The 72,089-nt window shown below is 44.3% G+C and overlaps 1 protein-coding gene across 4 annotated transcripts; it reads left to right on the plus strand.

Moving 5' to 3' along the window:
- Nucleotides 1–3,533: 3,533 nt before the first annotated feature.
- Nucleotides 3,534–51,525, plus strand: LOC110526274 (A disintegrin and metalloproteinase with thrombospondin motifs 18). Of its 4 annotated transcripts, none has more exons than XM_090238442.1 (24): nt 3,534–3,997; nt 4,114–4,192; nt 4,368–4,527; nt 4,965–5,284; nt 17,687–17,958; nt 18,481–18,680; nt 18,889–18,972; nt 19,080–19,230; nt 20,067–20,172; nt 21,131–21,268; nt 21,404–21,557; nt 22,519–22,614; nt 23,103–23,251; nt 30,625–30,797; nt 32,280–32,410; nt 32,540–32,663; nt 33,421–33,665; nt 37,298–37,418; nt 37,941–38,067; nt 44,544–44,748; nt 47,196–47,390; nt 47,785–48,018; nt 48,434–48,617; nt 48,718–51,525. In XM_090238442.1, the coding sequence occupies exons 5-24, from the start codon at nt 17,826–17,828 to the stop codon at nt 48,834–48,836; spliced, it is 3,069 nt and encodes a 1,022-aa protein (XP_090094568.1). In that variant the 5' UTR covers nt 3,534–3,997; nt 4,114–4,192; nt 4,368–4,527; nt 4,965–5,284; nt 17,687–17,825; the 3' UTR covers nt 48,837–51,525. The 4 variants fall into 4 exon arrangements, with proteins under 4 accessions (XP_090094568.1, XP_090094567.1, XP_021462765.2 ...); XM_090238441.1 differs by having other exon boundaries at nt 17,687–17,954; XM_021607090.3 differs by lacking the exon at nt 4,368–4,527 and having other exon boundaries at nt 3,634–3,997.
- Nucleotides 51,526–72,089: the final 20,564 nt, after the last annotated feature.

Here is a 72,089-nt window from a genome sequence, read left to right on the forward strand (position 1 = left end):
TTGCAGATATGACCAGCAATGAAATTACAAGGAAATGAGGAGCAGATACAGGGAGCAGTATACGGAACTCTGAACTCAAGCCACGGCTGGAAGAGGGACTGCCACACAATAAGCAAACAAACAAATTAAAAACAAACAAAACCAAAGGAGGAAAAGAGAATGGGAAAAAAAAACGTTAAAAAGTCTCTAAGGTTACCCTTTGGTTATGACCTCATTGAGTATTTGTGTTATTGGGTAAATAATTTGATTCAAAACAGAATTCACTAATTCTCTTTGCCAGTTCCCAGTGCAAATGCTGAGGAAACTGCTGTGGCTTGCTTATGATAGCATAAGCTTTGCATATTGAAATGACAGCAAGTGAGAGTTCTCGGTTCACAGTATGTACATTAGTTAATCAGGTCTTTTGTTGTCAGATGTCATGTCCTGCTGCGGTTTCTGGGATTTTATATCCGTCCCCACGAGAACCACACTGGTTACATGTATTCGTAATGTGATATCTTGTATTGCTCTCCTGAAACAAACAACTTAGCTGTCTGACAGGCTCCAATGAGCAGAGAGGCTTGGGTGAACTTCTTGACTTTTGGGACATTTTGGACAGTTGGTTAAGTGTACCGTATATAAACTAATCTGTGAACACAGTGGTGTGGTGTGGCCTTGTTCAGTTTGGGGCCATCTGTGGCCACTCTACCCTGCATTGTCAGGACTGAAAAGAGAGAAGAAAGAGAAACATCGGAAAACAAGAACCATCTGGTAAACAACCACATTGTAGTCAAAGCAAAATGTGCTTTCCTGCCCTCCGTCCTACTTGCAATTTAACAGTTCCATAGGTTGAGCACATTAAGAGGGCTGTGGGTGACTGGCCTGACACCATCGATGGCAACCACAGTATCTCGGAAAGATGATAAATATTAACTGCACAGACAACCAGACTCATAGAAAAAAAGTGTTCATGCAGAACCCTTTAAACAGAGGGTTCTACATGGATCCGAAAAGAGTTCTCCCTGGAACCAAAAAATAGTTTTCCTATAGGGACAGCTGAAGAACCCTTTTGGAACCCTTTTTTCTAAGAGTGCAGAACCAAAGCTTTAGCTCCGAGAGCTGTTTGGTAACTAATTACACAAGTATAGTTCCCTGAACCACCTCCGTTACATTTACAGCAGACGTGCTTATTTGACCCTTCACAATCTCGTCACTTACTTACTGAAACTTTGGTAAGGTGAACAAAATCATATGTATTTTATACTTCAGCCCTAACTCCAATATCTGCAACAAGATGTTTTAAAATGATGTCATAAACTGGCAAAGTACACAGTTTTGTTTATTTTACTAGGGAAGTCAGTTATGAACAAGTTCTTATTTTCAATGACAGCCTAGGAACAGTGGGTTAAATGCCTTGCTATTGGGCAGAGAGACATATCTTTATGTTGTCAGCTCAGGGATTCGATCTGTCAACCTTTTGATTACATGTCCAACGCTCTAACCACTAGGCTACCTGCCACCCCGATAAATGAGTAAGAACCATAAGAATCATAAAATATAATACACAACCGTATGGTAAATACTGTCTATAATACCAAATAATTATGCCACTGAAAAGCTATAGACAGAGAACTGCAGAAGTAGGTTACACCTTAAGATGGACCAGTCGCAGCTGTCCTCTGTCAGCTCCCAGACATGGCAGGAGCTCAGGGGGCTTGCTGTGACACAGGTCACAGATGTGAAAGTGTGAAAAGTTGGTGGAGTGAGAGGTAATGGGTAGCTACAGCTGAGGTGTCCGTGTGCTACAGGTTGGTCTAGACTGCATCATGTCATGAGTGCAAAACATCCTACCCATACAGGCCACGGATACATAAATATTATAACACATGAATAGGCAAATATTCGGATTCTGAATCATTTCACAGAGTGGCCTACCATCAAAAACAAGGGAGGAAATGCATCCCATAAAATGGAAATAGCTGTTCTATCATTCAGCCTACAGTAGCAGCCAATGTGTGGTGTTCAATGTAGGCCTACATTCCATGAGACTTTTGAGAAGAAAAAAAACATGCAGGGCTTGACATTAAGCTGTTTATCAACTTGTTTGACGCAAGACACCACTTTACAAAATAAAACACATTATTATTCCCATAGCATTATTACAGAGAATCAGACAAATTATGCTACCCTCTGCCTATGGTCTACTTATCGTAGCTTATTGAAGCTGGTCTCCAAATACACCACTGCCCCATTAACACAGAAAAAGGCTCTTTACCTGACTTACTTTTCAAAGAAATGTACACGTTTTGTGCTCTTGTAGGAAGCAATCACTCCCCTATTGCTGACTTCAAATTATCTATAACTGAGCCAATAACTCACTAATTAGCAAACAAAATGTGCCCAAGTGGCTACATGCAGCTCTTGCTTTGATCTCAAAACAAGCGCATGTACTCATGACCGCTCATTCGTGTAAACAGTCCAGTTCAAAGTTAACTTCACAGATAAAAAAAAAGTACATTTCACAGATCCATATATGGCAATAGTCTATTTGCATATAGGCCTACTGCAGCTCTGATTGGTTATACCGCAATGGTCTGTGTAGATTACAGGCTGTGTCGTGCGTGTCCAATGCGTTCTGCCTTCAACAAAATCTCCTGCAGTTAGTTTTGCATACTAAATCTTGCATAGTTCGTTTTGTTTCGGTACGTTGCATTGAAAATGGCTAATATTGCATTGATTCAATCACAATTTCTACAGTAAAGGGAACGTTGATAGTGTTAGCTAACAGGGGAAACTCTAGAAAATTTAGTGAAATTCAATCTCGTGCTTCTCTGCATGGGTTGATACCGTTTTCTTGTGCGCCGCAGTCCGGGGGGAGCTGGGCGGCAGTCTCCGGGCTACTGCGCGCAGTTTAGAAGCGTACGTTGCCCCCTAACATCATTTCAAGAGCACGGGTTTAACAGGGCCGGTTTCAGGCATACACGACGTAAAAGGTCGTTTGGGGGCCCCAGTCGCTAGTATTGTCCACTAGCCTATACTCTTCTTGACTAAGGTGGGATAGTGACCAAGCCACTGACACATCTGCTAAATGAAAAAAACACACTAGGCTGCACGACTGAAAAACTAACCCCAAATGTGCAAAAAATGATCCCTTTATGTTTACAAGTAATTCACAATTTTGCGTGAATGACCTGTTGTAGAATAGAAAGGTTTGCCTATAATAACACATAGTTTATTCATCTCTCTACTCTGGCCCTACATTTCATACAAAGGTCAGTCAGGTGGGAAATTTCTTATACAACTCCAGAAGTGGAATTAAAATCTGACCTTGAATTATAGGCTACACAATTTACATCCAATCAAATACTTTCTGTATTTTCATTGATTTGGAAAGTTGCATCGACCTGCAATATTAATTGAAGAGCTTTATAGGTGGTGGGGGGGTTGAAATTTTGAAATGAAACAACGTGGAAACAACGTTGATTTAACCTGTTTTTGCCCGGTGGGTTGTGCGGGGAGCACGAATTTGTTAAACTCAACACTGAGCCAAAGATAGTTAAGAGCTTTCCTGCACAAATGTAGGCTACTCATCTCAGAGAAGATGATGCTCTTTGCTGATTGGCCCATCTCCGTTTCCACCCGCTGGTGCTACTTACGGTCTGCAGGAGCTGACTGTCACTGTTCACTGTAGAGAGCACAGTCAGCACTCCGGCGATTTGCTACCTGTTTCAGAAAGACGCACGAGTGCGCTTTACCTCTCCAGGCACAGCCAAATGGACCCGGCGGACTAGACGTGATTACATGTAAAAGGCACCTAAAGAAATCAGCAATGTCTTACAGTTGCATTATCCGCTGCCACAGGTTATTACTTCTGTGTTTTTTGAGGAGGTAACAGAGGAGGATATTGCATGCCAACATGGATTGCCTTTTTCTTTTGATATGGACTTTGCCTATCCCACTTGTCAGCTGCACATCAGTGAAGATTTTATCCACTCTGTGGTTCTGGAACACATTGAAGGCAGGTGACAATTAACTGTATCATCAGATATACTTTTAAATTGCAGTAGGCTGCCTGTTACAGTACACTGTTGCGCTTGTTGTGCCATTAACTTGTTGCTACCTGTCGTTTTGCAGACGCTGCATATCTACTGCTCACATTCCATTCATTCTGTTTCGTCCACTTTTGCCAGTGACACCAGTGGACTGAATCATGGTTTGTATTTTGCACGGGCCGGTTGTTTACTTCTCTCCATAACTGATGAGACAATGGTTACTAACAACATTGTAGTCTGCAGCAGTCTGTAACTTTTACAATCTTTTCGAATGAAACAATAACAAAGCTACTGTTCAGAAAGAATAAAACGCATTACTTGTATGTGTTGTGTCAGGTTTATCGATGAGTCACCAGGTAAAGCGCTCATGGTGCCTTGCGCGCATACTGCCTCTCTCGTCTTCTTGGCTGGTAAATTTAAGCCACGCGCGTTTGCCGGTGAAGGAATTCCCTGCAGAAGCGGCAGTTTCCTCCTTGAGCAGCTGGCGACGGGGCGGGTAGAGTTTAGATGATTTACATTCTTTGATTTACCAATGAGAGTGGATGTGACTGTAAAAAAAGATTTGGATTTGTTTCTGGGCGTTCCTATTAGGCCTACGTGGCGTCTGATACTGTTCCTAAATGATGGGTGTCGTTGTGCTCTTATTGAATAACTGTTTATTAGATTAATATAGGCTATGGTAGTGGAATAAGGTTTACAACTTTTGGATCTGAAACTTGGTTTGATTATGAAAGACCCGAATACACAAGCCAGTATGATATCAAATTCTCCCCTCATAAGTCACTTAAATATTATAACACTGTTTGATCAATTATACCGTGATCAGTATAAACAGACTAGAGGGAGTTGAAATGTGTGCAAATGCTTTGTGCCAATAAGATGAACTTATTGGATGTGGGTTTGGTGGTGAACTTTTCTGTGGTTCTCCCCCAGATTACATGTTTGTGACCCCAATTGAGGTGGATGCTCGGGGTGGGTATGTGTCCCACGATATGCTGCGGCGAGGCCGGAATAAGAGGTCCCTGTCGTCCATTGGGGGCCCTGTACACTACAGGCTCTCTGCCTTCGGGAGGGACATGCACCTGGACTTACAGCCTGCCATGGTAGTGGCAGAGGGCTTCACAGTACAGGTACTGGGGACAGAGGGCATCACCACATTGGCACAGGAGCCAGCCCATCAGGACTGCTTGTATCAGGGATTTATACGCAACCTCACAGCTTCCTCTGCAGCCATATCTACATGTTCTGGCTTGGTAAGTGTCCCCTTGAGTCGTTAAACGTGTTTTTTTTCTCTCGTGATTTAGATTTGTCATGGATTACACCTTGAGTCAAACCACCTTTTGTATTATGCAAAGTAAGCAATGAAAGAGAAAAATAGTGTGTTTCTGTTTCTGTGTGTGAGGAAGAGAGAGGGAGAGAGGGGTGTGTGTGTGGGAGTGAGAAACGGGGGGGGGAGAAGAAGTGAGGAGAGTGGAAAAGAGACAGTTCTGTTTTTTTTTTAAAGTTGCTGGCCTTAGTGTCTTGCTCACTATTTCCTCCCTTAGGCGGACAAGCAGATCACATGTCCCACCCCGGACACTAGGCCTCCATAAAACATGCCTTTATTTTTGCCAATAGCCTCTACCTCCTTTGCTCCTTGCTCTTTTGTCCCTTGTTTGCCCTGCTTCCCCATCTCCCTTGTTCAGTGCAATTAAACCCAGGGTGAAGTTTCAGCCGCTTGGCTGGCAGTGCTAATCTTTGTATTGTTCTTTTCATTAGTAGTAGCTTCTCCACAATTAAACAGCAGTGACCCATTATTTTTAATACTGTGCAAGGACACAATGTGATTTGGGAGCAGACGCATTTGAATAGACTGGAAGGACTCTTTGATCTGTTTTTCTCCTCCTCAGTTATCCTTTTTTCTTTTCCCAAGGATGACCCGAGGGCCATCAGAAATTCACTTAGTCTATCGTTTCTTAAAATGTGCTTCTACTTTTAGATTTCAGATGGAAGGGAGGGAGAGCCACATTAAAATACATACTTTTACAGTAGTACATTAAAACTGAATAAAGGGGAAGAGAGGAAAATGCACAAGAAAGAAGGTCTGTCTGTTGCACTGAAAGAGTGCATAGCCTGGAGGAGTTTAACCCCACATGTCATCTCCCCTTCACGAGGAGCTTTGGATTAAGTACAAATGAGGACCCATTCATCCCCGTTGATCCTCAGCAGCTTCTTTTGCCTGGAAACAGAGGATCACTGGCAGCCTGTTTGGGTGAGAGCTAGAATTTTTTTCTGCAAGAAGAATGTTAATTCCGAGTTTAGAGTGGTGCTCCGAGGGAGGATGGTTGCTCTCTCTATGGGCCGATGGAGGCCCTCTTTGTGGTAGTGTAGGTCTCCACTGCTGGCACACAGACAGACGGCCGGTCAGAGAAGCCCCGGCCTCCACAGTCCGCCCACGCTGGTCCTCTTAACTACTGTTTGGGTGCATCATGCCCCAGCAGATGGAGGGGGATTCTGTTTTTAAATCAAGAACAGGCAGACTCTGTATTAAGACCGGGGATAGGGGATTTGCTTAGTAAATCCTGAATAATTTAACATGGTGTTTTTAATTACACTCCTCATGAGAAGGACATGTACTTCCTTTGTGTGTTGAAAGTATTTTCTCTTTTTCTCTTTTCTGCTGACCTCAAATGACTTGAAGGCATCAGTTTAAAAAAAAATTGTACAGGTATTGCTGGTTGCACACAGGAGTTCTCTGCCTGCATTCTCTGTTCCAGAGGTCACGGTGGTTGACCTCAGTCGCTCCCTCTTTCAGGGTCATGCTGGCCTCAGTTCCTCTGTAGTGCAAGTTCAAAGCTGCTCTCCCATTCCTCTGTGAATGCAGGGAGAGATAAATTAGAGCTCTGCTGTCCTCCCCAGGTCACCGCTCCGTACAGTGGGTGACAGAGCCAGCCCTTCCTCACAAGGACCAGACCCCAAGAGCTGAACTGAACTCAACAAGAACAGTAGGCTTGGATGCACTCTCTGAGACCTTCATTAATATGTCATTTATTATCTTATTGGACGGCGGGATCATTGGTGTGTGAGCCAGCTATATTGTCTGGCTGTTGAGCCATTAGATTGCCCCTTCAGCGGATTCCGGTTCTCTGGCTAAGCGTGTCCGACCATGACAAACTCAGCCATGACCTTTCCCAAGCCCCCTCTTCCACGTTAGGATGCATGTCTCTTTAGTCTATACGGTTACAGCCACACCTTCGAAGGTTTTAAGTGCTAGCTGAGAAAACGATGAAACACGTTTCTGATAAGACTTCAAGTTCATCTAGGGGGCATATTTTATGTGGTTGAAATAGTCTGCTTGCATAAAAGTGTCAAAGATAACACGTTACGCACGCATTCACATTTTCTCAAGAGATGCTGAAAGAAAGAAATCATATTTCTCCACTCCTGTTCCGAGACAAAATGAACATTTGTTGTATAATGTTACTGCAAGAAATGCATAATTCTGCTAGAGTCAATATTATATTACTCTACATGTGAGAGGTTATAGGCCTACAGTCAGTGTCCAGATTGCAGTTATTATTCCATTTAACCCATATGAACTTCAATTAGGAATATTCTGTTTATTTACAGATACAGGGATACTCGTGAACGGGATATCATAGGTTCATGTAAACAGCTTATCCCGAGTAAGACCAAAAGCGGGATATGAGCTACCATCCGGAATACTGTGCGCATGTAAACGTGGTCTCTCTGAGACATCTCTCTTTTCAGTGTTTCCTGTGGTATTAAAGCAGGTCACTCTCTCTTAGGTAACCACATATATTCTGAGAACAGGTTTTTGTTGTTCTTCTTTATTTTCGAAACGAGGCTGGGAGGGCTAGGTGTATTCTTTTCCCACAACCCCTGTAGAGTTGTAGACCGGTTCTAATTAGGGAGGTAATTGAGTCTGTTTTGATGTGTACTAAGGGTCTTTTTAATGACCCCCATGTACTAGGGGATGAGTGTGAAAACAAACCTCCCCTTTTCCTTTCCTTTCTCTCATTCCCCAGCTTGTTGCTCTCAGACACCTCAAAGGAGGCTGTTTATTTTGCTCAGGGTCTTATTGCAGGGACAGTTGTGATATCCTTTAACAATGATCTGAGGAAAGGAAACACGTCAGCAGACATGCACATTTGACTGTCTCAACAAGGTGTATGTAAGTCGTAGGACGTTCCACTGTGTGGAGAAAAAAAAGACACTCATTCTCTTCCCGTGGTGTGGTATCCGTCATATAACCGGTTTAGTGGGATTATTTAAAAAAAAAATCAGAATTATAGTCCTATATATATTACTAAACATGAGTTATAGGTGATTTAGTCACCATAAATTATTGTTCTGGAGTGAACTTTTCTCTGTAGAGTATCATATTTAAATGTTGTGCACAGGCCTGAAATAAACAAGATGGCTGATGCTCAGTTCTTTCTCAGCACCTCATATGACCTACTGTAAACCACAACTCTCTCTGCTCAGTGTCCCATGGGCTCCATCCCCCCACAATGGGCTCCATATGGATGCAGGGCGTACAGGGCGTAGGGCTGAGTCTGACACATGATGAGGAATTCTCAGGTAGGACTTTGGGCATTTGTACTTGTCCATTTTCATAAGAGGACTGGACAAATTGGAACGTCTGTTGGAACTCTGTAGTTACTCTGGCTCCCTAGTCCCACTCATAACTCATAGGCTGTTATGCCACATACGACGTGAGCCGGTCATGTTGTGAGCGCTGCGGAGGGAGATTCCCTGGTGGTCTCCGTGGTGACAGTGATGTAGTGCCCACCGCTAGATGCCAGGAGGAGAGGGAGCCAGGCCCTTGCCATTCTGCTCTTGTCACAGGCATTGTGCTCGGGTTTCTCACACAAGACGAATGAGGAGTGTTGAAGTGGTCGTCACTTCACAAAGCAGAATCCATACATATTCCTCGACCCGTCTGTGTCAGCACAATAGATGCAGTACCCCTTTTGTTAGACAATACGTTATTTTCCAACAGCGGTTCTGGCTTGTCGTTAAATGAGGATAGCGTTTTGACCTGTATGGCTGCTTTTGTGAACAATTTTTCTCTGTATACAAGACGTGCACAAACATGGTTGCAGAACAGACCAAATCAACATTGGTTGCAGATATTGCAGATGTTATCACAGGTGCAGCTAAATGCTGGTGTTTCTAGCTCCAACAGTGCAGCAATACGTAGCAATACAAAATAATACATACATAATCCAAAAAGTAAAAAAATAAAGAAATTAAGAAATGTCGTAACGAATCCAATTAACAACCCAAATAGCAATGTAACAGTAATCCAAATGCAACCTACACGTATCTACACTGGATGAATTTACACAAGGAATATTCTAGGAAGGATATGTACAGCAGTAGATATATTAGAGTGAGCTATGTCGAGAATCCAGTATATAAATAAATATGCTGTGTGCATAAACAGTGTAACTAAAATGCAATGTACAGTAGTAGAAATATTAGTATGAGCTATGTCGAGAACACAGTATTTAAATGCACAGTACACAACCCCAGAGCAAAATGGATAGAATTGCAGGAAATTAGCTTCCTGAGTCCGGAATATAAATGATACATACGTATGTATGTGAATGGTGGGTATAGACAGTATGGACAGTATGTGAATAGAAAAGGTGTGTGTGTATAGCAGTAGATTCTTTATTTATCAAAGTTTTATTTGATCAGGGAGTCATACTGAGACCAAGGTCTATTTTACAAATGAGCCCTGAATGACAGAAATGACAGAAAATACACACATCAAAATATAAATCCAATATGCAAGTAGAAAGAAAAACACATTCATCAATAAGAAGGTCCTCAATCAGCTATATAGGATGAGCCATGTCTAGAATACAGTATGTACATATAAAGTGGGTAAAACAGTATGTAAATATTATTAAAGTGACTGGTGTTCAATGACTGTACATAGGGCAAAAGTATCTTAAGGTGCAGGGTGGAGTACTGGATGGTAGCTGGCTAGTGACCGTGTCCGAGGTTCAGGGCAGAGTACTAGAAGCAATGGAAACAGTAAAGATGTTAGCTTAAATTGAACACAGAACCATATACAGTATATCCCATATTTACTTCAATTTCTCTTTCCCCCTCATATCCTCTCCTTTTCTCTATTTCTGACCTCTGGTGAGTTTGGGAGGGACTGACTGCCTGAAATAGTGGACTTCCCAATTTGGCCACCTGCTGAGTCATCATCCACTGTCAGAGGAAGTTGCTTGGTCCCAACTGGGCTGACAGGAAAATGAGGTGAACCTTGCCCATTTCGATTCAGCTGATAAGGGGGCTCTATAACATCATTAGCCATGGTGTTTCCAGGCCCACCTGTGCTTTATTTGGAGAACAAGGGCTGCTCAGTGGGTGTCTATGCTCTTTAAAGGCAATTAGTGACGCCACACACTCTGTGGAATGCTCTAGGCTAACGCTGAGGGAAACTCAAATCATTATTGGCCAGGTCGAATGATAGACACGGAGACATAGGCCTCTCACACAGACGAGGGCTGTATTTTGGACTGATAATGGCCTGTATCCTTTTACCATAGCTGACAGACACTGAGTGATGTGGATGCTCTGGTCTGCATTCGCCGACACTGTGGTCACATGTAACACTGAGCTGGAGTGCAGATGCGTTTTAGAGCTTTATAATCACCGGGTTTGGGTTTCTCACACATCTCTCTCCCAGTCTTTAACAGCATGTAAGCACTTACTAATTTAAAATATAATGTCATGGTTGGGAGCCTTAAAAGCAGCTACAGTTTACACAAAGACAGGCTAATTACGTTTCCCCCCGCAACAGATCCTAAGGAACGAGCTATAAATTGTGCCTCGCACTTACACTGAAGACATGCATGGTCGAAATGTGTAAGGTTACATGTGTGTCGTCACAGGCCTCAGAAAACCACATGAAAGCAAAAGCAAAGTCGTGTTGTAATAGCTTCCATAGGAAAGTCCTCTGAGACCATTGGTGTATTTGCTAATTCCCAACAACATAGACTGTTGGGTTCGGAAAACTGTCTCCTCAGAGTAACCACGTGCATGTTATGCTGTAAACTGAGAACGGTGGTGGGGGGAGTCGTCTGATGTCTGCAGGTCTGAGGAGAAATAGACTGGTGTTTAACAGAGGACATCTCCCTCTAATCTGTGTAACTCTTACAAGTGTACATTTAAGGAAATCACTAGAGGTCTGCCACATCAATATTACTTGAAGTCTCAGGACCTGGTGTCTCTTTGCTCCCTGTGAAATTCCATAAATCTCAAGTACCTTTCAGAGGATATATGTTGTCATGAATAACATCCATTTAACAGCATGTTACTATACATAGCAAAACATGTATTAAATGTAATGCCAGAAATAATACAGTACATTGAGGTATGTACCTGATATCACCTGATATTACTATCAGTATCTGATATTAGTGATATTTTATGGCTACTAGTATGCTTATGTTTTCTTTGCAAGTTGTCCCTCCAGTGTTCTACTTTTACATTTCATCTGGCAGTTCTTCTAGTCTTCTCAGGACTCTCACAGACATACAGTTCAGGCAGAACAAGAAGAGAGACGCACCACATCCCGACAGATGGAATCAATTTCCTCCCATTATCAAGCATAGGCACCTCCATATGCTAACTGCTGGAAGATGTTGATAGATATTTTACAGTAAAGTTTGGTATGTTTCTGAGACAAATGGAATACATGTGTGATAATTGAGTGTGAGGTGGTGTGGGGGGTTGGCAGACAATGGGAAGCGCTAGCTAGCTAACAGTGGATTTCCTCCAGGGTGTTGGTTAACGTTTGTTGTGGGTTAAAGGGGAGCAGGCACATCACAACAGGAAGTGGCTAGTGAGATTCCAGGCTAATATGCTAATAGATTTACACAGATAGGGGTTGGAACCTGGAAGAGGTACTTTGTCTCCTCCATCTTTGTCTCTTTTACAGTTTCAGTTTGTGTGAGTAATTCGGTCGCTGTCAGATTTGTTAATAATGCTAGAGGCTTAGTTCAGGGTAGCTTCACAAAACATATGCAAATGTTAAAAATGGGCTCATCTGGGATGAAGTACTACTGTCACCACTGCAAAAATGAGCAGAAAATATTATCTGTATTGATGTAATGCATAGCAGAGATTTATACAAATAGCATCCATATATCCATGCATAGGCCTATGTTGCTTGACAGTTTGCTGAGAGTTAGTTGGTGAGATCCCTAAACTCGTCAGTTCAAAGGGCTGGAGCAGTCACCAGACCGACCAGGCTGCCAGATCTTTACAGTGCAGTGGAAAAGTGTAATGAAATGACAGTGCGGGTTACACTCAAGTCTTGTGGCTATTAAGGAAGTGGAAGGGTTTCTAAGTCCAGTATAGCATTGTGTATCCTCCCCAAGTTTGTCAGTGTCTCTCTGTCCTCACGCGGTCTACTCCTAGATTATGGCCTGTGTCGGGGGCTAGCTAGGGCTGGTTCATAAGGAGGGGTGTTCTGGCTGTTCTGGCTGCCCAGCTGTGGTGAAGACATGTCATACTGTTATCCTCTCTCTGTCTGGACACAGTGTTTGAAGGCATGTGGGGCTCTGCCGAGGTCACATTAGAGGAAGAGGAGGAAAATGTGACACAGGAAGGCAAAGGCACACAAGGTACCCCGTGGCTCGGCCAAAATAGACGTCACTGCATTTAGTGTAAACCCCCTTTTGATTGAAACCCATCAGTCGGAAAGAGAAATCACTCTGCCTCAACAAAGCACCGGAGCAACACAGAGAACGAGGCTGACAGACATCGACGGACACCCGATGCCATTTACTGCCCATTAATATCATGGGAGAAACAGAACCAAATTTGACAAGAGCCTCTGGGTTACTCACATGGCCTTTTGATCCTCATCGGGGGAGGAATGAGTGATACGAGGTGGTTTGGTGGTTCTGTCAGGTCCTGGGAGAAGAGGGATGGATGGGGTTATGGTGGACTTTGCCTCCCCAGAGTGCCCCTGTTGTACCTCTGTCCTGTCCCAGGAGGTGGGAGTCAGGGAGCGGATGCCTGTGCATGTTGGCAGTCTGCCATGGCTCGCCACTGTTTTCACAACAAGAGCTTCTGCATGGCTCCCCCTTTGTGCGCTTATGTTTACTTTGCCACCTGCTAGTCTGGGGAAATGTGGATCAGGAGGGTGAAGGGGGAGGTGGGTGTCACGCATAGAAAATGGACAGGGGTCATGGGGTGTGAGGGGTGTGGATGACAATGCACAGCTATTTGGGCTGGATTTGGAGAGTAGGAGGTGAGATTAGATGGCATTCCATGGCCAGACAGAATTTGTGAGGTTCAGCACTCTTAGTGATCGATCTTAGACATGGTCAGAGAGTGGAATGAACTGCTTAACTTGGTCATCAAATGGGAGAAAGGACAGAGGTTTGGGGAAACCAAACAACAATTAAATGGCTGCATTCACCTTTCTTCACTCAGTTCTTTCTCTGTCTCATGCAATCACATAAACAAGTGATCAGGCAATACATAATAATATAGTAGTGCTGACCAAAAGAAAATACATTTTTTTTTCTCTCTAGTCTGCCAATGCTTATCAAGTCCATTTCACCATTATTCCTCTCTTTGTAACTCACTGTGGATGAGGCCAAGTGGATACACGCCGCTAACCAGTGCTGTCTGACGCTGTCTAACCCTGCTGACATGAACAGCCACAGCAGTGAACGGATGGTCTGTCAGAGGCCAGGGTGTTTATCAGCCGGTCTGTCTGTCTGTCTGGTAGCCCTGCCAGGCGAAATAAACCAAACCACTGCTTCTTCATTCTACAGTAACACGACACGTTTCACATACTGAGATAAATGCACGCTCAGCTAGCACAGCGCAGTGAACTCTTCCAGAGAACATCTTGGATGCGGTCGTTGCTGCCAGATTAATGGTAACTCTGTTCTAGTCTTATATTGCAAACCTTCAGCTGGAGGGCTGTTGCAAATGCATTACAATTGCTCAACTATAACCAACCAAAACTACACTGAACAAAAATATAAATGCATCATGTAAAAGTGTTGGTCCCATGTTTCATGAGCTGAAGTAAAATATCCCAGAAATGTTCCATATGCACTAAAAGCTTATCTTTCCGCAAATGTTCTGCCCAAATTTGTAAAGATCCCTGTTAGTGAGCATTTATCCTTTGCCAAGATAATCCATCCACCTGACAGGTGTGGCATATCAAGAAGCTGATTATTAAACAGTATGATCATTACACAAGTGCACCTGTGCTGGGGACAATGAAAGGACACTCTAAAATGTGCAGTTTTGTCACAATGCCACAGATGTCTCAAGTTTTGAGGGAGTGTGCATTTCACATGCTGACTGCAGGAATGTCCACCAGAGCTGTTGCCAGATCATTTAATGTTCACTTCTCTACCATAATCCGCCTCCAACGGCATTTTAGAGAATTTGTCAGTACGTCCAACCGGCTTCACAACCGCAGACCACATGTATGGAGTCGTGTGGACTAGAGGTGTGATGATGTCAACATTGTGAACAGAGTGCCCATGGTGGGGGAAGGGTAATGGTAATGGTAGGCATAAGCTACGGACAAGAACACAATTGTATTTTATTGATGCCAATTTGAATGCACAGAGATGCCGTGATGAGATCTTGAGGCCCATTGTCATCCCATTCATCTGCCACCATCACCTCATATTTCAGCATGGTAATGCACAGCCCCATGTTGCAAGGATCTGTACACGATTCCTGGAAGCTGAAAATGTCCCAGTTCTTCCATGGCCTGCATACTCACCAGACATGTCACCCATTGAGCATGTTTGGGATGCTCTGTACACCATGTTCCAGTTCATGCCAATATCCAGCAACTTCGCACAGCCATTGAATAGGATTAGGACAACACCCCACAGGCCACAATCAACAGCCTGGTCAACTCTATGTGAAAGAGAAGTGTCGCGCTGCATGAGGCAAATGGTGGTCACACCAGATACTGACTGGTTTTCTGAACCACTCCTCTACCTTTTATTTTAAGGTATCTGTCACCAACAGATGTACTGTATATCTGTATTCCCAGTCATGTGAAATCCGTAGATTAGGGCCTAATACATTTATTTCAATTGACTGATTTCCTTATGAACTATAACATGTTGCATGTTGCATTTATATTTATTTTGAGTATAAATGAAACTGTCAGCCTGTGGTGATGTTTGAAATAATATTTTACACTTCCATATAATGTAATGCTATAAATAAGGATTCTACAGTTGTATTATATGTATTATAAATGTTTTATTAATTGGAAAGTGCTTTGTATCTATATGTCAAACTTTCAAAGATGAATCATATTGCTATGGATTGCCAAATGTAAGACTTGGTGCTGAGGCAGTTGCACATGGCCCATAGACAGAAAGCTGACTAGTGAGTAAGTGAAATGCATTTTCAGAGGTGTTACAGTAGCTGGCTGCCTTATGTTCTGTGATTTTATAATTTATGAAACTATATTTTTACTTTTGACTTGAACATCAACCCCTCTCTCCACCTCCCTATTGTTCCATGTAATCATCAAACTACACACACACACACACACACACACACACACACACACACACACACACACACACACACACACACACACACACACACACACACACACACACACACACACACACACACACACAGGGAGGGTGTTGAAGAAAAGCCTAGCTATCTGCCTCGGAGGATGACAAAGAGCTAATATTGGATCTTTTCGATCAGTGGTTGGCTTTCTGACAGGGTTCCATAGAGAGGCTATCTCATACATCGTAGCTCTCCTCTAACATGTGAAGGGAAAGTGAATACCGCTGTGTTTCAGCTCTTTTCGCTAATCAAATTGATTCAGTCCCCTCCAGTGCTAGCTCCGATAACAGGACCACGCTGAAGTTGAAGATTAATGGCCTCCCACCTTACTGTGTTTTTACAGGCAGTCTCCAAGAGGTTGTCTCAACACTTTATTCCTTTCTTTGGAGTGTATTGGAATCCTTTACATGAAAAGCTGGTTAGTTAAAGAGCAGTTTTTGGCAGAGGTCTGTTCAAAGGGACTTTTTTCACTTTGAGTTTTTGAGTTGTTGTTTCTGTTGACCTGCAAGCATTTTAAACACAACTAGTTTGCAACCTTTTACCAGTTACACTCTGACTGCACTATTATATATAAAGCTCTTGCATCATGCTACTTTATGTATTTCTTCACTGTATCTGACTGCTGTATCCATGGCGACTGCCAGTACTTAGGTTGTAGGCAGCAGTTTTTTTTTTACTGCCGTGTTTGAGAAGTAAACTACACTGTAACTGAAGACTGTAATTTATACAGTAATGTGGGGTATTATCAACAGTAGAATGGTACTGTTCCTAGAATACTAGGGCCGGGACGATACAAGTATCACAATACTGGTTATTATTGTGACAAAGAAACAAAACACAAAGCATATTTATCTTTAGGAAAACAGCGCTAATGTTGGAAACAAACATCATTATGTTGTCACTCAGAGTCACATGTATTTATTTTCCAAGCTATAGCCCACAATATTTTTTTACTTAAAGCAGGTTTTTAAAGGACCAAAAAGTTTGGTCTACTTCATGTTTTCACTTTTGGGTACTGTACGCCAAAAACATTTTTGGGTGCATAGAATTGTTGTTTATGGCTCATTAACATATTTTGAGGCGTGCCTTGTTTAGAGGCTATATTTGTTTCACCCATGAGTGAGAATGCTGTACAAATTGAACTCCTATGTGGTTATAGTGCGCCATTAATTTTAAAGATTGGAATGGCAGCAAGTCTTGAACCCTTAAATGGTTGTGGTTTGCCATGTCCTTTTGGTCTGTTTGCCCTGTAGCTGTCAGTTTGAAAGACTTTGTTAAGGCCTCTAGAAGTGCAAGTGATCTAAAACACCAAATATGCATGAATATGTTGTGATGTGTAAATACTTTACCTAGCCACCAACCTGCTTTTACCAATTCCTTGTAATTACAGTAAAATACGATAAAATACAAACTCCTCCTCTCAATTAATTCAATTTATCCATTCATTCATTCTGACTACGGTAGCATTGACTTTTGTACAGTATAATACAGTCAATTCTACAGTATTGTACTGTGTGTAATTACACAGTACTTTCTTTGATACCGTATTTATATTACAGTAGGTGTACTGTAATATGAAATACATAATTGTACTCTCCACTGAGTTGCCTGTAAGTTACTGTCAAATTCACAGCAACCCCTTTACAGTGTAAGAGTTGGTTCTAGATTGTCTCAGAACCCACTAACCTTCTGGGTAAGGAATCCTGTGTTGAGGAACAGCTGTCCCAGACTACCTCTTGTACCCTGTGTTATCATCCTGACAGACAGTAAGTCACATTCCTATGGGAGCCTGACCTATGGAGACACCACCTTGTCCCAGGGTTTCTTGTGTCTGTGTCTGGTTTGACATGACTCCTCTCTATTTTTATGTCCCTTCTGCCTTATCTAAGAACTGCTGACAGACCTCTTACTTACGCCATTCCTTAACACATGACAATCTACATTACTTATTACTCATCCGGCTCTCGTCTTCATCCACCATGATGAATGTTTAATGTTGATGAATAAATCTAAGGCCCAGGGGTATCTGTGCTCTTCAGTCAGGTCTGATCCGGATGTCTGATGATGAGTACTTCATCGCCCCCTTGCCCCAGCACCTAGCTGCAGAGCACAACTACACCTCACCGAGTGGACACCACCCACACGTGGTCTACAAACGCTCGGCTGAACACAAAGTCCATGGTGGCCAGAGGTCTGTCCACAGCTCCCAACCTGACAACCCAAATCTACAGCACCATCACCAGCATCACCACGACTACCAGCACGGGAAACTGCAGAGACAACACTTCTGTGGACGCCGCAAGCAATGTATGTAAGGGAACTTCCTTATTATTATGACTGCCTTTGATGCGCTCACATGAGAAAAACACATTCAGTCACGTGGGACTGTGTGTACAGGACAGTGGTAGTAAAGATGGTAGAGAGACATGCTTTGTAGTTTTATCACAGGAACAGAATGATAACAGTACAATGACAAATAACAAAAAATGAAGGTCAAAATGTTCAAATGTTCCACTACTGATTGTTTATGATGTAATGTGTATAATGTATTTTGAAAGAAATATAGTGCTCAGATTGCCCAGGGGTATAAAGTAGCTGGCCTTTATTGAAATGAAAACTCAGAAGCAGCATGAGGAGTGAATGACTTTGAATATTTCCTGCTCTTTCAACGCTCTGCCGTCCCCTTGCTCTTATCAGGGAAAGGTCCAGGAAAAAGGAGGAGCTGTCATTTGAGCTCCTTTCCAAAGCATTTCTCCCCCTGTCTCCTCTTTCTCTCTCTTCATATCTCTATCCCTCCCTACCTGCCCTCTATCTGTCTACCATATCTCTGCAGACACTCCCAAGCCCCCTGCTGAGGATCGTCTCGTCATGCCTGATGAGTTTGAGCTCCCAGGCAGGGGGAAGCGATCACCCGTCACGTCTAACAAGGTGGGGACCCTGAATGTGGAAACGCTGGTGGTGGCAGACAGGAAGATGCTGGAGAAACACGGCAGAGAGAACGTCACCACCTACGTCCTCACTGTTATGAACATGGTGAGCAGGGGAGGGACACCAGTCAGTCAGTCAGTCATCAGTCATGTAACATATCCCAAAGTAGATTTTATCCTTAAGCAAAACCCTGGCCTTGACAAGCAGTGAATGTCATGATTTCTGTATTTACTTCACACAAAATGTTAAGCAACGATTCATTTTAACCGAAATGTTAATCTACAACTGGCAATCTGGGTTGGTTTTGTTTCAGGTTTCCAGCCTTTTCAAAGACGGGACCATCGGAACTGATATCAACATTGTGGTGGTCAGCCTGCTTCTTCTAGAGCAAGATCCAGTGAGTCACATTGATCTGAGTGCCTGACAAAAAAATCACCAGTCTCCCCAACGTCATGAATTCTCCAGTCTCCCCTTCTGATCTCTTCCTCTCTGTCTCTTCCCCAGCTCGGCCTGTCCATCAACCACCACGCTGACCAGTCTCTCAACAGTTTCTGCCAGTGGCAGTCGGGCCTGATCGGTAAGCGCCACGACCATGCCGTGCTCCTCACCGGCCTGGACATCTGCTCTTGGAAGAACGAGCCCTGTGACACCCTGGGTAAGGGGGGTGGGTGGGGGGGTTGGTAGGGGTGGGGGCGGGGGCGGGGGTGAAGTAGGTCAGCCAGGGCTCCTGAGGGGACTGTTGGAGATTAGATCCCTTAGTAATGGTGCTGCTGGGGGATTAGACAGCACCAGAGATCATGGGGTCACTTCCAGGGTGGGCGGGATCCTGCATGCTCTGCCTGGACTCCCTCCGGCAGGGGATTTCTCCTGCACTAAATACACCCTTGTAAAAACTCACTCACACACACATACACACAAGTATGGCCATGCATACATGCACGCACGCACACACATGCACCCACCCACACACACACATCTTACACCCATCCCGTTCTATTCTTCTCTTCAATAGTGTGAACGATTGGCAGCATTGTCAGATCAGTTAAAACTGAAGCATCAGCCAACTATAATTAATTCATCTCAACGGCCCTAAACCACAAGTATGTACTTTGGGACGTACAGTGTGAGGAGCAAGCGGGGCTTTGATTTAAATATGCTCTTTGTAACACAGCCCACAGCTTTCTTGCTACAATCCATAGCGTTCATGCTCTCCGTGGACCATTTAAACTGTAAAGACTGCCTCTATTGCCATGTAACAGCAGTCTTTGCTCCCTCTAATAGTGGTATTTGCATTTTTTAGGTTGGCAATAGTAATGCCTGTATTGAAAATAAGTTTGTCGTGTAACACTGCCTGCGGCCTTCCTTTTCCCAGAACAGTTATGTTGTCTGATGGTTTTTTGTAGATAGACATAGTAGCTTTGTTTGAATACATGATATCTCCCGTACAATACTCTTTTACATTTCCTCCTCTCCTTCTGCTTATCTCTGCAGGTTTTGCTCCTATAAGTGGAATGTGTAGTAAATACCGGAGCTGTACGATTAATGAAGACACAGGACTGGGCTTAGCTTTCACCATCGCTCATGAATCAGGCCACAAGTAAGTCCATCAATGCCCTCGCAATTAGCACTAGCCATGAGCTTTACCTTCACATGCAGCAGAATAGACCCCCATGCATTTTAGGAGAAACAGGAGAACACCAAGTGCAGGTGATGAACGTGTTACTATACAGCAGTGTATTCGTGGGACATTAGTCCTAACAAATGCATGCAGGCTTAGTTTTTATAGAAAGTCGTGCTTAGTTGCAATGGGACTGCTTTACTCTACAGTGCTACATCAAAGGTGCAAAGAATACGGACCGAAACAATCGCATTATGCTAGCAAAGCACTTCATCTTCTCCACGACAATGTGTGAAACCATATGAAGCGCCACAGGCGATGGGTATGCTCTGTTTGTGTTTACACGTTTCCATCGAGATAAGAGGCAGTTTATATTTGACATTTGAGATTGAATTATTATGGTGAAGCCCTTTGTCTGCTTGGCACTCTCTCAACACAAACGGGAAAGAACCTGTTCCTTCGATACGCCGAGCCGGTAACATGTCAGAATTCCTGTAATTTTCATAATCACATTTGGTCAAATTAATAGGAATCATTCCCAGAATGTGCACATTGTTCAGATGAAAACCACTTCCAGGCCAAATACCATTAATCACTGACAAATTGAGGGCATGTCATTTCTAAATAGATGACGTCATCTTTTACAGACTAGTGAACCTCAGCTATGTACTGTTCTGTAGGAGGGTAGACATTAATGCTGTATCAACACATGACTGGCTATAACACATCTGTTTCTAAAACAAGCGTGAGGCAACGTGTGACCCATCGCACTCCATGGAGCTTAACGAGTTTTATAAAAAAAAAAAAAATGTTGTAAGGTTACTAAGAGTAAGAGTTAAGAGTTCAAACCTCTCTCTCTCTCTCTCTCTCTCTCTCTCTCTCTCTCTCTCTCTCTCTCTCTCTCTCTCTCTCTCTCAATGATCTGTCTCTCTGGCAGTTTTGGGATGATCCATGATGGAGAGGGGAATCCTTGTCGGAAAGCTGAAGGAAACATCATGTCTCCAACCCTGGCAGGAAATAACGGGGTCTTCTCCTGGTCTGCCTGCAGTCGCCAATACCTCAGCCGCTTCCTTGGGTAAGCCTTATATATTGACAACTGATATGGCTGCCATGCATGTAATGATGTGTGGTTCTCTCCTGCACCTGTTTGTGTTTAGGAGTCTATCATTCTAGGTCCCTGTCTGATTGTTTTCTTGGTTTTATTCCACAGAACAGCTCAAGCATCATGTCTGGTGGATGAGCCCAGGCAGATTGGGCAGTATAAATACCCAGAGCAGCTCCCAGGTCAGCTCTATGATGCTGACACACAGTGCAAGTGGCAGTTTGGCTCCAAGGCTAAACTGTGCAACCTGGACTTTGTCAAGGTAGCTGACACTGATAGGCACATTCTTACTGGGTTGCATGAAACTGTCTGACAAGTGTGCTACTGGGAAAACTAGGCAGGGTTTAAAACCAGTATTATTTAATTTGCATGATCTTTCTGGGACAAACCATTCTATGTCTAAAACAGCCATATTTAATCTCCCATTACAGTATTCAAAACGGGTCCAACAGACTTGAACACAACCCTAAGGGAATGGGCCTCCTTAAGCTTCCACTATAAAACATTCAACAAGACATGCATTGACATGCAAATCCAGCATGAATAAGGAACGGGTCAAGAAAAGGAGGTTGTGTGTGGGAAATCAACATCCACGCCAGTCCATCTGTAGGATTAGTGCTCATGGTATAGCCTGCTCCATTGTGTATCCCCCCATACAACCTTTTGTGTTCTCCTGAACGCCAGCCCTAAGTTTGAACCCGTCTCCTGAACCTCGACGTAGGTGACTCTACATCTTAATTAACAAGGATTTGGGATGTTTGCCTCCCCGTGTTTCTTCCCCCTGTTGGGATTCTGCGGTCGTTTCGCACGGTGCAGAGGAGAGCTAATTAGCCGCGTGCTCTGCTCTTATGGCTGGCCGTGGCACACTAGCTCAGTCAGTCTGCTGCAGAGTTAGATTAGAACGGGGGGGACCAGCTCTCTCACAACCCCGGTCTCGCTAGCTGTCTGCCAGATGCAATCGGGCGGCACGCCAGCGTGGCACAGGTCCACTGCCTGGCTCCCAATGCCTCATCTCTCCATACATACTGCATTGTGGGAAGAAATAAAATATACATGAATAGCGTGTTTCAGGGAATACAATGATTGGTTTTGACAGGTTTTTTGGAAATGGGGGATTATTGCGTGTAACCATGGCAGTGGGATGTTGGTGGTGTAGTGGTGGTGTTCTGATGAGGGGAGGCAGATGCTGGACTCACTGTTTGGTGTTTCCGGTCACTCGGCAGGACATCTGTAAGTCACTGTGGTGCCACAGGACAGGTCACCGGTGTGAGACCAAGTTCATGCCCGCCGCCGAGGGCACCAGCTGTGGGACTGACATGGTAAGTGTACCATCTGTTTCCATGGCAATGTTGCCCATCGTGAACGGAATGGGAGGAGACAGGGATTTCCCTCTAACATTATCATTCAGCGTAACACACTTTCAAACACACACAGACGTAAAAACACACAGGGACGCGTACACAAATGCCCAAGGACAAAAGACAGGTTCACTCACAAATCCAATATGCACACACCTGCAGGAGCGTTTTGTGCATTGTTAAATGTCCCATAAGGACACAAGGCTCCTATTCTTTTTCCACAGTGAAAGATGATATTGGGAGAGAAAGAAAGGTGGTGATGTGTGTGAGTGTGTGGTTTGGCTCAGACAGGCCTAGGTCTCCAGGTGTGGTGCTGGGCATTCACCCAAACCAGGAACCTCAGCACTGGGGCAAGCCAAAGATCCTACCACCGATACTAACTCAACTTTTTCCTCTCCACCCCGCCCCCATCTCTCTCTCTCTCTCTCTCTCTCTCTCTCTCTCAACAGTGGTGTCGGCGAGGCCAGTGTGTGAAGTATGGTGACCACGGTCCGAGAGCTGTTAACGGTCAGTGGTCAGGATGGTTGGAGTGGTCGGACTGTTCCAGGACATGTGGGGGAGGGGTGATGTACAGGGAGCGATCCTGCACCAGCCCCAGGTACAGTACGGTTTGTCATACTAGGGGGTCAGGTGTATTATTTTTAACAAAAATATCTACATATATTTTAGGATGTTGTGTATCCCTGTAAATAATCCGAAGTCATGTAAAAATTACAGTTTTGAAAACAAAGCTTGTCCCCAAAAAGTGGTATCTTGGCCAAACTTACCCCAGGGTAAGTTGAGCCATGGGACAGGGTAAGTTAAGTCGTCTACAAATTATCATAGGTCAGGCCCTGTTGTTACCTCATATCCCAACGATAATGCCTTGCATTACGCCTGTAATGAAAATACTTACATTTGCTCAACTTGCTCTTGGCTCAACCATTGGCTCAACTTACCCCAAGACAAACATTTTGACTATATTAGCCCACAAAGCTACAAGGAGGCACTTTCATGCAAGGTTTAGGACCTCATATTCACACTTATAGAGACCCCAACTGGTGTATAGAACAATCTTAAAATGTTCCACTTGAAACGTCTAACACACCAAATTCATTTGACTTGGTGAGAATCCGTTTTTTGGACCTACCTTGTTTACCACTTTTTCCATGACTCCATGAAATTATGACCTCTTCCTAAAATATTTGGTCAAATTATTAAAGTTGTGTATGGTGGCTGAACTTACCCCTTTGGCTCAACTTAGCCCACTCTCCCCTACCATAACAAGCCTAGATTTGCACTGGGTGAACTCAAGAACCCCTGGTAATACCCCAGAGAGGATTGTTACTGTGAAAGTTACTCCTCCCTCTTTTGAGGCACTTTACCTTGTCTAGCAGAGCTAACGCTCCATACAAGACGGCCGATGGATAGATGAGCTTGAGGCATGATTAGCCACGTTTTACCTCAACTGTTGCTTGTCTTCGCTAAGTCTCTACCAGCACCACCATAGAACACATGAAGAGTTCCACATACAGTGTGTCTGCTCCGTGCAAACAGAACAGGGTTGGATTTTGACAGGTAAACATGGCCTTCCTCCCAGTCAGCTCCCCCTGACTTACTAACTGAGCACCTGAGAGCGTGGCCTGCCTGGCTGCCTGCCTGCCAGTTGGCTGTCAGCCCATTAAACTATTATCTGTCAGTCTACAAACAGACAGCAGGCCAGATTAAAGGGTTCTCTCTCATGCCAGTTTAACCTGCTCAGTGCTACTCAATGCTCTGCCTCAAGCTACTCGTCCAATCTTCTGACTTCCCTAGGAAACACAAACCTCTTCTTCTTCAAGCAGTCACAGCCGAGGCATATACTGAACACACACAAGTAAATATAGAGATAGCACACAAATGCCCCAACACTAGATTCAATTCTCAGGTCCAGATGAGTTTGTCAGATCTTCTGTGCACTTGGGGGCTCCCGAGTGGTGCAGTGGTCTAAGGCCCTGGTTCGATTCCAGGCTGTATCACAACCAGCTTGTTGTTGTAAATAAGAATTTGATCTTAACTGACTTGCCTAGTTAAATAAAGGTAAAATAATTATCTCTTTCCTAGATTGTTCTCAGAATACGTCTGATTGATGTCAGGCTACGTGTGCTTGTTGCCTGGTACACCCACCCCACCCACCCCCTGGTACCCCCTAGTAGTCAGATGGATGTGAAAGCTCAAGAAGATTCTGTATTAATTTGAGATTAAGACTTCCTCTGAGGGCATGTTTGGCTTTGGAGGGCTTGGCTGCTTCAGAAAAGGACAAGGAGCTGAAAGAAGGAGGGACATTATTGATAGACAGGTGGCTTAGATTTCTAAGCATCTGGCTTGTTCTCAGGTTTGTGTCTTGCAGGATGGGATGTGATCATGCCTATTGGATAACATCCAGCCACTCAACCACTTTGATTTGCGTCAATGATATTGAAGACCTCAACTCAAACCTTTCCAGTGTGTTGAGAACACTGATTTCTTTGTTCCATAATATTGATGAATATGGTGATCTGTTAGCCACACCAATTAGACTATGATCGAGAAATGTCATTTCGTAAGACTATGATTTAGAAATGTAATGGCAGATATGATTTCCAGGACAGTTTAGTGTGTGTGTGTGTGTGTGTGTTTGTGTGGGTGTGGGTGTGTGTGTGTGTGTCTGATGGTGTAAGCCCAGGTGTTTCATCCCAGCAGTTGCAGCAGGTTGGTGGAGGACCTCTTCTCTCAGCACAGGCATGATAGAGTGACCTTCCCAGGCACAGGTGTTCCTATGCTGTCACTGTGTGTAAACTATGTGGCATGGGAAGTCCACCTTACCTTCCTCACTTCTCTTTTCGTTAATGGCGCAACGTCTCAATGGCTTTTACTGGTACCTCAAATCAATACATGCAGACAAAAGCAAAAGAAATACAAAATCCCACAAGTGGGAACCCTCAATTGGATTGGATGTAGTGGCTCAACACAGAGTTGGAAACTCCTTCTCCCTCTCTCTCCCCCAACAGTCTGTCCAGTCAACCAGCCATATATGTGTTGGAGGACTGACATTGGTGAGGTGCTGTCCTTTCTGCTGTACCTGATTGTTCACTTAATCCAGCTTGGACCAGCCTGGGGAGCCAGATGCAGACAGACCCTCATACGATGAACATTATACAGTCAGTGATTAGCAGACAGACCATACATGGAGCTATAGAAGTATAATCCACTTTATAATCCACTTTAAGAGTAATGTTGATTTTAAAATGTTTTTTTTTTGGCATTTAAGAGGTCTTTTTAGTATGAAGCAACCACTAAATCCTGGTTGATGTTGCGAATTGGGAATCATGGCGAATCCTGACCTAGTATTGTTATTTTACCTACAGATCCAACATGATCTCAGTTTGATCACCCTGTTGCAGGATAACTTTTCTGCAGTGCAGGAAATGTAAAACTTGTAGAGTATTTGATGTTTAAAAAGGCTTCTGAAGTTTATAATTTCCACTTTAAAATGTTCCCTTACGGAAAATGCATCAAACCCCATACACAAATGTCCATTAATTATAATCCACATAATAATTTACATTTCCTGTTGCTGCAGGATTATCTTCCTGCTGTAGCAAACTGTCTCAAATTAAGATCCTAAGCATAGCGGTCTAAGACACTGCATCTTAGTGCAAGAGGTGTCACTACAGTCCCTGGTTCAAATCCAGGCTGTATCACATCCGGCTGTGATTGGGAGCCCCATAGGGCGGTGCACAATTGGACCAGCATCGTTAGGGTTTGGCCGGGGTAGGCCGTCATTGTAAATAATAATTCGTTTTTAACTGACTGTGTTTAGTTAAATAGAAAAATCTAATATAAATGATACTTCTCTGCTGACTACTTTCTGTGTTTCTGACAGTTTGCTGTCGATTACAGTATTAGAATCATATAAACAGTAACTCCATTCTGAGCACAGTGTCTTCCCTTTCACCATTGGACTGTTGGATCTGTTTGTCCCCTTGAATCACATTTTAGCTCTGATCCGTGAGAACAGGAGAGTATATTTTAAGCAATCTGTCAGATTATTTTGGCAGCCCAATCTTGGTATAATCTCTGGTTCTGGAGATAGATTGCCCTCAATCTATCTTGGCTATCAGACTGTAACATCCCCATGTAGTTTACAGATTAGGAGAATATGTTCTCTCCTCAAAAACCACAGAACATATTATATAATGTATTATGCAATTCTATTCAGTAAATATTATATCTTTGTTTGCAGACCTTTTAAAACCTCAAAAGTTTCAAATCATCTTGAAGAGACTGTCGATCTTTGCAGGTGTAAAATTATATATTTTTTATCAGTCTCATTTGAATTTTGTAGTGAGGGAAGCCCCCTCTGAACACAGCAATCACCTGGCAGATTAAATGAATGAACAGTCTTGATAAATATGGCAACATAGGTTGGTGTTTGATAGTAAAAACCCTTTATAATGTTGCATGGGACCGGTGATGATCAGATTGTCTGTTTCACGACAGTATCTGACAGGCTCTTAAAGATGCTTTACAAAGGTTAAAACACAGCAGTTATTGGCAGTGTGTATCATGTACCAAGGTAAGACCCAAGTGAAGACTGTGTGAAGTAACAATGTTTATTGTAAAAACAGGGGCAGGCAAACGACAGGTCAAGGCAGGCAGGGGTCGATAATCCAGAGTAGAGGCCAAGGTACAGGACGGCAGGCAGGCTTAGGTCAGACGGAGTGGTCAGCTGGGCAGGTACAGGTCAGGACAGGGCCAAAAACCAGGAGGACAAGAAAAATAGAAACTGGAAAAAGCAGGATCTGAGACACAAACCGCTGGTAGACTTGAAGAAACAAGACAAACTCGCAACAGACAGACAGACAACACAGGTATAAATACACAGGGGATAATGGGGAAGATGGGCGACACCTGGAGGGGGGGTGGAGACAATCACAAAGACAGGTGAAACAGATCAGGGCGTGACAGTGTGTGCAGCCTGTGACGCTATCAGGTTGCAGACCCCTGGGTTAATCACAGCCTGGCATAGGGGAGGTCCAGTAGGCCCTGAGGGGAGAGGTCAGTAGGGCTCACTGGGGGCTCCGCACCACACAAAGGGGAGTGTGATCCAGCAGGCCTTTGATTCAGGTGGGAGTACTAGTGTGGAGTGACTGGGGAGGAAGCAGGGCAGCAAAGGTCCAGTGGTGGTTAGGGGTGGTCAGGAGCCTGAGAGAGATGACCCTGTGTAGTGGTGGTTAGGGGTGGTCAGGAGCCTGAGAGAGATGACCCTGTGTAGTGGTGGTTAGGGGTGGTCAGGAGCCTGAGAGAGATGACCCTGTGTAGTGGTGGTTAGGGGTGGTCAGGAGCCTGAGAGAGATGACCCTGTGTAGTGGTGGTTAGGGGTGGTCAGGAGCCTGAGAGAGATGACCCTGTGTAGTGGTGGTTAGGGGTGGTCAGGAGCCTGAGAGAGATGACCCTGTGTAGTGGTGGTTAGGGGTGGTCAGGAGCCTGAGAGAGATGACCCTGTGTAGTGGTGGTTAGGGGTGGTCAGGAGCCTGAGAGAGATGACCCTGTGTAGTGGTGGTTAGGGGTGGTCAGGAGCCTGAGAGAGATGACCCTGTGTAGTGGTGGTTAGGGGTGGTCAGGAGCCTGAGAGAGATGACCCTGTGTAGTGGTGGTTAGGGGTGGTCAGGAGCCTGAGAGAGATGGCCCTGTGTAGTGGTGGTTAGGGGTGGTCAGGAGCCTGAGAGAGATGACCCTGTGTAGTGGTGGTCGCTGTGTGAGGGACAGGGAGGAGGATGAGAGAAAGTGGGACAAGGAGGGGGAAGAGGGGGAAGGGAGAGAGCAGGTGACGACTAGCCAGACAGGATGACCTCTAGGCCACTGAAATTTGGACTCATAGCTGTCGCCATGAGATTTAATGTCCCTCTGGGATGCTGGAGGTACAGCATCTGTTGAGAGAGAGAGAGAGAAGAAAATAAAAAGGGTATAACAAGAAGTTCAACTTGGCTGGTATGCATGTGAGTGAGTAGTCAGCTATCCAAAAAGTTTTGGGTGATTTTATTTGGCCACCCCAATTTTTCTGGAATTTTAATATTACATTTTTTTAAATTGTTGAACATGAAAGACTATAAAAACACCAGCAAATGTTTGAAATCTGCTCCAAAGTATTTCCACACATAATAGAGAGATATATTTAATCGTTTAAAAATGTAAGCAAGGTTTGAAATGATTATGTTTTAGTCAAATATTATATCTGTTTGGGCTTCTTGCGGTCAATTTGCCGTCTAGAAATGATTTGTAATTATGTTCCAGCCCCCTGACCATCTGCTCAATATTTTTTTTTTGCCAGCGGCTGAATGTAGTTAATGATCCTTTACCTCATCTCCCTGAATGAAACAAGTAGCACCCGAACCCCTGTTAGAACTCCGACAACGTCTGGTTGTCTGCAGACCTCATAAGCAGTCTAACATATGGGCCTATATGTCTCCGTTCCTAAGCCCTAATAGGATCAGACTGGGAGCTCAGGCCCAGATCTCTGCACACAAAATAAGTGGTGCTCTGCAAACTGGAGGTTTACACAGACACCTTTAATAGAGCCTGTCATTCTGGGCCTTCCTAGCAGCTCTGGGACGCACCAGAAAGAGGTTTGCCATCCAGGTTTTATGTGTGACAATCCACTGTTATCAGCGCTCGCATTTATCGGTGTATCGAGTGTTGACAGTAAAATAAATTATGGAATGTGTGCCGCTTTGTTGCTTAACATAATACACATATCATATTTTTGCTGTGTGTGGTTTGATAGGAATTAGTGGTTTGAGGTTTTATGCTTAACCACAAATAGTTTTTTTTATTTTTTATTGTGTTTTGCTTTGCTGTTTAGTGTCTGGGCTGATGTTGTTGTTGTGTTAGCTTACATATTTGATCTTGGCAATGAAATCCAATAATATTTCCCAGAGCTTGTCTAGGTGACTATGACAAGTGTTGTGTTTATTTGTTTCTATTTCGGTTGACATTTTGAACCCAGACTGTCTACTAATGCACACACATCTACCCAGGGCGTTTGAAATGAAGACTTATTACTCAGTCACTTGAATGAATCATGGAAGACTTTCCTTCTCATTTAACAACACACTGATCCCCATGTGTGAACACGCAAGCACACACACACACAAACACCGACATCCACACATTCACTTAGCTGTAAGTGAATGCTGGCTCTGCTCCAGCAGGAAGAGCCTAACGGAGATTCATTCGCTCTGAGGTTAGGCAGTGGAAGCCTGCCCAAGAAGTGCACCGCTCCACTTTAAAACAGCCTATCAGGCTCACAACAGGGAAACGGTGTGAGTAGGTTCCACAGGAGGTTGGTGGCAGCGTAATTGGGGAAGACGGGCTCGTGGTAATGGCTGGAGGGGAATGAGTGGAATGGTATCAAATACATCAAACACGTGGTTTCCATGTGTCTGATGACATTCGCTCCGTTCCAGCCATTATTAATGAGCCGTCCTCCCCTCAACTGCCTCCACTGGTAGGTTGTTCCTAAGAACAGAAGGCCTTTTCTATTAATGTGGCAGACTGGAGGTACTTGAGGCTGCTGTCTTCACAGGAGTGGTTGGGAACCTGGATGAAAACCCATTAACCTGAGTAGTAGTGTTGTTTTGAGGCTGTCATTGTATACTTTGTCTTAAATGTGATTTATTTCATTCTGCTTTGAAACTGTCAAAACAGGGCCCTAGAAATGTTGGCTTGAGTCCCTTCTCATGCCACCGGACTATTTACATTGTCCCCCCCCCCCCCCCATTGGTTTTGTACACTGCTGCTACTCGCTGTTTATTATCTATCCATAGTCACTTCACCATTACCTGCCTGCACTAATTACTTCAACAGGTTAGTTTTGGTAGTTTGTGTTGAACATAAGGAGAAGAGAATGCCTGCCCTAACCTATGCCACATCTGTGTTGGGTCTACATGTGTTAATTGTCTGTTGTTTTAGGCCACAACACAACGGGAAGTTTTGCCAGGGCTCCAGTCGTCTCAACCAGCTGTGTAACACAAAGCCGTGCCAGCCCAGCGGAGTGGACTTCCGTGCTCAGCAGTGTGCTGAGTACAACAGCAAACCCTTCAGGGGATGGTACTACAAATGGAAGCCCTACACCAAGGTGGAAGGTATGGCAACTATTTGTTCAATTCCCCCTGTAATTAGGAACAGGGTAAATGTTTAATGAGCAAATAGAGTCCATCTAGAATGCACCTCATTCAGCCAGATTGGATAGATTCACTGTTTGTTAATACAGTACAGGCTTGTTAAAAAAAAGTGCATTTAATTAGCATTGCAGATTGATCAGAGCGTTATGTCCTGGTTGACAAATTTGAATGTTGAAGCCAAAAACATGCCTCATGTGCACCACATCAATGTGTCAGTCTACTCTACATGTGTATCAGTCTACTCATGCCTGGGAGGGCTGTGGATAACCGGTCAGTCTAATCTACATGGGAAACATGTAGCCACCTGCTCTCTCAGGGAGAAGGAATATATTATAAAGGAAGCCCTTAAGGCAGGTTTTACCTGTGTCTACAGCATACATACTGTATGAGTGAGAGAGAAGGGAGGGAGAGAGAGAGAGAGAGAGAGAGTTTGGCTGTCACCCCATTTACCTTAGTGAGACGCTGATTCATGAAGATGCAAGCAGCAGATCCCGAAAAGCCTCTTGGGGACTGAGTTGAATGGTCGCTCCGTGATTGTAGAGTGGTTCCACACCGCTCGCCCTCCTCCCTCTCTCTCCCCCTGTGGAGGGACACTCCCTAAGGCCCAGCCCCCAGGGCAGCCTGTAGTGTCTGACTGTGGCACAATTTCAGAGGACAAGCCGAGGTATCAGGAGGTAAGGGCAGTCTAACTGGGCTCTAAGCACCAAATCCAATAGACTTTATGAAATCAAGGGACTTGGCCTACGGAAGTGAATTACTAACATTAAATGTCAAATAGAAATGCTTCTGGAATGCATTCAGTGGTTCACATCCTCTGTAATGGAACAGATTGACATTAAGACAAAACGGAAGGAATCTGAATAGCCAGAGTCCCAAAACTGAAGCTGGTCAGATAATAATGCCCCTGTGTCACTAGGCTGTTGCCATGCTGCTGGTAACACCCCTGTCATTAGACTATGACTGTGTGTTGAACAGAGAACCCGGAACCCATGTCTGGAACTCTGTGTGAGATCTGTGGAGAAGCTGCCCTCCCTGCATTCCTGTTTTATGGGCCCATTTGTAACAGCCTTTCAGGTTTGACGTATGTGTCAGAGGTCTGCTACTCAGTCCCCAGAGGGTCCGTACATTGCACTGCAGTGGACATGCATCTTTAACACAATAGAACCCCGAATACACTATTCACCATTACTCCATCGATTGGCTCCTAGCTTGCCCTCATCAATTGGCGAGTACGGTTCCTTCATTACCATAGGCCTTTCCCAAGCCCCACATTGTAATATGGAGTGTACCAGTGACAGAGAGAGGCCATACGGAGGTTTGTGCTCTTTATGTAGTCCTGGAGACTCACACCTGGGAAGGAGGAATTGGTTAATGCACAGGTGCAGAGTAACCTCCATGATCTTGTTTATAACACCTGTTAAATCTTCTCTATGTCCTCTGCAGCTGAGGATATCTGCAAGCTGTACTGCATCGCCGAGGACTTTGACTTCTTCTTTGCCATGGCCAGCAAAGTCAAGGACGGGACATCCTGCTCAGACCACAGAGGGGACTTGTGCATCGAAGGAGTCTGTGAGGTAAAGTGCAGATTTGAGGAACATGATGTACAGCAACTCATTAACTACATCTAAGTCTACTGAATGTGATGTAGGACCCAGGATGCCTTCTGTGTTGTCCAAGTTCCTTCTGTTTCTTCCATCTTGTAGCCGGTAGGTTGTGACCAGGTGCTGGGCTCTAAGGCAACTCTGGATGCCTGTGGAGTTTGTAGAGGGGACAACTCCACCTGCAAGTTCTTCAAAGGCCAGTACGTCCTCCAGCACAGAGCTAATGGTACGTCAAGCGCGAAGACTGACGGGTCAATTTGATGCAGTGGAAGAGAGTGGGAGCTCTGTTGTCGGACCATTCTGGCACAGTGTCATTGGGGCAGAGTTATCTGAACATCACAGGATGAATTCTCTAGCAGATGCCACTGTGGGGGATACGGTCCCTTCCTCCAGACCTCATACTATACTCTCACAACTGGCTAAGAGCAACCTTTCCAGATCACCGTCTGTGTGTATGTATGTGTGTCTGTGTGTGGCCCTTTAAGGGTCCAATAGACAAAGCTCTGTGACTGAACCGAAAAGTGACCGCTTGGCAGACCTAGATGTTGGGTCATGGAGCACAGGCTGGGGTTGCTTCTAATATAGTGGAAAGTTATTTATGTGGCCGCTTGCATGCGTCGTCACACCAGGGCAGCCGTATACTGCAGAGAGTTATAATGGTTTATGCTGTCTCAGTGAATTAAGCTTACTGTCTCACCTCTTTACTGAAAACACAGCACCGTATGATCATGTTATATAAAACACTGTGTAATACAATGTACAAAGGTAAGATTAAAACCAGGGAAAGTTGTTAGTTGAAAGGTGTTTTCTGCACTGGTAATCTACTTTTGGGTTTGGTCTTGATGATAATTCATCCCAGTGAAATACTTGAATATACACAGGACAGTGTAATGAGTGTTGCCATGTTGTACAAAATAAGAATCTCTAATAAATCAATTTCCTGACTCTCAGAAGGTAAATGAGCTCTTTCTCTCCCTGTTCAGAATACTACGCCATGGTGACCATCCCACCTGGAGCGCGGAGCATCCATGTTCAGGAGATGGAGATCTCCACCAGCTACCTGGCTGTGCGCACCCTGAAGAGGAAGTACTATCTGACAGGGGACTGGACAGTGGACTGGCCTGGAAAGTTCCAGTTCGGTGGGACGGTGTTTGACTATCAGCGCTCTTTCAACCACCCAGAGAGCCTGTACACGGCTGGACCCACTAATGAGACCCTGGTCTTTGAAGTAAGCTGCCCCTCCGTCCCCATCTACCCTGACATCCGTTACCGAATTAGCGGTGACAGGGCCTTGGCGCAGGGCTCGGATGCTCACCCAGATGAAAACAAGGCCAGGCTGTAGTGCAGGGTGGGCGGGAAAAAAGAGAAAACTCCCAACAACAACAACGAGGGGTTCAGGATGAATTGTGTCCTGATTCTGATGTTGTCGGGGCTTTCGTCTCTATAATCAAGAGGTCTGGGGTTCAAACAGATCGCCATGTGCTTTGAACTTCCAGGTTCGTGCACTTCATGCAAAAGAAGAAAAAAAATATGAAACCAGGCCAGCGGCTTTAACTTCAATAGAGTGGCAGGGAGAGGTGTCAAGCATCTCAAAGCAGTGGCCGAGAGAGAGAGAGAGAGAGAGAGAGAGAGAGAGAGAGATAGAGATAGAGAACGACAGAGCGAGAGAGAGGAAGCCAGAGAAGGGAGAAAAAGTGGTCAATTAGGCTAAACGGGCCGACGTGCTTCCATATTCACCATTAAGGTCAAAGTGGACACCTCACCTTATGTGTCACAGGCTCTAGTATGTGATCCTATGATTTAGTGTCTTCCTTTTAAAAACGTAAGGATGTAGACATAGCAGCTGGTTGGACACTGCAGAGTTTACACGCCCGTAGGACATTCTTTTGTCTTACCTGTCAGAGCAGAGGCCTAAGCTCTGAGGTAAAAGCAAGCCTTTACTTGTCGTCACTCACTGCTGCAACTGATGGTCGAAAAGAATAGAAATGAAGCTCCTGACAGTCGAATGAAAACAAGTGTTATTGATTGTCCTTGGAGAATAAGTGGCTCTCGAGGTTGCTCATGCTTTAGTTTGTATATTTAAGAGTTAGGGTGTTGAGAGGCAGAGGATATATTCCCCAGATAGCTATGTAAACGGTGGCAAGCTTTTTTCACATGCCCTTTGAACTCTTAAAAAAAGAGGGGGAAAACCAGGTGAGTTTGGAAAGTTTGGTCTGTTATCTATCCACCAAAGGCAAGGTGAAAGTAATGTAAAAGCTAGTTTGGACAAAGCCCTCGGCCTCGGGCTGCCTGTGAACTGAGAGCTGAAGTTTAAATGGCGCCTATAAATATATGAGAAATGCCATAGTAAAATCCCTGGAATGCCTTTCAGTAATTTTTGTCATTTTGCAGAAAGAGTGGATCTGACCATGTCATTTCTAAATGTTTTTCTACATGTTTTTTTGTTAGCTTTACATCACCACACAAAGTTCAAATGGCCTGATTTGATGGACTTTAAAGTGCTTAGTGCTCCATTCTGAGTGTGGTAACAGCATGCTGCTCGCTGCACTGACGTGGTTTCTCCCATGTAGCCTGAGAGTCATGTGTCCACTAGTGCGGTTAGCAGTAGCAGGGTTAGCAGTAGCAGGTTGCTGATCTGCAGATGAGAGGACATTAATCTCTCTATGTTCCGTAATTACAAAAAAGAAGAGAGGGACCCAGTTTAAAAGATTAAAAGAATTCTGCAATTGAACTGTATAGATCTGAAGAGCTTGGGTCAGGGCACAGAGAGAGAGAGAGAGAGACTTAAATGCGTTCCAAATTATAAAGGTAGCAGAAAGGGAAGGAAACTGGGTTCCACTGAGCCTGGCAGATCTTTTACGCTGTCGTGGAAAACTAGAACAATGTTGATGGCTCTGAGACCCTGACTCGGCTAGAAACAATTCCTGAAAACAAATGTTGAAGAGTGGTGAGGGTAAACTCTGACCGTGTTCATGTATATAGCCAAATCAGACGGGAGAATGTCAAGAAAAAGGCAGGGAGAAATGAGACACAACATATGGTGAGCTCTAGGGATGTTATTTGAATTGGAATAGGGATTATCCTCTGTATTGACAAAGTGGCAAAGTGTTTGGTGGGGTCACGTCAGTCGAGAGCAGAGGATTGTGGACCTGGGCAGCAGGCAGGCAGTAGGTGATGCTGGGGAGTTGTAGCGATGTCTGCCACTCTGTAATTCATCATCATTTCCCCCTTAGCCTAATGAGCGCTACAGTGAAATTAATAATATACCCTGGTACAAAATAGGAATTATTATTTTCATAGGCATTAATCTACTCTTGTCATGTGAGAATGGCAAAATGAGATTGTTGGGTTTTTGTCTGTTTGAAACCACTGCGGCATATCAGAGAGAAGTCATGCACAGTGAATTAGGTTGAGGCTTGGATGGCGGTGGAGGTGGGGAGAGGGCATTTAGGGCTGTGGACTATCCCAGGCAGGCAGGGTTAGGGAGAGCTGTCTCGTGTTGTGTCTGATGTCAGGGCTCCAGATGGACAGGGGAGCCCCTGGGACTGCGTTCTGGAACTTGTGTTTGCTGTGCAGTGCCAGCAGTAAATTTGGACCGGTCCTGGAAAGGCTAGTGTGAAAAGGTCCAATGGCACAGGTCCAGGGCAATATATTTAGCCTGGAAGCTCTGGGGGTTAGCTTAAAGCTTTATTAAGTTCATAGCTAAGTCAACATTTTCCACCTCACTTTCTCTTTCCACTAAACCCTCTCTGCAACGACTCCTCTGATAACGCTTTAAATCCAATTCGCTTCTCACCATACCTACTGCCCAGGTTCTTGGTTTCTGTTACCTGTTGTGGACTCACTGGAGAGTGCCTCTGGAGCCCGTACAGAGCAGTCTCATGTTCGTATGTCCTGCTTCACTGAGCTTTGGAGAGCGCATGTTTCAACATCTATCCGGATGCACATAAAGTTCATATCGCTGACCGTGCCCACGGGACAGATGTACAGTCATTTTATCTGATCCCAGTACATTGAACAGGAGGACCTTTCCTTCAGACATCTGATCTCAGTACAGATGTCTTCTCCATGTGTAAACCCCCTGCCTCTGCTCTAGTTGGACTACAATAGGGATAATCTACGGTGAGAGCTGAGGCTGTTAGCATATTTAGCTTGTAAAAGTCTGAACCCCCTGTAGTAATTAAAGTGTGTGTGTGTGTGTGTGTGTGTGTGTGTGTGTGTGTGTGTGTGTGTGTCTTACTGGTTTACATACACAACAACATTTGAGACAAATGTTAGAGTTTGATATGAGAGACAATTACTTGTAATAGGTAAATAATTAGCCATTTGCTTGCAGGCCTGAATCAGTGTCACTGCTGCTGGGCATTGTCAACAAATCCATCAGTTTGGCGGTTTGAATATTGACCCCAAAATGTTTTGACCAAGTATATGGGGAACAAAGCAGCCCTTCATTTGAGAGAGAGCTTTCCACTCCATTAGAAGCAACCCCAGCCTGTGCTCCATAATCCAACATCTATGTCTGCCAAGCGGTCACTTTTCAGTTCAGTCACAGAGCTTTGTCTATTGGACCCTTACAAGGGCTACACACAGACACACACAAAGACTTGCACGCGCACACACATGCGCACGCACACACACACACAGTTCCACAGCACCATTGTCACCAAGTCACCAGTTTCCTGTCACTTCACTTGTCTTAGTTTTTCATTGTCATTCTCTATGGTCCATTGCTTGGAACCACTTCAGGGTATGCTTAGCCTTGTCTATTTTGGCAGGGAGGGGAATGACTGCTAACCACACTTGTGGAGGTGCTAATACAGATCCAATACCTCACTGTCATATTTTCCCTCTCTCCCTCAGATCCTGCTGCAGGGTAAGAACTCGGGTGTGGTGTGGGAGTACACCTTGCCCCGCAGTGAGAGGAAACCCAACTACACATGGGGAGTGGTTCGCTCTGACTGCTCGGCCCCGTGTGCTGGAGGTGAGCCCAGGATGAGAGAATTCCATGAGTGTGTGTGTGTGTGTGTGTGTGTGTGTGTATGTGTGTGGTGCATTGGGCTAGCAGGAAGTGCATTCTGGCTCATCAAAAGCATCTTTGTAAGCAACAGTGAAAAGGTTGCACGGTCTCCCTTGGTCCTTTACAGACCTCCCTGAGTACTCTATCCTATTCACTCATCAATGTATGTCAGCGAATGTGTGTGTTTTTATATGTGAGCCTGGATCAGTGGCTCCCTTGCTCTATTCACTCTATCCCAGTAGGGAGGGTGAAAGCAGACAGAGAGCTCTAGACAAGCTTACCCAGTCACTATTTCGTTCATACTTTACTTTAGTTGTCAAGCCCCCCTGTGTTGCTCAGACGGGAGAAGAGCTTGGGCTTTGTGTGTGACCTTTTCAGTGGTCGTAAAAGACAAGGCAAACTGATAGGAATGATGATGTCTGTCTGTCTACCTCGCTCTCCTTCTCTCTCTCTCTCTCTCTCTCTCTCTCTTTTTCTCTCTTTCAGGTCGGATCTCGACAAAAGCCATCTGTTTGCAAGATCAGCGGACCCAAGTCAACTCGACACAGTGCAACCCTCAGACCCGACCAGTGCTCAGCTCTCACCTGTGCAACACGCAGCCCTGCCCAGCCTAGTAATTAACCCTCTCTTTTTCAGTCTGTCTCTCTGTCTCTCTGTCTCTCTCTCTCATTCTGACAGACACATACCACAACCTCAGCCTACTGTCTGTGCTTTAGTTCCATTGGCGAGCTGCTGTGGCTTGGTCTGGGAGGCTGGTGTGGTCTCTTTGCTGCGGGCAGGGACCACTCAGCCTTCTCTCCCTGTCGTGTCCTGCTGGAGAGCCCCGTACGTTCCTTACCCAAGGCTCCGGCTCCCAAACCAAACGGAATTAACATACCCTCCAGACAGGGGCAGGCCGGCTTGGTTTTCCCAGCACTGGCCCCAGCTCAAAGCCACAGCTTCTGGACCAGGCCACAGGAGAGAGCTGCCCCAGTCCCACTCATGCTCAGTTTCACCCTGCCTGACTGTCTGAGTACTGCTCGCACTGATAAGGTTCAGCACAGAGACAATTCTGAAGAAGACCTCCGCAGCCTCTCGTTTCTCCTCAATGAGTGGTCTTCACCACCGGAGACAAAGAATGAAGATGCTAGAAAAAGTCAGACAATTATTAGCCCATTATTAACAACTGTCTGCTAAATTGGGATCGTCAACAATGTTCTACAACCACGACAGACCAGTAAAAGTAATTTCCAAACACTTACTGGGCATCAGGATGGAATCCTTTCAGACATTTTGGTTGATCTCATCATTCAGGGAATTTATTTCAGACACCAACCATTTTCTTCAGATACTGGATGCAATTCTCAACTTTGCAAATAAAAGTTGGGATATTGAATGAATTTCACTTCGGCTCTGCTCCAGTGACAATCCATTCAGCTCCTATGGGACTGACTCGATTTACGATGCTCCATCTTCAAAGGAACAGCCATGAACCAGTCAGTAGAGAGACTCTTTGAGCCTGACACGCTGACAAAGAGATGACAAACGTTTCTCTCTCTCGCCACCCGCCTGTCATCCTCTCCTTGTTGTTGTCTGCCTGTGTTGTCCGATGTCCCACCCCTACACTCACGTTACAGTACAGCGTATATGAGTGATGGTGGGTGAGGGGGAAATCAGGACCATACAACTGTTTCCTTAAAGAAACAATAATAACCAGTGCAGCTTTCCCTGTCAAAATCTTGACAAATCGTTCAATAACAGTGGGTAATTGAAATGACTCTAAGCCTGGTGGGAGTCAGTGAGTGCCTTTGGTGTGTATGTTGTGTCAGCGCAGTACTGTTGCATCTTGGGGAGTGCGGTGGTACATCATTCTATTCTACATCATTATCTCTCGAGACATGTTTGTAGGCCTGGTGCTAGACCACTTAAACCACTCACTTTCTTCTGTGTTCAGGGGACTATCGTCGTAAAAATGTGACAGGGGCACATACCACAGAGATCACCTTCTCTTCTTCTGTGGTATGTGCTGCGGTCACATTTTTACTACGTCACATTTCCACAGGCGGCTCCGTCACTGTATAGAAGAAGGCTAAGACCCGAGACTGTGCTGCCCGCCTGTCTCTGAGAGGGTTAATAACCAGCCAGCGCGCTATCAGTTACGACTTAAACATGCTGCCACTCTTTCTCTGTGAGGCTCCCACCATTTGAGAGGGGGTTTCTTCCCTGTAATCTGGGTCAAACTATATCTGTTATCTAGGGGAAAGGTTTAAATGGACCAGACCACTAATGACCTCCCCCCGTGTGAGTTGGAGAGGAAGTGTGCCGTCCAGGTGAATGATATCATCAACATAAATCCACGAGCAGAGTCCTGTTCATCAGTACCAGACTCCTGAATCAGTGGACCCTGTTTCCCGCTGATTAAGTGTCAGGATTTATGGGATACCTTTTTACAAATGCTTCCAAACTGTACGGGCATGTTATCAAAAACAGAGAAGGAGGAGCGTAAAAGAGGCCTCTTTCCATCGACTATCTGCAGTGCTGACAGGTCTGTCCATGTTTTATTATAGAGAGAGAGTCTGGATCCCCATAGGGCCAGATCAGTCTAGCCAGCCAGGAATCCAGCACTGAGTCCCAGCCCTATTGCGCCAACTCCAGCCTTAGCACCGGTCTAGAGCCCCAGCCTCAACCAGACAATGCAGGCTTGCCTGCAAGGGCCACTTGCTTTCAAGCAGTCACTGTGCAGTGTGGGGCATGGCGAGATCAAACACCACGAGGCCTGCTAGGAGCCAACTTTATCTGCCAGCCCAGGATGTCACCGGAGAGATGAATGTTAATGCCTTAAAGAGTTTTGCAGTTCCCCTGGTGCATCCGTTTCTACTCTCTCTCTCTCTCCTTTCTTCTGTCTGTCTCCCAATGTTACTTTTACTTCCTTTTTTATTTATTTGACATGATTATTTATTTAGTTTATAGTTTATTTAGTGCTCTGAAGAAGATTCCTGTAGGCAGGCTGCAGCTGTAGAGTTACTTATCTGGCTCGTCCTGGGTCGTTGTGGCACGTGCACCAAACTCCGGGAGAAACGGGGAGACATCAGCAGGCAGGCCCAGAGCAGGGAGTAGGAGGAGGTGCTCAGAGAGGCTGCTGTTTTAGAGTGATGCTTGAAGTCACTAACCTGAAGTGCTGTTGGTTGCCGTGCAACTGCTACTTTGCACTTGAATAGATTGTTAGTATAGTAACAGGTTGTGCATCAGATGGAAAGTCAACGTTTGCCAGTGAAATGCAGCCCGCACCATGACAGTAAAATGTAACCACTGCATGAATGTAAAGCGATCCAGTATTTCTCAATGTTCCCAACATTTTTCAAGTTAAATTGTATGGCTGGAAATATGGGAGTTATTGAAAGATTCCAGAAATACAAATTACAGCTAAGCCAACATTGGTTTGCAGTGAAGCACAGTAATTCAAGCTCATTCCAGTGACATATTGTTATTTATATGGCAGTGAAAAAAGAGAGAAGAGAAATCTGAACCGGTGCTTTGCTAGACGGGTCGTGTTTCTCCCCTCAAAATTGCAGTTTAGCCTTCTCCCTCATTTATCAGAGATGGGTTTGAAGGGAAATGAAAGGTCTGACAGAAGGGCAGTAGGAGTGGCTGGTCGGCAGCGGAGCCTCAGAACTCGACTGAGTCAGCTGTCCGTCCTCCATGCCCCTGGTCATGTGGTAGTCGGAGCAGTCATTTGCGCTAATCTCCCTACGCCCAAAATGCCAAGACACAGTCTATTTTAGAGACTGGCTGCTTTCATCAGAGGCTGAGAATGATCCACAGATACCAGAAGGCCACAACTAGTGGATACGCTGAGTGTAGGATCCTGTCCCTCCCTACAGCCAGACCAGACCAGGCCAGGGGAGAGGAGAGTTGGGCTAAGGGGAGCTCTGAGGGGAGCTTTGGGGTTAACTGAAGGTGAGAATCGGCTGTATACGGTTAGCCTTATACTGTATGGTGGAAACCTTGCACTGTTTTAGTATGTTGTACACAAATCATACCACATTTTATTAATCACATACTTGGGAAAAAAAGGTGTAGACTTACAGTGAAATGCTTACTTACATCCCTTCCCAACAATTTTTACATTTGTTTTATTTTACCTTTATTTATCTAGGCAAGTCAATTAAAACAAATTCTTATTTACACTGACGGCCTACCTCGGCCAAACCCTCCCCTACCCTGGCCAAACCCTCCCCTAACCCGGACGATGCTGGGCCAATTGTGCGCCGCCCTATGGGACGCCCGATCACGGCCGGTTGTGATACAGCCCGGGATTGAACAAGGGTCTGTAGTGATGCCTCTAGCACTGAGATGCAGTGCCTTAGACCATTGTGCCACTCGGGAGCAGAGAGAGAAAATAGAGAAATAATAGAAAAGTAAAACATAATAATAAAAGTAATAATAGTTACACAATTAGTAACAACTTGGCTATATACAGTTGAAGTCGGAAGTTTACATACACCTTAGCCAAATACATTTAAATTCAGTTTTTCACAATTCCTAATCCTAGTAACAATTCACTGTCTTAGGTCAGTTAGGATCACTACTTTATTTTAAGAATATGAAATGTCAGAATAATAGTAAAGAGAATTATTTATTTCAGCTTTTATTTATTTCATCACATTCCCAGTAGGTCAGAAGTCTACATACACTCAATTAGTATTTGGTAGCATTGCCTTTACATTGTTTAAATTGGGTCAAATGGGCAGCCTTCCACAAGCTTCCCACAATAAGTTGGGTGGATTTTGGCCCATTCCTCCTGACAGAGCTGGTGTAACTGAGTCAGGTTTGTAGGCCTCCTTCCTCGCACTCGCTTTTTCAGTTCTTCCCACAAATATTCTATAGGATTGAGGTCAGGGCTTTGTGATGGCCACTCCAGTACCTTGACTGTTGTCCTTAAGCCATTTTGCCACAACTTTGGAACTATTCTTGGGGTCATTATCCATTTGGAAGACCCATTTGCGACCAAGCTTTAACTTCCTGACTGATGTCTTGAGATGTTGCTTCAATGTACCCACATCATTTTCCTCCTCATGATGCCATCTATTTTGTGAAGTGCAACAGTCCCTCCTGCAGCTTAGCACCCCCACAATTTGATGCTGCCACCCCCACAATTTGATGCTGCCACCCCCGTGCTTCAGGGTTGGGATGGTGATCTTCACCTTTTTCCTCTAAACATAATGATGGCCATTATGGCCAAACAGTCCTATTTTTGTTTCATCAGACCAGAGGACATTTCTCGAAGAAAGTATGAGCTTTGTCCCCATGTGCAGTTGCAAACCGTAGTCTGGCTTTTTTATGGTGGTTTTGGGGCAGTGGCTTCTTCCTTGCTGAGTGGCCTTTCAAGTTATGACGATATAGGACTCGTTTTACTGTGGATATAGACACTTTTGTACCTGTTTCCTCCAGCGTCTTCACAAGGTCCTTTGCTGTTGTTCTGGGATTGATTTGTACTTTTCGCACCAAAGTACGTTCATCTCTAGGAGACAGAACGCGTCTCCTTCCTGAGGGGTATGACAGCTGCATGGTCCCATGGTGTTTATACTTGCAAACTATTGTTTGTACAGATGAACGTGGTACCTTCAGGCATTTGAAAATTGCTCCCAAGGATGAACCAGACTACAATTTATTTTCTGAGGTCTTGGCTGATTTCTTTTGATTTTCCCATGATGTCAAGCAAAGAGGCACTGAGTTTGAAGGTAGGCCTTGAAATACATCCACAGGTTCACCTCCAATTGACTCAAATGTTGTCAATTAGCCTATCAGAAACTTCTAAAGCCATTACATAATTTTCAGGAATTTTCCAAGCTGTTTAAAGGCACAGTAAACGTTGTATGTAAACTTCTGTCCTACTGGAATTGTGATACAGTGAATTATAAGTGAAATAGTCTGTCTGTAAACAATTGTTGGAAAAATTACTTGTGTCATGCACAAAGTCGATGTCCTAACCAACTTGCCAAAACTATAGTTTGTTAACAAGAAATGTGTGGAGTGGTTGAAAAACGAGTTTTAATGCCTCCAACCTAAGTGTATGTAGTCTTCCGACTTCAACTGGACACCACCGGTCCAAAGTTTTAGAACACCTACCCATTCAAGGGTTTTTCTTTCTTTTTTACTATTTTCTATTTGCTACATGATTCCATATGTGTTATTTCATAGTTTTTATGTCTACACTATTACTCTACTATGTAGAAAATAGTAAACAATTAAGAAAAACCCTTGAATGGGTAGGTGTTCTAAAACGTTGGACCGGTAGTGTACACGGGGTACCAGCACCGAGTCGATGTGTAGGGGTACGAGGTAATTGAGGAACGAAATGACAGATAATTAACAGTAGCAGCAGCGTATGTGATGAGTAAAAAAAAGTTTGTGCAAAAATGATCAATGCAGATAGTCCGGGTAGCTATTTGGTTAGCTATTTAGCAGTCTTATGGCTTAGGGGTAGAAGCTGTTCAGGGTCCTGTTGGTTCCAGACTTGGGTGGCTGGAGTCTTTGACCATTTTTAGGACATTCCTCTGACATCGCCTGGTTTAGAGGTCCTGAATGGCTGGGAGATCGGCCCCAGTGATGTACTGTTTATGTTATGTTTAGATTCTCATGTGTGTGCTGCGTGCAGAGGTGGGTACTGATGCTTGTAGAGCACATGTGCAGTATATGTGTGTGTGTGTGCGTGTGTCTCTGTACTTCCTGTGGGCACAGGGGAGAGAGTGATAAGAGAGTGGGGAGAGAGTGAAAATAAATTATACAGATTGAGGAAATCTGTGGTTCCTTGCCAGGATTAGGGATCTGTCTCATGTGGTTGACACGCTTATGACAGAGGTTAGGAGGGGAATGTATACAGTCAAATGATCTGTTTGGATAGGTTCCCTGCTGACTTTGCTGAGTACAGCAGTTATTTTGCTGTACTCACACAGTGTGTGTTTGTGACTGTGAGATTATGTGCAGGTTTATGAGTCATTCTAAGAGCTATACCGCCATTCTGTTTCTCATAATTCAGTGAGTCTTTTTCGAGGAGCATTTTGTTAGTTTGGTACTTGGGCTGACACATCTCTCCATTTCTCTCCTCAGCTGGACGACAGGGGACTGGGGGCCCTGCAGTCGGTCCTGTGGTGGCGGGCAACAGACACGTCACATCCAGTGCTTGCGTAAGGTGACGTACCAGCGGGAGGAGGTGGTGGCTCACTCCCTGTGCCCGGTCATCGCCCCGGCCCAGGTGCAGCCCTGCCACACCCAGGCTTGCCCATCTGAGTGGAGCTCTGGAGCCTGGTCACAGGTAGGCCACACTTCGCGACATGCCCATATACTGCCTATTATAGTTTGAAAAAGGTTGTTTTTGAAATCTTATTTGAATATTTATTTTTTTGATTCTATAAGACTTTGAGATGTGTCAGCTAGCACTGCAATTAATTAGCAAATGTCTGTGGTGGCCTAATGTATGGGGAAACCACTCCTCTGCCCTCTGCTGGACACATGGTTAATTGCGTACTCACTGGCCTGAGAACAGGACACAGACTGCAGAGAACTATTTCAATCATATTATCGTCATTAATCACACGCCATTATTGTGAGTCCCTCAATTTAGTTGGCTGGGCAAAACTGACATGGCCAGATTTATAGAGGCTATGAATACCTAGTCATTATCAGTGACAGTGTTCTCCATCTTAGTCAGTAGTGACTGGGATCTCCGCCTGTTGTTTCTATAAAAGCCTGTCTGTCAGGGATACCGCAGATACCTGGAGGGGCGTTTCTCTTTACTGCATTATCTGATGTATATGCTTTTATTAAGCAGTGCACAGTATAGGATACAAATAAAATGACTTTTATTCCAGGTCTTTTCACGTCTATTCAATACATCAAACATACAGTGCCTTGCGAAAGTATTCGGCCCCCTTGAACTTTGCGACCTTTTGCCACATTTCAGGCTTCAAACATAAAGATATAAAACTGTATTTTTTTGTGAAGAATCAACAACAAGTGGGACACAATCATGAAGTGGAACAACATTTATTGGATATTTCAAACTTTTTTAACAAATCAAAAACTGAAAAATTGGGCGTGCAAAATTATTCAGCCCCCTTAAGTTAATACTTTGTACACCACCTTTTGCTGCGATTAAAGCTGTTAGTCGCTTGGGGTATGTCTCTATCAGTTTTGCACATCGAGAGACTGACATTTTTTCCCATTCCTCCTTGCAAAACAGCTCGAGCTCAGTGAGATTGGATGGAGAGCATTTGTGAACAGCAGTTTTCAGTTCTTTCCACAGATTCTCGATTGGATTCAGGTCTGGACTTTGACTTGGCCATTCTAACACCTGGATATGTTTATTTTTGAACCATTCCATTGTAGATTTTGCTTTATGTTTTGGATCATTGTCTTGTTGGAAGACAAATCTCCGTCCCAGTCTCAGGTCTTTTGCAGACTCCATCAGGTTTTCTTCCAGAATGGTCCTGTATTTGGCTCCATCCATCTTCCCATCAGTTTTAACCATCTTCCCTGTCCCTGCTGAAGAAAAGCAGGCCCAAACCATGATGCTGCCACCACCATGTTTGACAGTGGAGATGGTGTGTTCAGGGTGATGAGCTGTGTTGCTTTTACGCCAAACATAACGTTTTGCATTGTTGCCAAAAAGTTCAATTTTGGTTTCATCTGACCAGAGCACCTTCTTCCACATGTTTGGTGTGTCTCCCAGGTGGCTTGTGGCAAACTTTAAACGACACTTTTTATGGATATCTTTAAGAAATGGCTTTCTTCTTGCCACTCTTCCATAAAGGCCAGATTTGTGCAATACACGACTGATTGTTGTCCTATGGACAGAGTCTCCCACCTCAGCTGTAGATCTCTGCAGTTCATCCAGAGTGATCATGGGCCTCTTGGCTGCATCTCTGATCAGTCTTCTCCTTGTATGAGCTGAAAGTTTAGAGGGACGGCCAGGTCTTGGTAGATTTGCAGTGGTCTGATACTCCTTCCATTTCAATATTATCGCTTGCACAGTGCTCCTTGGGATGTTTAAAGCTTGGGAAATCTTTTTGTATCCAAATCCGGCTTTAAACTTCTTCACAACAGTATCTCGGACCTGCCTGGTGTGTTCCTTGTTCTTCATGATGCTCTCTGCGCTTTTAACGGACCTCTGAGACTATCACAGTGCAGGTGCATTTATACGGAGACTTGATTACACACAGGTGGATTTTATTTATCATCATTAGTCATTTAGGTCAACATTGGATCATTCAGAGATCCTCACTGAACTTCTGGAGAGAGTTTGCTGCACTGAAAGTAAAGGGGCTGAATAATTTTGCACGCCCAATTTTTCAGTTTTTGATTTGTTAAAAAAGTTTGAAATATCCAATAAATGTCGTTCCACTTCATGATTGTGTCCCACTTGTTGTTGATTCTTCACAAAAAAATACAGTTTTATATCTTTATGTTTGAAGCCTGAAATGTGGCAAAAGGTCGCAAAGTTCAAGGGGGCCGAATACTTTCGCAAGGCACTGTACCCGGTCTACACTGTTACAGTACGTCATACTGTCTTTGAGAGTTCTCGAGCTATCTCAAGTTGAGTGTGTCTCTTTGCAGAGAGAGCCCAGAGTGATTTAGTGCACTGACTTCATCCCTTATTGACGGCATCCTTCACAGGGTTCAGACGCAACACTGAGCATATGCCTCCCAGTATGATTTCAGGCTGAGTTTACCAGACCCTCTGTTCCTCCGCTCTCCTCTCAGTGTTCCAAGTCGTGTGGGCGTGGGATGAGGAAGCGTGGCGTGTTCTGCAGGAGCACTGACCCCGGAGCAAAGGCTGTGGTGGTGCCGGACAGTATGTGTAAGCCACACCACAAACCCAAGGCCCAGGAGACATGCGTCGTGCGCCGCTGCCCCAAGAATGACCGGCTGCAGTGGTTCACAACACCCTGGGGCGAGGTAGGGACTCACGGAGGCAGACAGACAGACGCACATGCTGTACAAACACACCCACACATACTTTGTATAACCTTGTACACACCGGCACACAAAGAAACCCATACATGCATTGAAGATTGTCTAGACAGAAATGCATTTGTGACGAACATACACATCCAGAGTGCTGATGCTGTGTCCCCTCGTCAAAACAAATCAAATAGCCTGAATACCAAAGGCGAACATTTCAGACATTCACTTTATAAGTTGAGCACTGTTGCTATGGCGATGTGGGCTGACCTTGTCTTGTTCTCTCCACTGTGGGACCAGCTGTATTTCTCTCTGAGGGTTCTCGCATGGTCTTATTCTCTCCGTTTTATTTTGCTAATGGTGCCTCCTCTGGCTGTTCTCTCCGCAGTGCTCCACATCCTGTGGCCCAGGTGTCAGAAGCAGAGAGCTGCGTTGTAGGGAGAGGGATTCACAGGGGGGCTACACAGAGTTCCCTATGAGAAGGTGCAGGAACCTTCCCAAACCCTCTGGGGAGCTCCAGCAGACCTGCAGCATGGGGCCGTGCCCAGAGCCTCGACTTGTCGTCCCAGGAAGAACAACCAGTGCAGTGGTCCTGGGCTGGTACTCTTCTCCTTGGCAGCAGGTATGTATATCCACTCTCCATCCACCCTGCCTGTTCTCCCAGACATGATGGGGATTCATGTTGAATGGATGTGACTTAGTGAAACATCCTCTCTCGCCTTCGACTCTCGCTCTCTATCTCTCTGTTGTCAGGCCCAAAGGGGGTGGTATTCATGTATATGTATGTAGTATCTACCAAGGCAACCTCTTTCAGTCTGACATCTGACTTCCCCTTGATCAGGGGGCCTGTGATGTCTGTATGCACGTAGGCTCTCTCTCCTCTCCCTAGACATAGCTTGGAGGTAATGGACATGGTGTATGCATTCGTAATCTACTCTAAGTACGATCTTCAACACCTCTATCTCTCTCTCACTCTCTCTCTCTCTCTCTCTCTCTCTCTCTCTCTCTCTCTCTCTCTCTCTCTCTCTCTCTCTCAGTGTTCTGTATCCTGTGGGGGAGGGGTACAGTCCCGTTCTATCCAGTGTCTGAGACAGGGACGTCCTGCAGCTGGATGCCTGAACCCCCAGAGACCCATAACTTCCCGGGCCTGCAACACACACTTCTGTCCTGCTCCTCGTCCTGCTCCCCCTGCTCCTCCTGTTCCTGGGCCAGCCCTCAAAGGTGAACTACTTCAACTCATAGAAACTATCGTAAAGTTCTGTCTGGCACTTTTGTCGGTGCGCGTTTATTGACACGATACCCCTGATCTTCTCTCCATCAGACGAACAGTCTTGTGTCGACTTCTTCAGCTGGTGTCACCTGGTTCCTCAGCACAGTGTGTGCAATCACAAGTTCTACGGACATCAGTGCTGCAAGTCCTGCAATGGCAAAAAGCTATAAGTTCGGAGGACTCCTTTTCCCATGAGCCTCTAGCTGCGAATTGCTTAATATGCGCTACAACTCTAAAGGGTGCTGTGGTTGAAAATACACTTTGGGCCATAATGTACAAGAGAACTGAGGTGCAGTCTCTGTTCCTGGAGTACTTGACTAACAGTGATTAGCAAAATAAAAGAGAATAATCTCCATCTTTCTGGATACGTTGTGCTAAAGATGGCAATGTGGGCAAAGACATTCATGCGAATGCAGCATCTCATACTGTAACTGCAAATGCAGTGCAACAAATCATTGCAGGACATTCTCTGTGTAAACATATGTGTTGTATGTCCTGATACTGTCAACATCTCACTCAAAGCCATCAAGAGAGCTCTGAGAATATCTGCATTTTAGCTCGCTCATGTTTTGGATATGTAAAGGCATCTGGTTTCAGACGACATTTTAAGTTATTATGGCACACATGTCATTTTAGCATTTGTCAGGTGTACAATGTGCTCTGTGTGCTGCATGTGCTCCGTGTGCTGCATGTGCTCCATGTTTCAAGCTCTTTACATGTAGCAGGCTACCTAATCACAGAAATGATACATGTAAAACTTTAAAAATACCTTTTGAAGTTGATCACAACTCCCAAATGCACTTATCAGGCCTGGTCCCTCTATCTTTCATGGTTCATGATTGGTGCTTCATTGTGTAACAAGATACAGTACTTACAATACATGTGTACATTCCATACATCTTCATGTTGTGAATACATGCATATTTGTGTATGAGAAAATAACGTTTGTTTACCCATATTTTAATGTATGCTCCAAGTGTCCTGAGCAAGGCAGTTAACCCACTGTTCCATCGGGCGCCGATGACTTGGACGTTGATTAAGGCAGCCTCATACACCACTCTGATTCAGAGGGGTTGGGTTAAATGCGGAAGACACATTTCAGTTGCATGCATTCAGTTGCACAAACTGTCTAGGTATCCCCCTTCCTTTTCTTGTGAAAATATTGGTGCTGACAGCCGCCGGGATACCCTATGTTCTTTCCCATCATTCCCATCATCATGATAAGGAAACATCCTCTGTCTATTGGGCCAGCAGCACTGAACCTAGGTCCTCTCACACCGGATAGATATGATGCCAAATCATTAACTAGCGCTGGGTATAGCCACAGAGGATCCCCCAGACTTCCACCACTCATTCATGAAAATCAATGTCTGCAGGCTAGTAAAGGGAGCTGTGGATGGGGCCGGGTCAGAGAAGATGCTTTATTTCCTCTGCCTGGCCTGGTGGGAGATGTGGAGAGAAGTGGTAGGCGAGAGTTGGCGGCATAGTTGAGAGGGAGGAAGGGGTAGCCAGGGTTGAGGTTGTCACGTGCTCTCGACATACTTTTTCAGAATGCTAATTAGTCACAGAGCCTGGCGTGGTGGGAGCAGACAGACTTTAGGGGGGGGCAGAGCAGACCAACAAAGGCCTCTAAAGAGGGCTGCTGCATACTTCCCTCTGTTTACTCTGCCCCTGCTCTCACCATCCAGACCAGCTCTGTTTGGTTTGTTTGAGAAAATGTCAGCATCCCTCCACTCCCCCGCTCCCTCTCTCGTGACCCCCCCCCCCCCCCCACCTTCATTTTTAGCATCAGTCAGTGCTACAAAGTACTGTAGATCGCAGCTACACGATGGTAAATCCCATTTTTGCACTATTGGCCATGTAGAAGGCAATGGGATAGCCAATCATACAGACAGCAAAGGCAACCTACTTCCAGCCAGCAGGGAGAGAAACAGGAAGAGCATGGCCAGAGTATAGGATGTTGTTTGCTGTAAATCATAAAGATCCTACGTCTCCCCCTGCTCCCCAGAGAGGGATGGTCCCATACAGAGAGAGATGTCTGGTCTGGTCAGAGGCTCTGTGACCATGGAGTTGTTTTTCCTCCTCCTCAGCCTGCTCTCCATCAGTGGCTTTGAATGGAGAGTGTAGAGGGACAGAGAGAGAAAGACTGATATGATTGTGAAGGACATCCCTGAGCGGTGGCTCTCTCTGCCTCTGGTCTGGCCTGCTCACGGCTAACACGGTCATTCTCATGGGAGGCTACCATTCCTTCCAATACCACAGCTTCCTCCCCTGCCTTCACCAGGCCTGTACAGCATCCCTGCAACCTACGCTCACAAAGGGTCAAGATGGACTGTTGACTGTTCCTTCTCCCTTTCTTGCTATACTCGTATGGTCATTTTATGTTTTTGTTTGTTATATTGGTTAATGAACTAGTTTCCACCAGGGATGGTACTCTCTCTGTATTATAAAACCACTCAAATAGTTTCCGGTCCCTGGGAATTGTCTGTGTGAATTATCTCTAGTTTATTGTGCTGAACTAATGCTCTCAAATAGACTTTCAAATGTCACATTGGCCTGTAGGAGGACATGGGAGCGGGGAATGTTTGATTTTATGTGTGTTTTTTCATCAGCCTTTCATCGTTCGTATTTCCACATGTGTTGTTCGTGTTATTTTCTATGTCCTGTACAGTTGTTGTATACTCTATTGTCTTTTCACCTGTAAAGACAGGAAACGTGTGTAATTTATTACTGTTTCATTGGATCTGAGATACTGAACACTATTCGTTGAGAGGGGAGCTGCTTGTACTATAGAGCATGATCCGTGTAATATTTAATACTTTTTCTCAAAGTTTTATAATAAAACTATGACAAAATGTATTCCCCCTACCTCTCCGATGCTCCTAATACTTTTGTGTCACACTCGGCGGGAGGGATGATTGGGTTTAATCAACACGTTTCTCTCATTCTACCCTGAATCACGATGGCAGGAATCCCCCCATCATTTCCACTGCACGCTTACTACCCTACTGAGAGGCAGGCAGGGCAGGGTGAATTATAAACACCTAGCGGATCAATGCAGCCATTTTGTACATTTTCAGGGGTGGTGATGGGTCTGGGAGGTGGAGGTTTTTCAGCTATATTATTTCCTTTGTTCATGGGAGGATGTATACCTTGTCATGGTCATGTGCATAACAGCCCCCTTTGTTTCCTCCTCCATGATCACCAGCCCGCTCTCTGTCATCTCCATCCTCCCCAAACACTCACAACACCACTCACATACAGACCTGTCACAACGTTACACCCTTTGGTTATTTCTCCTCATGATCTACTTCAGCTCATTTATTTATAAATACACTGTAGAGATGATTCATTCCAAAGAACATGGTACTGTATCTCTTTATATACTCTGCCAGCATCCAAATGGGTCTGTCACCTTTTCTGTGTTTTTTTTTATTTGAAGCTGAAAGACGACAGTCTTTCTCTTTCTTTCACACTGAGCATTGAGCTAGTTGTCGTGGGTGTTTCTTAAGGCAGTGAAGCACAAGTTGCCATCTGACCAACTCCAGCTAAGTTGTAACTTGGTGGTAACCCCCACACTCCATGATCCTTCAGCTGCACTCAGGCAGTCACCTATGATCCTTCCTGTGAGGTGAACCTTTGGAGAGCTGCGCACTTCTGACAGTCATTCTAATCACATTTGAACAGAGCTCTGTCCGTAAGCGTCTCCTTTTCTGTGCGAGAGTGATCTCTCTATGTCTCCCAGCGCTCAGGCTAAGGGCAGACTTCAATCGAAGTGCGAACTGTCATATTTCAATGCCACCGCTCTCATCACCACCACAATGTCAGGCAGAGTTCACTGAGCACATACTTGTGTGTGCACACGCGCGCACGCACACACACACACACACACACACACACTCTCAGTCTGTCTGATATTCCCAGTGGGGTTATATCAGCAGGATTAGGGCATCAGGTGGGTTTAGATCTGTGTGATTGTGCAGGAGCCCAGGCACACGCCTCATTTGTTGCTGTCAGGTGAAGTTGCCCATTTCTCTCTGTAATTTAAAGATGGCAGGTTCCTTCGCCCCATTTGTCACAGGCAAAAATCTCTCAGATTACCATCTCAAATGAATTGACAGTTTCTCACCTCGCCGTTATGTTGCCATCACGTCGGCTGAATCAGAAGCCTGCACAAACCCCCCTCAACCCCCTCTAGCCTTTCACCCCCACCCTCCCTGGTACCCTCCAAATCCAGCCCCTGAGCCCTGACTCCTTAACTTTCCCAACTTTGTAGAGGTTGACTCGCAGCATTAACCCCCTTGTTGAAAAGACTACTCGGTTTGTGGAGTGACACCTATGCTTTAGTGCTCTCATAGGGGATCCAGTCGTATTAGAGCGTCTCGCTGCATTGAGCACAGCAAGACAGGGCTATGAGAGAGCAGCGGAAACCATAGAGCCACCCCATGTAGTGTTAGTCAGTCAGGACTGGCAGATTGGAGTGGATCCAAGAGGCGATCTGTCCACATGGAGTGTACACTTCTATAAAGCTGATACACTATGTTTCTCACGGTTGTCATAGCGAGACGACATGAGGTAATAAGGTTTTTGTGTCAATGTGACTTGGTTTGTAATGAAGGGCGTTGTCTTCTATTTATTGGTTCTATGGCCATGGTGATAAAACACAGCAGGAGCATATTACATTACACATTTGTGGCCTTGTCCGTGTGTGACTTTAGATTACAGGCATACTCTATAATATCACAATGAACATCTGAGCACAAGGTTGAAACAATCCTTCCTTCAAAGTGCAATTAACCAAGCCATTGCCTATAGTACAGTAGATCGAGGCTGAATGTGGATTGATATCCTGAACAGTGCTTTTACAAGAGTGTCCTAACATCATAAACAACTACTGTAACTTAAAGGAGAGACTGTAAGTGGCTCTGGATAGGAACGTCTGCTAAATGACTCAAATGCACATGTAAACGTGATGTTATTATCGTACTTTAATTATCTGGATGCATAGTGAATCCTTCTCAACATCAGTTATATTTCATTCCTGAACAGACACTTTTTGTATCAACATGAAGGCCAAATGTGTCTATGCCTTTATGTTTGTGTCCACCTGCTGCACATTTCTCAGAGTTCTCTCATTTTCTTTCCACTCTAAATAATCCTTGAATTGCTTATGGAGAATTTACAGCCACATCCCTCTGCAATCCCATAAAAGCTCATTGATTAAAACTGTTATTTATTGTATTTTGTCATTTGGGCTATGCATATTATTGATCTGTGTGTTTGTGGCGGCCCTCTCTCATCTATCTTCCTTTGAGCAACTCGTTCTCATCATTTTCCCCTTGAAATGTTAGAATTGATTACAATCCACATCCCCGTGGGCACCAGCTGCAGCCACCGAGCCTAGCGGATCACGCTCTGACCTTGAGCAGAGGAAACAGCAGCAAAGTAACAGCAAAGGATTCAGTCCCTCTCTCTTTCTCCCTCCTCTCTCTCTCTGTCTTTGTCTCTGTCTCTCTCTGACTGCCTCTCTCTCTCTCTCTGACTGCGTCTCCTTCACTCTCTCTCTCTCTCTCCTTCTCTCTCTCTCTCTCTCTCTCTCTCTCTCTCTCTCTCTCCTTCACTCTCTCTCTCTCTCCTTCTCTCTCTCTCCTCTCTCTCTCTCCTTCTCTCTCTCCTTCACTCTCTCTCCGACTGCGTCTCCTTCACTCTCTCTCTCAATCTCTCTCTCTCTCTCTCTCTCTCTCTCTCTCTCTCTCCTTCACTCTCTCTCTCTCTCTCCTTCTCTCTCTCTCTCTCTCCTTCACTCTCTCTCCTTCTCTCTCTCCTTCACTCTCTCTCTCTGACTGCGTCTTCTTCTCTCTCTCTCTCTCTCTCTCCTTCTCTCTCTCTCTCCTCTCTCTCTCTCTCTCTTTCTCCTCCACTCTCTCTCTCTCCTTCTCTCTCTCTCTCTCTCCTTCTCTCTCTCTCTCTCCTGTCTCTCTCTCTCTCTCTCCCCTTCTCTCTCTCTCTCCTTCACTCTCTCTCTCTCTCACTCTCTCTCTCCTTCTCTCTCTCCTTCACTCTCTTTCTCTGGCATTGCCTTCCCTCCCTTGCTCCAAGGCCAGACTGCAGAATTTCATGACTCTTAAATTGTCGTAATGTATATTCGGAAGACCTTCCTTTTGACACCTTTGAATTAATCAATGTAATGCTGTGAGCGGATCCATTTCCACTGTTGTATTTCAAAGTGCTGATGTGTACCCGACTTGTAAGACAGCGGCCCACCCCCCTCCCTAGAGGTGCAATGGCTTTAGAGGGCATCCATTTATTTTTTACATAGTAATACAAACACCGGGGTCACCTACAGTACTGCCAACCATGTGTCATTTTGTGGGCACATACTGGTCAGAGCAACCATTTATGATTAAGCACTGGATACACTATTAACGTTAAATCAGACTGTACAGTAAGCGACAGTTCTTGTGTAAGGATAAAGAGAAAATGTGGGGACAATGACACTGACTGTGCTGTGATGGAGGCCCTCCATTATAAAATATGTCTATTACTTTTCCGTCCAGCAGAGGACAATGCTCACCAAAAAACCCATCCCGACAGAGTCCACTACCTCCTCTTCTCAGTAGACCATTTCCTTCGCCAGGGTGACCTGTATTGTCTGAACAAATGATGATTAAGTCAACCAGAGATAAGCTATAAATGTTTGTGAAACAAATCACAGTTTCTGTTTTTTTTATTATAGGCATTAAATCAGTAGTTCAATTGTCAAAGCTTTAACCAAAGGCATGTTAATGTCATGTTTTCTTCCTATATCAGGAATTTGTATCGCTAACATGCCACCTCGTGTTTGATAATATCCATTTGATAATAATAACCTTTGCACACTACTGTACTTTTATGCCTTATTTATGCCTGGCCTCTTCTGACAAGGGAAAAACGGGCATTGTTTTGGTGTGCCAGTGATCTAATAGGTAAATGGAGCACTACCCTGCCAGCTAAGGGAAAACATTAGCACACAAGACAATAATCACACAAGGTTGAATTATTTTTTGCAAACAAAGCAACAAGGTGTTGTTTTGCACGGCCAAGGTGCTCTCCAGCGTCATCGCAAAACAAGGAGAGAATTTGTATGTAATTGGCCAAGGTTAGAAACCTCAATAAATCAGAGGGCCAGCATCGCTTCAAACAAGGACAAGCAAGCAAAATGACTTGGCCTACTAGTGAAACCCTGTTTCAAAGATAACTATAAGCTGGCAACGTCGCATGCACTACTGTATGTGGTGCATGAAACATGCACTACTGTATGTGGTGCATGAAACATGCACTACTGTATGTGGTGCATGAAACATGCACTACTGTATGTGGTGCATGAAACATGCACTACTGTATGTGGTGCATGAAACATGCACTGTTCAACTGTACTTATCCTTTAGGTTGATGTATTGTCCTATTGATTAAGCTTTCTCATTATACTTGCACATTTTAACAAGTCTTTAGCTTGAATCCTTTCTGAACCTCTGCACTCCTCCGTTAGGAAACAATGACTTCTGAGAAGTCATTCCTCTAAGCATAGAACAATGTGAAACCTGCTTGATGCGGCTTAGGCAGCATCTAAACTAAGCCCTGAACCATTGACAGAGCGGCTTTGCAACACTCGGAACAGAACAGGAGCTATTTTTATTTTTACGTCTCGGAAGATCCCTCATGCAGACGTGTGATAGGCAGGTATAACTCAAGACAACTCCCTGAGACAACAGCAGCAAACCATTACATGGATCTCTGCGGCTTCAGAGCTGTCAGATTTGTCACTGGAAGGGAGAAAGTAGGAGACGGCGTCCTGTGACAGGCACTCCACACAGTCAATTCTTTTCACATCGCCTCTGGTAAAGTGAGCATGAAAGCAACGAGGTATTGCAGCGACGCCATTTGCCGATGTTATTACACACAAAAACAACTGTCACCAAAAACGAAGGAAACAATTTTGATGGGGCTGCATGCCTTAGCTTAGCTCGGTCGGCTCGGCAAAACGCAAAGCAAAGAAAGGATACACACCTCTAATAACTCCTGAATAAATAAATCATATTTACAAATGGATCCGCTTATTAGACATAGCATCAGCGGGTGCCTCAAGCTCCCTGTGCTCTACCATCTCACTGGAGCTGGCGGAACAGCTGTCAACAACAGTAACAATTACAATAGATATCAGCACAAATTAAGCAAATCAATCAGCCCACCTGCTCCCCTCCTTCTCAGAACAACAAAGAATAAACCATCATTAACTTTCTCGTGAGCCAATATGCACGGTTTGTTTTGGGAAGGCTCGGGTTTTCCTATATGAGACCTTGGGGGGAGGTGGGGGGTTGGTGGTGAGTAGGCATGTCTGACTGCGCTGTGGAAAACCAGTTATCCACTGTAATCTTCCTTCTCAGCAGTCCACCAACCCTCAAGGAGCCATTGATACCTTGTCTGTCCCCTGCGATGGCCTCAATTAGTGGAGAATTAAAGTCCCATTCCCTGGATGGGATTCACAGGGGATGGTGGAGCTTAATTACACAAGTTCTCTGCATGCTGTTGTGGAATGATTGCAAGGCAAGCACCCAAAAAGAGCTATTTAGAGGCAAGCTTGAAATCAGCAGGAGATATAGATTAGTTATTCAACTAACTCAATGGTAAAGAACCAAAAGAGTCACTTTATTGTGTCAATGCTTTCTGCTGCCTCCAACAGGAAAGGCAAACTGCAGCAAAAGTGACGCATGTGTACATGAGGAGCCTGCTGCGAGAACTCCACTGTCATTTGTGGCATTTTCATAAGGGGATGAGAATAGCAACTCAATTTATAGATAAGTATAATCACAGATGATATCATGCTCCACACCATATTTCTATGGCAAACCATTACCCACCGTATTAGGCAGGTACAAAATGACACCATTTTCTAATCAGAGATCTCAATACAGGCATTATAAGTGGGTGGAATGTTAATGTGTCTGTTCTCTCTCTCCCTGGAACAAAAACCAAAGCACCATTGAGCTTTATATAAAGTCCAAAGAGCCACTTGTGCTCTGGGAGATGGAAGTGCTTGCTATTCTGGCAGCATCCTTGATCATTGAATACCCAAGAGCTTTGGTGGTCACTGCATCCTTCCCCATATGTTATTTATGCCTTCTCTAGAAGGTCATCCTGGAACACAAAGAGGCACAAGTCACTGAGAGAGGGCAGATACTAGGGGAAGGTGATTGTTGATTTAGACTGTTCCGACCACAAGGGACGATTCTCATTCATCCCCAATCCCTCAGTTGCCGCAGGTTCCCGATTTACAGCTGAGCCAAAGACATCCAAAGACATCTCTTCGCAAGAGATGACTTCCAGACGGCGTGCTAACATAGACAGATATGTGCACATATGAACACATACATGCATACATATCCTCACCGTCATGCATACACTCCTCTGACAGCATCTGAAAGGAGAGTGAGAAAAAAACAACCTCCCATGTGGTTATGCACACGTAAGCATGGCAGTACATCAAAGCCAGACTAGACTAGTACAGGTCGTAATAGCTGAATTGATGGGACCCGAAGTGGAATTGATGGCATTATCTCGCTATATGCCGTTTCCATTAACTGTGTGCTCAATTGGGCTACCCCAACACCTAAATCTGACAACAACAGTAGGACTGACAGAGACGACAGTGGTTCGGACAGCGATGCTTTATAGTGCCTTACAAAAGTATTCATTCCCATTGGATTTCTTCACATTTTATTGTGTTACAAAAGTGGGATTCAAATGTATTTCATTTAGAAAAATAATTGTCAACCATCTACAGTACACAAAATACTCTGTATTGTCAAAGTGGAAGAAAAATGTGTAGTTGTTGAATAAGTATTCAGCTCCCTGTATCAATACATGTTAGAAACAACTTTGGCATCAATTACAGCTGTGATTCCTCTTGGGTAAGTCTCTAAGAGCTTTTCACACCTGGATTGTGTAATATTAGCTCATTACTCTTTTCATAATTCTTTAAGCTCTGTCAAGATGTTGGGGATCATGGCTAGACAGCCATTTTCAAGTCTTGCATAGATTTTCAAGCAGATTTAAGTCAAAACTGTAACATGGCCACTCAGGAACATTAACTGTCTTCTTGGTAAGCAATTCTAGTGTAGATTTGGCCTTTTATTGTAGGTTATTGTCCGGCTGAAAGGTGAATTCCTGGTGTAAAGCAGAATGATGCAGGTTTTCCTCTCGGATTTTGCCTGTACTTAGCTCCATCCCATTTATTTTTATCCTGAAAAATTCCCTAGTCTTTGTCGATGTCACGCATGCCCATACCATGATGCAGCCACCACCATGCTTGAAAATAATGAGGCAGTTACTCAGTGATGTGTTGTGATGGATTTGCCCCAAACATAAGTCTTTGCATTTAGGCCAAAAAGTGTATTCCTGTGTTTTTTTCTCCCAGTATCACTTAAGTGCCTTGTTGCATAGAGTTGTTCCTGTGTTTTTTTCTCCCAGTATCACTTAAGTGCCTTGTTGCATAGAGTTGCACGTTTTGGAATATGTGTATTCTTTATATTCAATCTGTCATTTATGTCATTATGTTGTATGTATGGGGGGGCAGAGGAAGGGTTAGCCATTCAAAAATCATGTCAACCCCTATTATTTCACACAGAGTAAGTCCATAAGTCCGTAACTTATTATGTGATTTGTTTAGCCAGATTTTACTCCTGAAATCTTTACTCCTGAACTACTTTAGGCTTGCCTAAACAAAGGAAGTGAATACTTATGCAACAACTATATTTGAGTTATTGTATTTCTATCAGTCTTTAACACATGTAAATACATTACAGAGTATTTTGTGTAGATGGTTGACAAAAAAATGACAATAAAATCTATAATAATCCCACTTTGTAACATGATAAAATGTGAAGAAATGCAAGGGGGTGTGAATACTTTTGCAAGGCACTGTATCTCTGTGCTATGGTAAGACAGCAGTGGAGTTCAACTTTCAGCTAAAGCTGACAAATGATCTCCCTTCATTCATGCATTCAAATCTTTCCTTGCTCCAGAACAGTTCTTTACGGGTAGTTTAAGAGTTGTGACACCTTTTGAGTTCAAGCGTTGTGTTTTCTGTGCACGTTTAACAGCCTCTCCCCAGGCGGTGCTGCAGCCTTAAAAGCAGTCCGCTGAGGACTCATCAGCTGGTTGGCATTTGATCAATGCAGAGGTCCCTTTGTGCTGGTAACCCATAGATAAAAGACATTGTTATCAGCTGCTGAGGATCAGCTGCAGATAGCCGTGTCTGAGAGGGAGAGCTGGCGGGAGGCTTCAGCAAGTGGATAGGGAGGCGGGGGGTGGTGGCGCAGTGGAGTTCAACACCTTGATACAAGCCTTTACAGCTGTCAGAGGGCCCCAGAGAGATAGTGGGAGGGAGAGATGAGGAGAGAAAGAAAGAAAGAAATTGGCATCTAAATGACAGGCAAACCACAGCAGGCTAAAGTCTATAGCAGCCGCGTTCATTTAACCAGGCTGAATGCTGGAAATAGGAAAACGATACATATCTCCATATGCGACTCACACACTGTGTGGTTTGGCCAGTGGGAGAACATTATCAAAACACGAGTAAAGCTTGACCATGCTGGGTATAAACCACATAGCATGCTGGGAATAGGAAAATAATATAGGATGGTCAGGATGGTCATGACTTTCTGTCCTCACCTCACCAGTACACGCAGCCTGCCCAACACACCCCCCGGATACAGACGAGACCAGCCATGCACCTTGTCCGTTATTAATGTTTAATGATGGACAAAGACTCAACAATATTTCACCTCAGACTGATAATGCTGAGGCCTCCATTAATCTGGCCTGGCTGAGACATTCTTGCCCTCATTCTGGCATCCAGTCAAGACAATGTCATCATTTATCATCCGTTCTAAATGAGGGTGGAAAATCTGTTGTATTCACCCTCCATTCTTACAAGTTACGTTTTCAGTAATGCCGTTGACAACTTTGTCAACATTTTCCTTTGTTTCAAGTAGCCACCGATATTCAATTTAACACCACAGAGGTCATTTCAGAGCACTACTTTTAAACAATATAATTCATTAAAGGGCCCTGTTCCATAGAAAATGGAATACACAGGACGAGAAAGACATAGTCAATTCCGTCGGGTGTGTGACAAACAGAATAATGACACGATGAGCAGAGTGCTTCATTTGATGTGTATTACTCATTGTGTCAAAGAAAACAGAAGTACAACAAGAAGCTGACAGATAGGCTGTTTTGTCCCACATGAAAACACATGAAACACAGACACATACGCACACTGCCTACAGCTTGAAAAGAGCTGTGTTTTCTTTCTCACAACATTTGACGAGACAGGCGTCAATTTACAGGAGAAAAAAACAAGACAGAGTGGCGCCTTTGTTTATTGTGGAGAGAGAAAACTAGGGAAGCTAATGTCGCCGTTGCTCTCAGCAGCATGGTTTGGATCTGCACGAAGGAGAGGGGAGTCGGTGGAGGTGGGTGTGTGTGGCGGCAGCGGTTGAGGAGAGGAGAGAGGGATGAAGAGGGATGAAGGAGCGTTTGACGTGGCGAATGGGCCAGGCCACCGGGTGTCGGTGATGTGGAGGAGCATCTAATTGGAGAGGCACTCTTTGCATCATGCAGTCCTCCCCAGATACGCCGCCTCGTGTCGGTAAGCACTCTTAACGCAGCATCCATATGCAGAGCTAGAAAGCAATCTCAGAAAGCTCTTCTCCTTAAATACAAACTATCAGTAGGAGAGATGGAAGATGGAAGAAAACACTTTTTTTCTCTCCTCTACTCACTCTATGTAAGGTGGGGGCCCTGAGTGGGAGCCAGTCAGCAGGAAGGCCAGGCTCAAGGCCCATGTGGGGTTGCAGGACCTTTTACCTCCCCTGACCTTTCCAGAGACACTGGAGACCTCCCTAGTCTCATCCCTACCACCCCCATACCGTCCCCCCATTGGCTACACAGCGCAATGTAAAAATAGACCATTAATAAAGGTGTGGAAAATGGAGCGCGTTGCCAGGAGGGCTGTGGATTATCTGGCTAACCAGCTGTGGGAGCTCATAATCAATGTGGCTTGGTGCACTTTGTGAAATGTTAATGGCCAGGCTGCCTGTGCGGAGCAGGAGACTGGAGGTTGCTGACGCTGGGAGATTGACAAGGTTTATCGCCTACCGTGGAGTGCCCATCAGCTACTTGTCCACCATGTGACATGGCCTGTCATGCTGCTGTTTGTCACAGCAGCAGCACCGCCCACAGAGGAGGTAGGAGGACATCCTCCTGTCACCTTGTTGTTTCCAGGAAGAGAAAGCACAGGGCAGAGGAGACGGCAGCCTCTGGGTTGTGTTAGAAGGAGATGAGTTGTGTATGGATGTGTGGTTTAACTAGGAGAAAAGGAGAAGAGTGTATGGATGTGTGGTTTAACTAGGAGAAAAGGAGAAGAGTGTATGGATGTGTGGTTTAACTAGGAGAAAAGGAGAAGAGTGTATGGATGTGTGGTTTAACTAAGAGAGATAAGGCCGCTACTATGCTAGTTATTGGCTAATTTGATTTCTAAACCTATGGAGCAGAGAGTTCACTAGCACACAGACACCCACACACGCAAGTGGGCACACACATGCACCCACACACTCAAGACCACCTAAAGCGAGACCAAGTCAAGATCAAGACCGGAGCAAATTGAGTCTGAGTCAAGACCGAGACAGTAACAATGCAAGTCCAATCCAAGACCATGATTGTAATTGTGTCACATCGCCAACATAATAAGAGTTGAACATGTCTGTGTTCATAATTCAGTCGAAAATATGGATTATTTATGCATGCTGAGAAATAAAAATACACTTTACAAAAGATCACTAACTACTACAAAAGATCAATAACTAGACTGGTGTGTGTGTATCCCATTCAAAATCCTATTTTCCCTAACTCCTAACTCTAACCCTAAACCTAATGCCTTAGCTTGAAACTGTATTTTTCCTTGTGGGGACTGGCAAAATGTCTCCACTTGTCAGAATCTTCCTTGTTTTACTATCTTTTTGAGGACTTCTGGTCCCCACAAGGATCGTAACACACACACAAACACACACACACACACACACACACACACACACACACACACACACACACACACACACACACACACACACACAAACACACACACACACACACACACATGTGCAAAAGCATACACATTAACACATTTGATATCTTCTGGGACCACAACCATCTCCTCCCTCTCTATGTATCTATATTTATCCAGCTGGAAATCCATGTTCTATGATGTATCTCCAGGCTTCCCTCAGTGATCATAGCTTTCTTCCCCACAGAGACCTGTGAGGAATCTAACATGGATCTCCAAGTCAAAATACAAACTGTAAAAATATGACCCAGGATGACAGCCTTAAGCCCAAACCTCCCTGCCCTCCTGACCATCGCATTCAATGCTTCCTTCAGTACTCCCCACTTGGTAAACAGTTCGACCACATCATTAAAAAACACGGGTACATCTTGAGCACTGATCCACAACTGGAAAAGACGTTTAAAGAACCCCCGCGGGCCGGTCTTCAGACGCGCCAACAACATCAGTCAAATGGTGGTGAGGTCTGATCTTCCACCAGTGCCACGCAGTATCTTTCTAGACAATGTGCCGGATGGTAACTATAGATGCGGTGGGTGCACCCAGTGTAACTTCACAAACAAAATGCACAATGTTAATGGCAGGGCCATTAAGATTAAGGGCATCATTACATGTTGCGGAAAAAAAATGGGATATACCTGATCAAATGTATTTGTGGTCTATTCTATGTAGGAAAAACAAAATGAGCTCTGAAAACAAGGACAGCAGAACAAATGAGTAATGTCAGGATCCTAGACCAGAGAAACCCTGTGGCTGCGCATTTCATGGAGGCAACATGAGCTCCTTGAGACACATCGCCATCGAACATGTCAAGACTCCCAGGAGGGGCGGAGATACTGATCATCTATTATTGAGAGGAGAATTGTATTGGATTCACCGTTTGTGTACCATGTCTCATAGAGGTATGAATCAAGAGTTTGATATCAGACCATTTCCTCCCTGAATACGTCACTTAACTTTGATTTGTCTTGCCTTACAGGTTACCCACTTAGTCATTTTGTCCAATAATTTGTGCTATTAATAATATTGATTAGTTAGATCTAAGTATGGTGATTGTGTTTAAGGTCCCATTTGTTTCTGAACATGACTGTTTCTCCAAGAACGGGATTGTCCTCCATTAATTGTAACTTGTTTGATTACTTTGTTCTGGAACGATTACATGCACCCATCTCATTGTTATTTAATTATTAGAGCTATACAAACGAAAATTGCATCCACCATGGGTCATGTCCGCAATGGTCATGTGAGGTGAAATGTGTATATTTTGGGATGTGAACACTCAGTGTGTTTGACCTGACCAAGACCTGTTTCGGATCGAAACGTTGTCAATAAGGTGGTGAACTGGGATCTTTAACAATGTGCAGGCCTTCTTGTTCTATACTAGTATTCTTTATTAGCCAAGCACCTATGTTTTTTAAGGATGTGCGTATGACCACAAACTTTTGCACATGTGATTTCTAATTCCAGAAGTCTCCAATATTATGCTATGCTATGACATTACAACAGTCAAACCAGTCCCGAATGAACACAAATACAGTATGTGTCACACACATCCACTGTTCTTATTTTTCATTCCCAGACACCCTGACCATGCCACAGACCTTTAGAATCTGTCTGTTCTCCTCTTCCTCAGATAGACTGACCTTTCCCCCACACCTCATACACTGGTGAAGACAACAGCAGCTGAGACCAGCTCTGAGACCATCTCTGAGACCAGCTCTGAGACCAGCTCTGAGACCAGCTCTGAGACCAGCTCTGAGACTAGCTCTGAGACCAGCTCTGGATACTATGCATTACTGGACGAAATAGGATGGTGGATCGGGCTCAGCAATAGGAAGTATAGTGTTGTAGCACTATCTAAATGATAACTCAACTACATTATAGTAATCAAGCCTCTTAATAATGAATAATGATTACACTGGTAAATTCACAAGAGATGTATGTTAACCTCATTAGGGCTGAGTAAAGGAGTAGAGCTATAATGATATTAATGGAAGAGCCTTTGAATTCGGGGATTTCAGCACAGTCAATTCTTAAATCAATATTCTTTTCATGACTTATCTTGTGTTCACATCCTCTTATAATAATAGTACATCATTATTGTGTGCAATATAAGTGTGCCTGTATTGAGGGCCCTGCAGTCTACCATCTTCATTGCAAATACCTTTGCCTGGTCAAAACCACATGATTCGTCAATGTAACGAAAGTGCATTAAGTAATGACCATTTTCATAATTGTGTTGCATTTTACCCCTCCTCCCTCCCACTGCGTCTCTCCCTCGATCTCCACTCGTCTGTGGTGGACCATAAGCATCAATTTGTGGGGCTGTCACACAAATGGTTATTAGGCAGCGCCTCTGACTCTTTCATATCATCCCTTAACAATTACAGATAACAAGATGAACATTGGAAATGAAAAGTCATCAGGGTCCCTTTCACCGAGTGTGAGTGTGCGTATCGCCACCCTCCATCTCCACATTAACCTTGGCTTTGTGCTCGCTCATGCTCTGGCTGCTTTATTGGGTATTATAATCAAGAGCGGTACGGGCAGCACCATTCACGGGTTGTGTAGTCATTTTCAGCCTTTTTAAAAACTCCATCTGCTATGCTGAAAAGATTTACATTTTCGATACAATCACCCTCCTTGACTTTTAATGCAGCAACATACTGTACTGTAGGGCTTGATAATCGTGTGAGCCTGGTTGTAAATGCTATCTGTCTCTCTTAACGAGAGTGTCCATGTAGATGACCCCAGCACAGATGCATTATGTGCAGCTGAAAATAGTCATCCAGTGTAAAGTGAATGCAGGCTGATACTACGATTTTGATAGAGAGCATCAGTGCTATGGCTCTTAAAGTCTGATTTACTGCACACACAGCAGACTGAGAGTGGATGAGAGAGAGAGTGAGAGAGAAACCGGACAGAGTGATGCTAAAAGCTGTGCCTCCTGTTTTAGGCGTTGTGGATGGAATCTGATAACAAGGGGATCCTTTGCCGTCCCTTGTTTTAGACTTACAGGAAAACACAGCTCGTTTTGTTGTTTATCATCACTCCCTTCATTAGAAATCAGCCAGATTAGCCTTCGCAATCTCACAGATGAGAGGCTAACAAAAAGAGCACACAATTACCATACCAACTCACATCAAAGTAGTTCCAAGTGGTCTTTCCATGTGAGCTTTAAGTCCCATTGCTATGGCAGTAGCGGGGATAATACACCTCCGACTTACCTGCACCACACAGGGATAGGAAGAGTGGAACACAGACACAGCCAAGGAGCTGTAGAGGAGTCCATCAAGCATGAGGACAAAGAGTGTGTACACACATAAAAGATCATCTTACATTCGATGTTACCTAAAACTAGGAGCAGCTAATGGAAACCCGGGCTGCCGGGTTTTCCATTATAGTCCCAGACTCTCAGAATGAAGGTCTACTTATTATACTCTCACAAGATGGCAGTGTATCGCCTTGGTTCCTCTAAGACAGTGGTTCCCGAACTTTTGATAGTCCCGTACCCCTTCAAACATTCAAGCTCCAGCTGCGTACCCCCTCTGGCACCAGGGTCAGCGCACTCTCAAATGTTGTTTTTAGCCATCATTGTAAGCCTGCCACACACACACTATATGATACATTTATTAAACATAAGAACGAGTGTGAGTTTGTCACAACCTGGCTTGTGGGAAGTGACAAAGAGGTCTTGTAGGACCAGGGCAGAAATAATATAATAATAATCAATAATTGGAGCTCTTTGTTTAACCATCTTACATTTTAAACTTTATTTGTTCATCGAAAATGGTGAATAACTCATCACAGGTTAATGAGAAGGGTGTGCTTGAAAGGATGCACATAACTATGCAATGTTGGGTTGTATTGGAGAGTCTCAGTCTTAAATAATTTTCCACACACAGTCTGTACCTGTATTTAGTTTTCATGCGAGTGAGGGCCGAGAATCCACTCTCACATAGGAACGTGGTTGCAAAGGGCATCTGTGTCTTATCAGTGCGATTTGCCAAGGCAGGATAACTCTGAGGATAACTCCCAATCCAGAAATCTGGCAGTGGCTTCTGATTAAATTACATTTTCACAGAACCGCTTGTTGCAATTTCGATGAGGATCTCTTGTTCAGATATTGGTAAGTGGACTGGAGGCAGGGCATGAAAGGGATAACGAATCCAGTTGTTTGTGTCATCCATTTCGGGAAAGTACCTGCGTTATTGTGCACACAACTCAGTCAGGTGCTTCGCTATATCATATCTGACATTGTCCGTAAGCTTGAGTTCATTTGCACACAAAGAAAATCATACAATGATGGAAAGACCTGTGTGCTCCAACTTCTTAATCACACCCTCAATTTTGTCCCGCACATTGAATATAGTTGTGGAGAGTCCCTGTAATCCTAGATTCAGATCATTTAGGCGAGAAAAAACATCACAAAGATAGGCCAGTTGTGTGAGAAACTAGTCATCATGCAAGTGGTCAGACAAGTGAAAATTATGGTCAGTAAAGAAAAAACTTTAAGCTTGTCTCTCAATTTTAAAAAAACACGTCAATACTTTGCCCCTTGATAACCAGCACACTTCGATATGTTGTAAAGGCGTTACATGGTCGCTGCCCACTATTTCATAGTGCAGTGAATACACAAGAGTTCAGGGGCCTTGCTTTAACAAATTTAACAATTTTCACTGTAGTGTCCAAAATGTCTTTCAAGCTGTCAGGCATTCCCTTGGCAGCAAGAGCCTTTTGGTGGATGCTGCATTGTACCCAAATGGCATCGGGGGCAACTGCTTGCACCTGCGTTACCACTTCACTACGTTTCCTTGTCATGGCTTTTGCGACATCAGTACAGATAACAACACATCTTGATCACCAAAGTCCATTTCATGTCACAAAGCTGTCCTGTACTTTAAAAATATCCTCTCATGTTGTCCTTGTTTCCAGTGGTTTGCAGAAGAGGATGTCTTCCATAATTGACCCCCCGTAAATGTAACGGAAATATACCAGGAGCTGTGCCAGGCCCGCCACTTCTGTTGACTCATCCAGCTGTAACGCATAGAATTCACTGGCTTGTAAACAAAGCAGTAATTGTTTCAGAACATCTCCTGCCATGTCACTGATGTGTCGTGAAACAGTGTTGTTTGATGAAGACATCGTCTGTATAGTTTATTTTGGCCTTTTCCCCCAGCATTGTCCCAGCCATATCCACGGCAGTAGGAATTATTACTGTAAGTCCTCCACAATAGCATGGGGCTTGCCTGTCCTAGGCCCTCGGTAGCTCACCATATAAGACGCTTCTAGCCCCTTCTTATTAATGGTATCTGTTGCTTTTCAACATGTCTTACTACTCGAAAGTCGTCTTAATTCTCGCTCAAAAAACTCCTGTGGCTTATTTTTCAAAATGGCATGTTTTGTTTCTAAATGTCTGCGCAAGAGTGAAGGTTTCATCGAGTTGTGAGATAGTACTTTTGCACATACAGTTGAAGTCGGAAGTTTAAATCCACATTAACCAAATAGATTTAAACTGAGTTTTTCACAGTTCCTGATATTTAATCCTAGTAAAAATCCCTGTCTTAGGTCAGTTAGGATCACCACCTCTTTTTAAGAATGTGAAATGTCAGAATAATAGTGGAGAGAATAATTTATTTCAGCTTTTATTTATTTCATCACATTCCAGGTGGGTCAGAAGTTTAGATACACTCAATTGGTATTTGGTATCATTGCCTTTAAATTGTTTAACTTGGGTCAAATGTTTTGGGTAGCCTTCCAAAAGCTTCCCACAATAATTTGGGTGAATTTTGTCCCATTCCTCCTGACATAGCTGGTGTGACTGAGTCAGGTTTGTAAGGCCTCCTTGCTCGCACAGACTTTTTCAGTTCTTGCCACAAATGTTCTATAGGATTGAGGTCAGGGCTTTGTGATTGCCACTCCAATACCTTGATTTTATTGTCCTTAAGCCATTTTGCCACAACTTTGGAAGTATGTTTGGGGTCATTGTCCATTTGGACGAACCATTTGCAACCAAGCTTTAACTTCCTGACTGATGTTTTGAGATGTTGCTTCAATATATACACATACTTTTCCTCCTCATGATGCCATTTATTTTGTGAAGTGCACCAGTCCCTCCTGCAGCAAAACGCTCCCACAACATGATGCTGCCACCCACGTGCTTCACGGTTGGGATGGTGTTCTTCGGCTTGCAAGCATCCCCCTTTTTCCTCCGAACAAAACGATGATCATTATAGCCAAACAGTTCTATTTTTGTTTCATCAGACCAGAGGATATTTCTCCAAAAAGTATGATTTTTGCCCCGATGTGCAGTTGCAATCCGTAGTCTGCCTTTCTAATGGCGGTTTTGGAGCAGTGGCTTCTTCCTTGCTGAGCAGCCTTTTAGGTTATGTCGATATGGGACTCGTATGGATATAGATATTTTTGTACCTGTTTCCTCCAGCATCTTCACAAGGTCCTTTGCTGTTGTTCTGGGATTGATTTGCACTTTTCTCACCAAAGTACGTTCATCTTTAGGAGTCAGAACGCGTCTCCTTCCTGAGCGGCTGCGTGGTCCCATGGTGTTTATACTTGTGAACTATTGTTTGTACAGATGAACGTGGTACCTCCAGGCATTTGGAAATTGCTCCCAAGGATGAAAAAGACTTGTGGAGGTCGACAATTTATTTTCTGAGTTGGCTGATTTCTTTTGATTTTCCCATGATGTCAAGCAAGGAGGCACTGAGTTTTAAGGTAGGGCTTGAAATACATCCACAGGTACACCTCCAATTGACTCAAATGATGTCAATTAGCCTATCGGAGGCTTCTAAAGCCATAACATCCTTTTCTGGAATTTCCCAAGCTGTTTAAAGGCACAGTCAACTTCGTGTTTGTAAACTTCTGACCCACTGGAATTGTGATACAGTGAATTATAAGTCAAATAATCTGTTTGTAAACAATTGTTAGAACAATTACTTGTGTCATTACTTGTGTCAAGTTGATGTCCTGACCGTTGATGTCCTGACCGACTTGCCAAAACTATAGTTTGTTAACAAGAAATTTGTGTAGTGGTTGAAAAACTAGTTTTAATGACTCCTAAGTGTATGTAAACTTCAGACTTCAACTGTATAACCCACTGTGGCTGAGGAAAAGCACTGCTCCCAATATAAGTGAACCCTAAATCAATGTAGTTCTCACCATATTTCTGCCTCTTCAATGGTCCAATGTCCCTGTCTGTTGTTTGGTGCTTTCCCAGGTAAGGGGGCAGTAACTTTTCGGCTGCATCAGATTCACAACTGTCAGTGTCCATGCTAGCTGGGATAACAACAAATGTAGAATTGCTGATGCTAGCATTGGATGTGCTTGTGGAAGCAGAACAACTTGTGTCGTTGACAGGTAGTAGCAGTACTACCAATAGAGCTGGTATGTGTCTCTATGGTATGTGTCTCTCTTACTTTTTTTTGGACCATTTATCATTTTCCGAGCAAATGGAATGAGCAGCAGCTACGTTTGGCTACATACGGACCGTTAGTGGAATTTCCGCAAGAAAGTAATGGTTAATGTGATTGGATGTTAATTATTTGACTAGGCATTGTGTTGACATTCTGTTGTTACTTCGCTGAGCACTAGATGGTTAAATTTTATTTTTGGCAGTGAAACGAAGCTACTCTGGTGAGAAAAAAAACTCACCCAAATGTATAACCCCATTGGAAAAATAAATGGACTGATTTTATTTATACATATACAGTATATATATATATATATGCTTTACGAGTGGGTAGCTAGCGATTGATGAACTCTTCCAATCTTAAATTATATGTTGTAAATAGTTGTGTTTGGTCAGTTTGATTGGTCTTCATAACTAAATGGCAAATAATGGTTGTCCTTCAACAGATACCACCAGCCTTGAAGTGGCTATTCCTCTGGTTGTGCGTGCATGTGCGTGCACGTGTGCTTCTGTGCATACGTGTCCATTGCTTGTTATAGTTTGGTGGTGATAAACGCAGCTTGATCCTTTGTGCGGCACATGCAATCGTTTGCTTGTTGTGAAATGGGGACAACATGCAGCAAATCCCTAGCTGTACACTCGAATGTAGCTAGCATTCTGAAAGAAAGAGGCAGAAAATGTTCAAAGGCTCAACACATTTCTTTAAAAAAAGAATAATCCCCAGCCCATTTCTCATTTTCCCGGATAAGTGGGCATTAAAACCCTTTAGTCAAATGAGTCTATTATTTAGCGTCTCTTAAAGATATGCCTTGCCTTTGAATACGTTATTTGGCTTTCCTGTGTGCGCATGATTCATATTGTTGCTGTCTGATTCTGATATAATGAGGTGCTGTGCATGAGGATGTACATCAAATATGGGAATAAGACATTCCCAGGGGAGAGATCAATTACAAGAGTCTTGGAGAGTAACCCGCTTCACACAGTGGCTAAATGGGATCTAGCCGTGCTCTGTGAAAAGTATCACAAAACCCCTCATAATGAACTTTCTAGTTTCTAAGCTGGTGCGCAAACATCTAATAAACAGACTTTCAGAATGAAAGCAAGAGAATCTCACTGACTGGTGCTAGGAGATAGTCAGACAAAGAGAAAAACACAGAGTAACTAAGATAAGAGCGTACCAGCATCAGAGATGAGGTAGATAGAGATGACAGAGGGCCTGTTTTTCATCATGGGATGTGAGATGATCTATTCCCACATATCTGGCTCCAGATGTTTGGCTTCCAGTCTGTTTTAATGAGCGTTTGAGCAGCGGCTCTCTCTCAGCTCCCTCTAAACAGCACATCACCTCAGTTCTGGTCAGGTGCGATCAATCTGTAACCAGGCCACTCGTAGAAAAAAATATCGACCTTTCCTTGTCAGATTTTCCAGATGGATGCTGGGTCTTTTTTTGCATTAGCCCTTAAATATCTGAACAGATAGGCCTGGGAATTTAGGATGTATTGTATTGATTAACCATTAAAGGGCCAGAGAGTACCTGGGCCCTCTACCCCATGCAGGGAAACACAGGGATTGAGCTCAAATCCACAAGTGTTTTATTTTTTATTTCTTGGTTTTGGTTTTGAACTTCAACATACAGTCCTAACCCCCCCACCCCCATTTCTTTTGGTGTGAAACCTTTTTACCCAAAAGGCTTGTCCTACCTCTCCAGTCCTCAGTGCATTAACTATCACAGCGTCCCTCTCCTTTGTTTCTTGGTGTTTACTTTAGGCCAGAAGAAGTCAGTTGTTAAGTAAGCTTATTACTTTCATGTTGCTACTTTGGTACCCCAGCCGGTTA

This window comes from Oncorhynchus mykiss, chromosome 6 (assembly GCF_057628025.1).
Source record: "Oncorhynchus mykiss isolate SJ-2025 chromosome 6, ASM5762802v1, whole genome shotgun sequence".
In the NCBI taxonomy this organism is placed as follows: domain Eukaryota; kingdom Metazoa; phylum Chordata; class Actinopteri; order Salmoniformes; family Salmonidae; genus Oncorhynchus; species Oncorhynchus mykiss.

Coding starts and splice junctions, on each gene's coding strand:
- LOC110526274 (XM_021607089.3), top strand. CDS start 3,896: ATGGATTGCCTTTTTCTTTTGATATGGACTTTGCCTATCCCACTTGTC. Junction 18,681..18,888: donor TCCTCACTGTTATGAACATG/GTGAGCAGGGGA, acceptor GTTTTGTTTCAG/GTTTCCAGCCTTTTCAAAGA. Junction 21,558..22,518: donor GCAACCTGGACTTTGTCAAG/GTAGCTGACACT, acceptor GTCACTCGGCAG/GACATCTGTAAGTCACTGTG.